At 36.0% G+C, this 72,089-nt stretch overlaps 1 protein-coding gene across 1 annotated transcript; it reads right to left on the minus strand.

Annotated features, from left to right (window-relative positions):
- Positions 1–16,404: 16,404 nt before the first annotated feature.
- On the minus strand, positions 16,405–54,346 carry Tmx3 (thioredoxin related transmembrane protein 3). Its single transcript, XM_046448616.2, has 16 exons — positions 54,110–54,346; positions 53,160–53,214; positions 50,135–50,174; positions 48,488–48,611; positions 40,990–41,035; positions 39,635–39,715; positions 37,261–37,360; positions 36,484–36,561; positions 32,553–32,619; positions 28,225–28,323; positions 26,529–26,586; positions 26,293–26,346; positions 24,965–25,021; positions 23,394–23,523; positions 21,961–22,029; positions 16,405–19,834 (listed from the first exon to the last, which is right to left on the minus strand). Exons 1-16 carry the CDS (start codon positions 54,162–54,164, stop codon positions 19,571–19,573), a joined length of 1,377 nt encoding a protein of 458 aa, XP_046304572.1. The 5' UTR covers positions 54,165–54,346; the 3' UTR covers positions 16,405–19,570.
- Between the last annotated feature and the right edge of the window lie 17,743 nt (positions 54,347–72,089).

Below are 72,089 nucleotides of genomic sequence, written 5' to 3' on the forward strand. Positions count from 1 at the left end.
AGGGCACGAGTGTCCCTGGGCAGCATCTGTGACAACATTTGTACGTGGAGAGGTGAAGAGAGTCAAAGCCCCAGAGAACCCGGCCTGCTCGTCTGACTGCCGATGCCAGAAAACATAGAGGGGCCCACCTCAGTGTTCACTCAGCCAAGCGTGGAATGATATTTTAACATAATTATGACCCTGGTATGTCCCCTCATTTTATGGTGACATCCATTTTATTTATCTTTAGTCCAATAGAATGCAACTTTCTTATTTTCTTACTTCAAATATTGCATGGACATCACCCAAAACACTTTTTGATGATCTGAAATTTGAGTTTAGCTGGGCATCCTGGTTTCCACAAATCTTCCAACTCTATCAAAAAGGCTGCCTCACCAGCATTCATCCAATTCTAACCTACTAGCTGTTAAGTGAAACACCAGTAGATAGTTCCTTTGTCTCCCCTGTTTGCACAAGCGTGAGTCAATTAAGATCTATGTGCAAATTAAATGAAATCATAACCTAAGCAATGTTGATTTTAGAGTAACTTGAGTCTTGCTTCTATGTATCTTTTTCTTTTGTGTCATCCAATTTACAAGGTTTTTATTTTTATTTTTGTCACTACAAATTGATTAACTATGTTAAGCAATGAAGAAATGAACATTAATTAAATTCCATTTCTTTGCACCCTTAAGCACTTAGCAGCTGTCACATACTTCCTAGGGGTGTAGAAAACGTGATCAACAGAAATTTCCCCAGGATGAAACTATCAAAATTCTGGTTTTAGGAGTGAAATTCATCAACTTGAAGATTATATACACAATATCACCACATTGCAATTCTATATCATTTAGTGAAAATTGAGTATTAAATCTTTAGTCCAAAGGTGTAATAAAAATAAATACTAGAAGATGACATTAAAAAAAAGTAGCACTCTTTCCAGTGTGTTGATTTTATTTTCAGGCACCTTAATTATAAAATAAGTCAAAGCAAATGAGGTAAGCTAGTTTAAAAAAATAGGAAGGATGCTAAAATTAATGAAGACAAGAGTGAACTATTACTTTAAACTCTAAGTCACATTAGATTTTCATATTGAATATCAAAGATGGACAATGCAAAAAAATACATTGTGTCCAATTACCATTTTTCATATTTTCTCTTAAATTCTCTAAGAAAAATGTTGTTTAAATTGCATTATTCTGTTTACAATAAAACTGACTAGGTCTAGGAGAGAGATGTTATGGAAAATTTAATGATGATGTTGACACTCACAGCTAATATGTAGTAATTGTTTTTATATGTGCTCACTAAAGGCTAAATAATATATTATATCATTTAATCCTCAGACTGACACTATGAATTTCCTCCATTACACAGATAAGAAAACAGAACCAGAGACATTAAGTGATTTCCCAAGGACAAACCTAGGAAGTAATTCAACAAGATCAACTCCCATAAAGTATGACTTTATGTTGAAGGAATCCATAGATATAATTATCTTACTGGTGCCTTGACCAATAGATGCTCTACAAAATGCATTATTTTGCAAAGTAAAGACAGTATAACAAGTAATGCATAATCTACCATGTTTTGCATGTTCCCACAATACTGATAATGTAACTGTATCCATTTTACAGAAAATTGACCAAAATAAAGGTTAACAAATTTGTCTAGGACCACACAGCTAGTCAGTGTCAAGCATAATGTGGTAGTTGGTCTCCCAAGTCCACAGGTCATATCCACTTTTGCTAAGAGACTATGCCAACAGCACCAGTCCAAAGTTGAGAGTGTCTAAAGACTATATCCTAGAATTTTATTAAAATTTAGGGCAAAGTTTCCTCTGACCTATACACCTGTAACTTCTTTAATGGGGTTGAAATCAGAAAGGAGTATGGTTGAACGTCGCATCGGTAACAAGGTAAAGGTGGGCAAGGTGTGGCATGCCTGTAATCCCAGTGGCTTGGGAGGCTGAGGCAGGAGGACAGGGAGTTCAAACCCAGCCTCAGCAAAAGTGAGACACTAAGCAACTCAGTGAGACCCTGTCTCTAAATAAAATACAAAATAGGGCTGGGGATGTGGCTGAGAGGTTGAATACCCGAGTTCAATCCCTAGTACCCTCATCCCCCAAGAAAGGTAAAATTCCTTCTCTCCCTTTAGCTAGGTGGAAAGGACTCAATTATTATAGACCTACCCTTTAGCCTAAGTGCCCATCTTATCAGTATAACCACTTCTATCTTTTTCTGGAAACATGGCATGTCCATCTGACTCATGAGTCCCTTCTCCTACAAACAAACTGAACTGCATATTATAACCATATCAGACCCTAGGAGAAACGAAGAAGTCCCCTAGGAGAATTAAAATTCTAAGACTGTCCCATGGAGCATGTTCGGGATATCTGCTATTCTTTCAAGTTACCCAAAAGAGAAATCTCATTCCATGCTTTGAACCTGCACAGCAAGGTAGCTGGGGTTGGAGGTAGAGATCCCTTCCCTTAAAGAAGACAAGGATCCACTTTCCTGGCTGGTACTGTACCCTGGTACTGTACCCAGGTGACCGTGGTACCTAGCTCTCCAAACAAATGCACTTCTGCCAAATTTGACTAGAGATTTAATCAGAGAATCAGATGCTGCTTGCAACCTCCTCCTTCAAGGACTATAGCAGCAGCAGCAAAGTGAAGGGCTTCCCATAGTGACCCTGCCTGGAGTCCCGAAGCACCCAGTGTCGAGCCTCAGTGCACTGGCCGCTGAGTGACACCATCAGGTTTTACGGAGTCAGTTGTGCGGATGACATGGACACTGTGTGGCTCTGCTGCATTCAACACTGCTTCTCTAGTCTTCCTGGGGATTCCATGAGCATCCCAATGTCCTTTAATGAGTTGGTTTTTGTTTAAATTAGGCACAGCAGGTTTCAGTGGTTAGCAATTAAGAATATTTACTGACAGAATGTGGGAATCATAAGCCTTGAAATTAATTTAAAAACACTTCTCTACACACGAACTCATTAGAACCTTATAAAAGCCAATCTGTGAATGTTCTCATAAAGATCCTTCCTCAGGCCAAGGATGAAAAATTCAATAAAGGACAAATTATCAAATATAAGATCACAGTTAAAAAAAATGCTACATAAACAAGAAAACAAAGTATCATGGAAAAAATGTACAGACGCATATGAAGAAATGATGATCCAAGAACAAGAAAAATAGGAGAATGTAAAATAGACTAAAAATGCTTATAATAATTAAAGAGTTTTACAAAGGAATGGAGACCTGGGGATGTAGCTCAGTGGTACAGTGCTTGCCTAGCACGTGTGAGGTCCTAGTAATATTCTCATTCCTAGTACTACAAAAAATAGGAAAGGAAAGAAGAGGTCAGATATTAAATCACCCATTTGTAATTTGCTTTCAGTGCTGGGGATTGAACACAGGAATGCTCTACCACTGAGCTACACCCTAAGTCCTTTTTACAAATTGTAAGACAGGCTCTAAGTGGCCCAGGCTATCCTCAAACAAATGGTCGACCTGCCTTGGTTTCCTTAGTGTCTGGGATTATAGGCGTTGGCCACCATACCTGATCATACATAATGTTTTCCTGCATGTGGCAGGTTCACAACTCAGAAGCCTCCTCAAACTTGAAGAGCCTCTTTTGCTCAAGTTGGGATATCAATTAGGAGTAATGAAATCCTGAAAATTGGCACAAGAACAGGTGGACAGACTGTGACTGAACTGGGCACTTCAAACACAGGGGTCCCAATGCACCCTCTTGGCAACAGAAGCTGTTCTTCCAACTCTGTGAGGAGGTTGGCACCTTTCCACAAGGGCCTGACATGGTCAACGGGCCCTCGGTCAGAAGAAACCAAATGTGACCCAGGAAGAGGTGCAAAACAAACTGAAAGAATGGCATTAGGTTGCCAATTTATATTGACTGAAATCAAAGACTCATATCAGAACATAGAAATGGCTGTTAAAATGCAACAATTTAAAAAAAAAAGTTTTTGAAAATGGGCAAAGGCTCTGAATAGATATTTATCAAAAAATACGAAGAAGTCAATAAACATGAAAGATAACTCAATATTATTCATCACACACCCTCTGAGATGTCTAAGATGGCAGAGTCCAATGATAACAGGTGCTGGCCTTGACGTGAAGAAACCAATACCTTTATACGGAACGCATTTAGAAGTTGTCTAGAGCTGGCTTGTGAGGAACAGGAAGTGAATGCTAATGGAGCCCAGGATCTTCCTGTTGTGATGAAAATGTTCTAAAATTAGATAGTATTGAGAGGTATATAACTAAGGGAACACATTCACACCAACAACACAGAATTGCACAGTTTAAAAGGCTGAATTTTGTGGTATATGAATTATATTTCAATCAAGTTGTCCGAAGAAAAAGGCTTAGAAACACCCCGAAGGTTAGAATCATGGGGTGAACTTATTTTGTAAGAGCTGTTCTGGAAAGGCCTAGAAGACATATCTTTTTTCTCCACTCTGAGAAATAAACTCATGAGGAGAGTTGCAGCACTTTTGATGATCCAAGTGGTCTCTGTCCTCCATGAGTTGGAAATTACAAGGGCACTGAAGTGGGCTCTCCAAGAAATGGGAGAAAGGGAGCCAAGGGTAATGGGAACCAAGTGAAGGCACTCAAATGAAGAGGCTGGTTCCCTTTGAGAAAGACACCACTACACAGCAAAACGAAAAAATAATTTGTATCTATAAATAAGCTTCTTTGCTCTCACACAAAGGGTCTCATAACTATCCACCACGGTGATAGGTCTGGATGAGGAAACACTCAAAGATGAAGGATTTATCAACATTGATTGCAAACTTGTGGTACCTGCTATGGTCACTGGTCTGAGTAAGAAGTTATGGAGATCAGATAGTGGCTGTTGTCCCTGCAGGAATCCATCTCACAGCAGACTCACCCTGCCATCACCTGCTTGGGGCCAGAATGGATCAATGAGTGGACGGACACCATCTTGCAGAATTCCCATGTCACCTGATTATGGAGTGAGGGTGGTAACAGAGAACACAGTGAAGCACTAGCCACCTGTGCCTTTGAAAATAGAAAGCCAAAGCAAGGCCACATTTCTGGGGGAGCAACAGAGATTACTTCCACCACCAGGGACTCAAAAGATGCAGGTTGGGCAATTCTATTCCAATCACCTATCTTGAGTGCATCGAGTGCAGATGGATATTAAAGAATGAAAGCAGAATATTGAAAATTTAATCAGGTGGTGACTCCAATTGCAGCTGCTGTTCCAGATGTAATTTCTTTGCTGTATCAAATTAACATATCCCCTTGTATCTGGTGTGTGACTATAATCTGGTGAACACTTTTTATCTCTATACAAGGCACACTTACAGGCAGAATCCAGCTTGCAGCCTGCTTTTGGAGAGTCCCTGGCTTAGAAAGGTCTTTACATTTCTAAAGAGTCAAAACAAACAAACAAACAAGCAAAAAATGTGGTCACAATCCCTATGTGGATTCCAAAGACTATATTACTTATTGTCTGTCCCTTTGCAGAAAAAGTTGCTGACCCCTAGTGCTCCAACTTCCTGCTCCCCACCACCTCATGTCCACCTTCCCTTCTTCAGAGCTAGGACTGTAGAAGTCAAGCTCAGGCATCAAAGGCAACGTTCAGGCCTCCAGAGCTGGTACCACCAGACTCCTGTAGAAAATTCCTGTGGGATGTGTGTGTTTCTGTGTGTGTGTGTGTGTGTGTGTGTACTCCATATTTCAACCTCCCTTGTGGAGGTTGAAAGAATATATTTCTATGCTATGTTTCCGCACTAAACAAATTAGACCGAAACTTGGGACCTAGCCTAAAAACAGAACAGGAAAGTGATTTTTTTACTGGATACACAGGAATTCTGAGAGCTTTACCACCTGGAGCGTTTGTCTTCACTCCAAGTGGTGCTTCAGTGGCTTAGAGTCAACCCTGGTTGCTGATCTGGACAGAAGGAAGGTGTCTCTCCACTGGAGGGACTCATTTACATTTCAAAGGGTTGGAATGAGAACTCCAAATCCTTTCCTCTTAGGGGAGAGCTGGACAACATGTCCAGAAGCACATAGACTCTTCTCTGTAAGTGTCTTGCCTACCGTACAAACTCCATACGTGTGATGCATCAAACTTTCATCTCGGTGTCCCAGGGTTAGGAATTTGGGCACAAGGAAAACTTAAAATTATTGATTGCTGTGAATAATGATGAGTCCATTGTACTGAAGGGACCTTGTGGATGCATTCAGGATAAAATTAATAAATATCTGCTTTAAGCTGGTGAAGGCAGCCATACACATTATTATCTTCCCTCAATGTTTTCAGTCATGTGTCAGAATCTGGCCTTCCGGAATCCTCATGGATTTTTCTTCCTGGGAATCTACACTGGTGTGGGACATTGATGATACTTCTATCAGTGTTATAGGACTACCATGAGACAGACCGCAGGCTGGAAGGCTTAAACAACACAACTTTATTTTCTCACCATTCTTAAAGAACCAGTGGGAGATGAAGGTGAGGGCAGAGTTGGTTCTTTGTGAAGTCTCTCTCCTTGGTTTGTAAAAGCCAATTCTCTCTGTATCTGTATGTGGTGGTTATGAGAACCCCTTTCACTTTGAAATGAATATACATATTATTATATGAATGCCCACACATGATATGTATCTTGTAAATATCTGGGGGTTTCTAGTCCCTCTGATTCCCTTACATTTAATATAAGTGGTGTTAATGGCAGTGAACATTTTATGTCAGTATTTAAATTACAAAATTCAAAATGAGGTATGTGAACCAGCAGCAGCAGAATGAATACCTCCCAAAGACAGAAAAAGAACTCAGGATCCTCTTTTACGGAAAGAGGTCTCATGTTACTGATTTGGGAAGAGTACTTAGATATGACTTAGAGATGTCTATCCCGGGTGACAGTGTATGGCATCATGTGTGTGGGAGCCAGTGACAGTAGGTGGCTGTTCCTGGCTTTGCACCATGCCCATCTGGTAGGCAGAACACTTTCAGAATTCCCTGTGTGGCAGGATGCTGAGAAGGTGAGCCACTAGAGGGACCTCCGGTGAGATTTGGAGGGTGGAAGTAAAGCCCAGGTATTTAAAGGTCATTGATATAGCTGATGAGGTAAGGCTGGGCCTGCAAATGTGCACCTTTCCTTCAGGCTTCCTGTAGTTCTGTGTCTCCTGAGCCACATGTTTAGGTTCAGCACCATTGAAAAAGGTGTTGGAAGGGCTCTCACACCACCAGGTGCAGAAGTAACAGGAACTGGAATGGGTCTCAGTCCATCCTGTGGGCTCCAACTTCCTGCTCCCCACCACCTCATGTCCACCTTCCCTTCTTCAGGGCTAGGACTGTAGATGTCAAGCTCAGGCATCACAGGCAAAGTACAATGTACCATTAACCAATGTACCATTACCGAGCGGGTTCCACCAGCCTCCTGTAGAGAATTCCTGTGTGTACGTGTGTTTCTCTCTCTGTGTGTGTGTTCTCCATATCTGCTATTTAACTGTCTCGGCACACATGACATTTTCCTGTTTTCATGGAAATACAGTGAAAACGTTGCCTTATTATAACCGACATATGGGAAACATGATTTTATTTGTATGTATGTGTGTACAGTTGCTCCTAAGCAACTGCCAATGAAGACAGTAACCTCTATTTGGATGTTCTTTTGGAGGAAGTGTGGTTTGTGTCTTTATAAACTTGTTTTTATCTTTTTAAAAAGTCTAACTCATCTTTCCATTCACTGAGTCAATCATTCCTTCTTTCAAACTCTTAAGAACACAGGACTCAGGCAACACAATTTCAATTCTTAAAAATGTCATTAGATTTTCAAGAAGTATGTTATTACATAAGTGGATTTAGTTAATCAATAGTGGAATTCTGTACATTAAACATAAAATCTAAGTTTATACAATGTACCATTAACCAAGATGAAGGAAAAAATCAACACCTACAGAAGTTAGTGAACACTTCAAAGATGTGCTGATTTCTGATTTGACCTGGAGTTTTAAACAGTAATGATACTCTGATATAAACTAAGCAAGAGTAACCAGATATTACATTTCTGACAAAAATTGTAACTAGGAGTTTACTTATGTGATTATTTTTCCAAGTTGAATAAAAGGGATAAAATTTCCGACCTATGCTCATGGTTTCTGAATATGATTTATTCATTTATTATTAATAGCAAAAGACCTTTTTAAGTACCCTTGAGCTGATCTGTTGAAACTTTTCATGTGCATCTTTGATATGAAGGTTTTCATTTCACATAAACCCCTTTCTCATCTGTTGTATAATACTTTCATAAATCCATGCATAATGCTGCCATAGTCTATCTTATCCAAAGCTCCCTGTTTATTTCTATCATATTTGATATTCTAGAAATCTCTGGTTGTGTTTGAATATACAATCAATTGGTGTATTGAAAAAAATAATTTATTATATTGGTTATCATATTTACATTTTTTCTCAGTATTTTGAAACATTTCAACCTACATAAAAGTTGAAAGAGTTATTGGAGATTCACGGAGAAGGGTAAGGAATTGCAGGTGAAGGGCATATAATTACTGTAAATGTTTAGCCACAATTGCTTTGCCTATTTGTCTAAATATGCACATAAGAAGGCTTTATAAAGTATTTTTTATACCTTTATAAAGTTTTTTATACCTTTATTTTTTTATTTCTATGTGGTGCTGAGGATCAAACCCAGTGCCTCACACGTGTAAGGCAAGTATTGGTATCTACCACTAACCTACAGCCCCATTCCCATAATGTGTTTTGATTAAAGCAGAACACATACAATCAGCCTTCTGTATTTGTGAGGTCTGTATTTGTGAGGTCTGTATTTGTGAGGTCTGGGTGTTCAAAAAACCATGAACAGAGAAAAAAAAAAAACTGCATGTATAGTGACCTGTGCAGACGTTTCTGACATTTTTTCCCTCCACAATACAGTGCAACAGCTATTTGCATAGCATTGACATGGTGTAGGGATAACCAATTAGTAATCTAGAGATGACAGGAAGTACATAGGATGTGGGTAGGTTTTACACACATATGATGCCATATATAAGGGTGCTGAGCTTCCATGGGATTTTGGCGTCCACTATCCACAGAGGTCCTAGAATCAGTCCCGGAGGATGCCAAGGGACAACTCGACTAGAAGTAGCACAACTGTGGTTAAAGCGCAGCACTTTCTCCTCTTCCAGCAGGAGAATCCTACCACTGGGGGCGGGTAGGGATTTTAGTTCCTCCTTTTTTCTTCTACACTCAGTGGAAGAACTGACTTTTGTCACAAAAGTCAAAATTATATTTAGAATCTGGCAATGGTCATTACGTCTTGTAGAAGACAAAAGCAGCTTGTGAATATATGTTTGCATTTTAAATATATGTTTGCAATTTAAATGGCTCATGAAGAGCAGGAGAGAGAGCGCTTTGGCAGAGACCCCTCTCGAGGGCTGCTCTGCAGCGGGTGTCCCCAGCAGCAAAGGCTGATGGAGTCATTTGAGCTATTGCTCATCTCCAGAGCAGGAGTGGAGCGCGTGGCCCCAGTTGGAGCCCCCTGCCTTCCCACCCACAGAAGGGGAAATGGCTCTCCTGAAGCAAGGCTGTGGTGCCTGCCGGCTCATAGTATTTGAGGGGTGGAGAATTATTTGGTTATGTAAACATTTCCATAGTAGTTGACATCTATTCTTATTTATCCAAAGGTAACTAAAAAAGTCTTCCCATATTAATGTAGATTACTTTGAAAGCTATGACTATTTTAATCATTCTTCTTTCTTATTCATAGCAATCAGTATTTGACACTTTGGAACCATGCATTTAAAACGTTCAACTTGAATAATATATATGCTATTGATTTTTTACTCAAAAACCTTCAACTAGTAACACTCTGGTGATAAAACCATTATCATCATTCACTCCTTGCTTACTGAATGCATACTACATGCCAAGCATGTTTAAAAACCAGGACAATAGCCTTGAAGAAATAGTCTCTGACCACTTAGAATCTTCAGTTAAAAAGTGTAATTGAGGGATGAAATCACTATAAAAGAAGCACTTATAAAAATAAAGCAGCAATCTTTGTATAGGGTTGGAAAGGACGGGAGACTGACTGGGAGGTCTCATGTATATGGAGTGGTAAATAAAGGCATCGATGACAAGATGACCTGAAGTAAGGCGGAGAGGAAGCCACGTGGAACTCAGAACAGCCTCCAGTCTGAGGAACAGCAAGTGCCAGGGAGGATTCTCAGTGTCCCAGGGCAAATAAAGGAGCAGGAAGCTGAGATGAATTCTGCAAGTTGCAGGTGGGAACAGGTGGTAATGGTGGGAAGCAGGGAGACTGTTACAAAGCATCATATAAGCCATATCAGCTTGTTAGGACTGCCATAACAAAGTATCACAATAGGAGTGACTTAATTGGAATTTACTGTCTCAGTCCTGAAGGCTGGAAGTCCAAAGGGGTGGGAGGGTTGCTTCTTTAGCCAAGGTTATGAGGAAAAAATCTGTTTCAAGCTCCTCCTGGCTCCTGGGGGATGTGCTTCCATCTTTGGCATGCCTTCTGGAAACATCAGCTGAGCTCTGCCTATATGCCTACGTGGATGGCACTCTCCCAGTATGCACGTCTGCTTGTAAAAGTGCCCTTTACAGAAGAACACTGGTTATACTGGAGATAGTCCACCTACTCCAGTATGACCTCACTTTAATTACAAAATTACACCTTCTTAGTTACATCTGCAACAAACACGTCCAAATGAGGTCACATTCTGAAGTCCTGGGGGTTAGGACTGCAACGTAAAGAATTTTCACAAGACACTGTACAACCTGGGACGCAGGCCATGGTAAGGACCTTGGCTTTTACACTGAGTTTGAATGTTTTGAACAGAAAAAGGTGTGAGTTTGCACTGTAGAAAGATCTCCTTAGTGGCTTTGTAGAAAGCAGACCACAGTCACCCAATGACAGAAGCAAAAAATCCTGGTAACGCATGGGTGATGGCAGCCTGAAGCAGGAGCCTGAACTTGAGTGTGGTGCAAAGTGTGCAAGGCAAGACAAACAGCATTTCTCACATCTAATGTGGGGTTTTGAAGGAAAGAAGACAGATCCAGGGGTTTGGGTTTGAGTAATTAAAATAATGAAGTTACCATTTACTGAGACCAGACTGAGCAGAGGCAGGCATTTTGTGGAGATAGCAAAGGTGCTATGGTCATGTCCTTTAAATTGCACATTAACCACCCAGGTGGAGATATCGATCGCACACACATTTGAAATTCAAGATAAAAAATGATGAAATAAACATGTATAGATTTTTAAAGCCAAGACACTGAATGAGCAATGATGCTAAGCATCTGTTTAGAGGCTTATTAGCTATATGGCTCCCCCTGCCCTTTGGTAAATTCTTGTTTGTGTCTTTTGCTTGCTGCTTTTATTGGATTATCTTTCCTTATTGATTGAAAGGTATCCTTTATATATTCTGCAGAAGTCCTTTGGTAGATGAGGATTTTGTGAATACCACCTCCCAGTTTCTCCCCTCCCTTTTCACTATTTTATTAATTAACTAATTTTATTTAGGTATATCTGACAACAGAATGCATTTTGATTCACTGTACACAACTGCAGCACAACTTTTCACTTCTCTGGCCGTGCCCCCATGCACTCTCTCCACCCCTTCCTCCCCTTTGCCCAAAGTTCCTCCAGTTTTCCCATGTCCCCCCATTCCCACTCTTCTCCACCCGCCCGACCCCCCATTATGGATCAGCATCCACTTATCAGAGGGAACATTTGGCCTTTGTTTTTTTGGGACTGGATCACATCACTTAGCATGATGTTATCCAACTCCATTCATTTACCTGCAAAAGCCATAATTTTATTTTCTTTTAATGCTGAGTAATATTCTATTTTATACATATATTAGTTTCTTTATCCTTTCATCTACTGAAGGGCATCTAAGTTGCTTCCACAGTTTAGCTATTGTGAATTGAGCTGCTGAAAACATTGATGTGGCTTCCTTTTCACTGTTAATGGTATCATTTGATTAACAGAAATTCTCACTTTTAATGAAATCCAATTGATAACTCCTCCCAATAATATGCATGCTATTTCTGTTCTCTTTACCCAATTATTTTCAACTAAACTCATAGATTCTTTCCCAGGTTTCTCCAAAAAGTTATTGTTTCATTTTACACATTAGGTCTGTTATTTATCTTGAATTTCTGTGAACAGTGTTACAGAGGGGTCAATGTTCACTTTTCATTTCAGAGATATTGAATATATGTAAATTGTATAATTTCACATATACAGTGTAAAATTAAATGAACATTTACTGAAATCCTTCTCCCATAGGAGTTTACCTAAAACAACATATGGTGGATACAACCTCCTAGAAACACCTGACTGAGCAAAGACAGCATAGCTTGGCAGTATGGTGAGCTCATTTAGGTATCCTCCACCTAAAGGAGGATTAGGATAAGATTTTGAGTTAGGGAGCATCATTTCAGTGTTGAGGAATTAGTAGATCTTTTATATTAAGCTTTAGGAGATTCTCTGGGAATATAGCTCCCTTAAAATTTAGTTCAGCTACTTGTTTTTTAAGATTTCCAGGGACTCCATGACCAATTACCAAAGTCAGGGATTTTCTGGGGTCTTGGCCTTTCAATCTGTATACCATCTTTACAAGTGGTTGAAATCTCAGATCTGGAAGATAGTCATGGTGCCCTGCTGTGTAGCCTGCTCATGGTGGAGGGGAATGGCAAAGCATGCAGCAAGTGCTGGGCCAAGGGTCAGAGGGTGGCGAGTGGGGCTGCCTTCAGTTTTCCAGTGCCTGTGGGGGTACCAGTTACGTGAGTACTTCACTCTCTTCCTTTATTTGACCTTGAGCAAGAAATGTTTGCAGGTAAAACAGGAAAACAGCTTGCTTCCTGGCATGCTGCACTGCTCTCTCTAGGCAGGAGGCTCTGAGTGTTCACCTTCCTGTTCTCCCGTCTTCTCTTTCTTGACCAGACCTTCCCGAAGGCCCCAGGAAGTGGTCAACACAGTCCAATATCCTGTTTTTCTACCAAGTCCCATACAACTCCAACCTCTGTGTGGATCACACACCATCAACAGCTTAACATTCCGGCTTCATTGCTGGGAGACCGGAGACTGCTCCCATCCAATTTTTAATTCAGCCAATGAGATAACAATGAAGAAACATTAAGTGTTCAAATTAAACAATTATTGAATGATTATACTCAGATATCAATTTATCTCCCAAGAGTCCTTTGAATCATAATCCAACTCTTAAAAAAACTGAATGACAGTTTTTCCTCAGTAATACTTCTGAATAATACCTCATACTTTCCTATGTAACTGCATCCCTACAATGATGGAGATCCAGTGTTAGGGAAGGGAGACAACAGAAATTCTATGAGGTGGAATACTATGAAATATTATTTGGAAGAAAAATATTTCTAATATTTTGAAAGCTAGCAATTCAGTTATTTCAGAGTATCTGAGATTATGACATCAACAATTTTAAAGAACTGCAGTCTAAGTTTAAAAATAAATCACAAACAAAAAAAACATAAAATATTCTCAAATGTTGTCTATCCATTTGTGTATAAGCAATCAATGTCAATTGATCCAACGAACTATTTAAAAACATTGTTATTCCATCCAAACATTTTTTTTGTAATTTTAAGTAATATGATTTCATTGTAATTTACATCTAGTGTTCAGACTGTGAACTTCATGCTCGTCCTCTAAAGTCAATGAACTTGTATCATTCAAAATCTTCCCCCACACAAACTACTACACAACTATTGATATTCTTTAATGCAAACCAAACATGCTAAGCATGGTGCTTATCAGTAGTAATTCTATCCTTCTTGAGAAGTTCCAATTTTTTCAGACCTATTGGATAATTGGGGTGGAAATTTATGATCATCTTAGCAAACTAACAAGTTAGTCTTTAATGAAAACCGTGAAGTCACCTATATCCAAATATGAGGTGAACGGATTTTAAATTTATTTACTCTTCCAAAGTTATTCCTTGATAGTAACCTTTAAATCCTTACAAAAATCCTTCAGATTTTAAGTCATTCCCTCAATTACTTGATTTACAGTTATAATGTATTATTGTTCATAGAGGTTATATAATCTTGTAATCTCAATAATGCCAATTCAGAATGCTTATAAAAATGTTCTGATGGTCAGTTTAAAGAGGGAAAAAAGACAAAAGAATTTAACAGGTTAGTTACACAGATTATTTGTTCATAGCTCACAATCTTAAGTGCTGTCCTATAAGCCATTAACATCTGTTTACTGTATTTTTGGCTGGGTTTTTAGAATGGCAAGAAAATTTTCAGTGACAACATCAGACATAGAAACTGTGATATATCAAACGATTCTGTTAGAACAAAACTAGTCATATACATCACCAGGTGACCCTGGTCACTTACGAAGATAATAATGAGGATTTCTGTGAAAAATTTCCAGAGTGAAGGAATATTCTGAGTTTCTAGGGATTCTTCAGGTTCACTGAATTGTCTTAGCCATCCACCTAAAACTGAATACATCAGATTTGGCTAAGAACCTTCTTGACTTTCTCTGTTGGAAAGAGAAGGGACTGTTGTGTACGACAGAATCTCAGACCAAAAGGAACCAGTACCAAAGGACAGTCTGGCTCTTATGCTTGGTCATTTTCAGTGTGGGGACCCTGAGCCTCCAACATTCTCTCTCTGGACAGTTCTTTTATTGTTTCCTTACTTTGAACTGCATTCCATCTCCCTTTATTTCCATCCCTGGTACCACCACAGTTGCAGACATGCAGAATAAATCCAACTCTCCATTATTTGAAGAAAACTGACAATAAATTCTCTTTGGCCCTGGTCACCAATACTGTCCCAAAGATACAACAATGCTTTTATGTTGAAAAATGGATTGCAAAAGAAGGGAAATTAAGAAAAACAGAAAAATAGAATTGAAAGTTTTAAATAAAAATGGATTGGCAATTACAGTAGCTTAAAACTCCATGAGGATTGGGACCTGACTGTCTTTGAATGCTGCAATCTTGGTAGTACAAAGACGACATTTAATAAACATTTGTTGAAAGATTAAGTCACAGAAAATCACTGCCAATTTTTCACTAGATTAAAACACCATTCCAGTTTGTAGGAGATGGGCTTAGTAAATAAATACTGGAATACTTTGAGTTTTGTCCAGGAATCTTTGCAGGAAAATAATCTTTTCATTTGTATGCAACATGCATTCATATCCTAATTCCAAATCACATATTTACCTATCTAAATAAACATTCACAGAAATCAATCAATTATTCTACCAGATACTTACATTTTCTTTGTGTTTATTCATTTTGTTTCAATAAAAAAAGCACAAAGACCAGAGGCTTTTTCAGAGATAGCTATACCTAAATATTTATAATTGTTTAATTTCAATGTTAAATACTTTTTTTTCCACTTTGATTCAGAATGTTAAAACTTAAATTGCTGAAAGTAGCCAAGCAAATTTAAACATAAAGATTTTATATTCATAATGACTTGCCTTTTCTCTGTGGTAAACACTATAAAATTCTAAATGAAGTGAGAAATCAAGTCCCTGTTCCAAATATGCTTCATTTAATCTTCACAATCCAAGGAAATAGGTGTCATTATCCCCAATCATATTTGACTCAGGAGCAGAGGGGTCAAGTGGTTTATCCAACTTCACACAGCACATGAGGGAGAGAGAGTATGAACCAGGCAGCATGGCATGGGAGCTCCTGTCGAGACAGGGTGCCTCTGCCACACTTCTGTGGAGCTCAACGTGCTAGGCCCTTCCCAGAAGCAGCTGTCCTAACCAGCTAGTCAGTGCAAAGTCATAAATTCACAGGTTCATTTTTGTTGACTGTTATTCTTGTGCCAGTTATTCCCATTAAAACACATGCTCTTGGTATAGAGACAAATTTTAAAATTAACTTGTATAAATTTATGTTTTGTAATATACTCTCAACCGATGCCATTTCAAAAAAACAAAACACTGAAGATTTAAATTCTCACTTCATTGACAATACAGTGAGGGGGCTGAGGCCATGTTGTACCAAGATCATAACTTTACAGCAGACGTAAGAATACAAATTCAATTCTTCTATCTTTAAATGTTGTAAAAAGCAGGTGAGGCACCCTTTTAGGAAAATCAGTGTGTAAAAGATATCGAGTTTTACAAACACAAAATATACCAAACTCATGAATCCCAAGTTCTAAATCTATCAGGGAATAAGATTACAATCTGATCTCAAATCTGCTTAAATTCTAAAACTCCATTTATGAATTACTTAAAATTTTAACAAAAGAAATAAAAACTGTATGAAGATCAGTATTAGTTGCTGTCTTTGCTCCTATAGAACTATTCATGTGGCAAACTACCAAAGGACACATAGTAAAAATAACAGACAACTACGTTTTTAATTACTTTATTTTAGAAAAACAAATGTTTACAACTGATGCTATAAGACAGAATATCATGAATTCAACAAGTTAGTAATACAGACTTTCAAAAACTACCAGACGTTAGTCCAAAGAAGAAAAGTTATTTTTTGTCCACTCTTGGACTCACACATTCAGGAAAAAAAAAATTATAAAAATAAAATGGTAAACTTAACCCTACCAATTAATTGATAGTCATAATATCTCACACTCTCACACTGGTTTATTTCAACAAGTTCTGCGTAATAAGAATAGCTAAGTAGTTTTTCCACCTTGTCCTACCTCTTGGTCATACAGAACAATGATGAAATTATTTATATTACTTTTTACAAAACCAAACCAAAACAAAAAAGCCCCAAAATCAAAACACAAGGAACATCATTAACAATAAAATCCACCAAACAGCTGTTTTAACTACTCACATAGATCCTTCCTTCAACCTTAAAACATTTGGCATCTTAAATGTCATTTCTAAATCAGATACCAGGAAGCACTGTGAGGAAGAAAATGAAAATTCCAGATTTAATATCCTTCAAACAAGTTTCAGACAGCAGCTAGAGAAATACTGATGCATACAGTGAAACAAAAAAAGGTTGTGCACTACCATGGGGTACACAGGGCACATGATAAAAATATGCACTTTCCCTCTGGAATATTGGTAATATTGTTCAAGGATCTAGAATTTTGAATTCCAGAAAATAGATAGGGAACTTTGCTGCAACTGAAAGAGAAAGTGGGACTCCAGTTTCCTGAAGGATTCTATTAAAGATATGTAATCATGTAATTCATCATCTGAATCATCACTGTGTCTACCAGATTTAATTATTAAGAGATACACCTTTATTTTGAAATAATTTTTCCTGAAATGAAAACAGCATTCAGAGTAAAGCTCTGATAATCACATTGAAGGGAAAAAGCACACAAGTGAACCATTTTTTTTGTGTGTGAGGAATCTGACAAAGTAATATTCTAAAACAGAAACAAGTTAAAAGCAAAATTTTAATACAAAAGAAAAAAAAATCCATTCACTTATCAAACAACCTATACATTTTGTTTTCCCAATAAACACACTTAAAAAGTACAAAGAGCACATGAGGCAAGGACACAGAGTTGTGCAAAGGATGACAGAGGTCTAAGGCCATGAACTAAAGGGCCATGTCCCAGAATACAAAGGATCATCACTGGATTTTTGCTTCCTGAACTTTACTCTTTTCCCTACAGAGGTGTTCTGTATAGGTGATGACTAATAACACAAAAATATGCAAACTAACATCTGAGAGTGATAAACATTAAGGAAAAAAAAATCAATGACATTTTCTGTAATTTTATTTCACTTCTTTACTAAACTGAGTCTTAAATGAGGCATCTATACTTATCTAAGTTTTTTCTACTGCAAAACCAGTCTGATCACTGGGAACATTATTATCTTCCCAAAGATACCCTCTGTATTCTATGCAGAGGAATCTCCTTTTTGAATTAACAGCATTTATGTCCAATTTCCATTTGAGAACTTTTCATTTTAGTATTTCCTGAAATTCTCTCTGACTACATACTTATTTCATTATTAAAAAAGTTAATGATAAGGGGTCAAACATTAAAGATGGATATTTAATTATTATATGCTAAAAGAACACATGAACACAACAAAACAATTATTTATAATGCTGCAGCATTTAAGATACAAGAGTTTCAGTTAGTCCAGATTAGTATGGCATCAGAAACAACCAAAAGCTGCCTTTGGCAATCAAAGCCCTAAATAACTTCAGTGTAAGGACCATAAATTACATATTTTTAAAATGATTAAACATTTTTAATACAATCAAGACAATCTTTACAATGGATAATAAAACTAAAGAATAAGTACTTAAATAAGTTACCTAGTAAAAATTCCAAACTTACGTAAATGAAGGCCTCAAAAATAACAAATTAATCCACAATAAGCATATCAAGCTTACTGCAAAATACCAATTTTTAGATATTACTGTGTTAGAATTCCTACACTGTTTCATTATAAATGAGATTAGAGATACTCACTGAAATGGATGACAGAACTCAGAGAACAGAGAAAGTAACCAGCCATCTTTATTTTTCTCACTGTGCATGACACACTGCTTGACATGCTAATTATGTCACTCATTACTCATTATGAACATGTGTTCATAATGGCACTATAAAATAGATGTGCGATAATTCAGATTTTAAATTGCTATAAAGTAAACTTACCACAAACAAAAATATGATATATTACTTTTCAAAAGCCAGATTTTTTAATCAAATGAAATTTTAGAAGAAATTTCAATATACAAAATAAAAAAGAAAGAACACAAAAATCCTAAGCTGCTTTGGCTAAAGCTAAGCAAGACAGGATTGACATAGCTCCTTTCCTTCCTGGAATGACTGATGAAGACAACTGGTTAGAGAGCATTCCCAGGAACGGGCTGAAGTTACTGTTCCCTGCACAACCTGGTTATTTTGCAAAGGTCAACCACAAAACTCCCCCCACACACTATAGAGGCTCATATGAAAATTTTATAATAATGCAACCAAGTATAAAGTTAAAAAGTAACATTTCCTCTCCTTTAAAAATAACTAACAAAATAAAAGCACTATGCTATATATAAAACCACATCACTTTTAACCTTGTAATCTTAATGTGATACATGGAAAAAGTTATTAGTTTTCCTTAAAGTGCCTAACTTTTAAAGACTTACATTGTCCATACAAATCTTATGCAAAATATATGAGAATGGATAGCTGTAGGTAGATGTGTTATTTTTTTCTCTATCAGACATGTACTTTCTACCTGAATGACCAATTTAAATATTCTCTCCAAGAATCCTAACTTTGTCACAGAATATTCAGATAGAGAAACATGCAAATAAAACTGACCTATTATAATAACATCTATAAGGTAAACTCTGATGGAGTGGTTTGATTCTGTTTGTTTTACATACACCGTTTCTTTACTCCAAATATCTCCCCCTTTGTAGAAGGACTACTTGAATCCATGCAGTTGATATTAGCAAAGTACAAATAACATGTTCTCTTCTGTAAAGATCATGATTAAATATCTATATCCAATAAATAGACTCTTTAATGATTTGAAATCCTATCAAATATTTTATACTCGTCAAGTCTCAGTCTTTCTTCTTCTCTAACACATCCTTGGGCTCTTGGGCAGTAGGTGCTGTAGAGTCTCCACCGTTTGGCTCTTGATCTGTGTTCTCCTCTGGCTGTTCTTGGATTTCAAATTCACTTTTAGACATTTCATATCGCTCTTCCATATAACCTCCATCTGAGTCTGTGTCAGCTGTGTAGATTCCATAGCACATGATACTGATGACACCCAGTGGCAGGCCAAAGAGAAAGCAGCCCATAAGTGGCGAGCTCCTGAATATAGACTGAGGAAAGATAATTAAAACTCAGTTGCCCTCAGATGTAACTCTGATATAAAAAGCACACAATAAATTTAAAACCACTGCAAATTTCTTCTTGTTGCTTATCAACTTTCTTGAAGTGTCAATATTTAAATGTCAACACTTAAACAATAACTACCATGCTAAAGACACCATAAGAGAGAGATTCAGCATCCATGCATGTCAATGTGCACACACACATGCTTTTGTGTGTGTGTGTGTATACCAAATTGCTTAAATCCCTTTTTAAAAAACTCATTTTTCTCATTTTAACTGAAAGGTCTCTTTAAGGTGATTACTATGCCTGCCAGTTTTTGAGCTATTCATTGAACTATAGGAATCTGATGCTCATGGCAAAGGCGGAGTTATTTACCATGAAGAGAGTATATACATATTCCCTTCACATGATGTTTTTATCATTTATTACTCATCTGGTAAGCAGTAAAGCATCATTCACTTATTAGTTTCCCTCATGTTATATGTAATCTCCTTAGCTCCCACAAAAACAAAAGTAATTTTACGAAATGTTTTTTCCACTACATTGTATTTTATGGGTTGCATTTGTAACTCACAAGAACAATATACACAAGTTCAGAAAGATCATTATTTTGGATTAAGATAACAGAAGAAGGCTACACAGAGTCAGGGTATATTTTGAGGTAGAAATAGGAAAAGGAAGAAAGAGGCAGAACAAGGCATAATGTGAGTACTTGCAATTAGATCCAGGAAACTTTGTGCAACATTTTAAAAACAATGAGAAAGTATTTTAGATGGACAGAGTTCATTCACATTCTGATGTGCGTCCCTGGAAAAAGGATGAACAATGGCCAAAGTTGATTATTTTAGAAGCATTAGTGGTTTACAGAATGGAATGGAGACCAATAAGAGCGAAGTGTGGAGACCAGGTAAAGAGGAGAAATAGTTTGATAATGTCTAATCCATGTTGGTGGCAACAGGAAAATTAAGAAATGCCACTGATAAACTGAAGAAACAGTAAGTTATGCATGGTAAGCCAGAGAGAGAGTCACTTCTCAGAATAGAGAAGGCTAGCTATAGTTGCATGCCTTCTTTCAGCTAGGAAGAGTGAAAATGCTGATGGCATGGCTCATGATAGATAATTAAAACTAAGTTTAGGCCTCAAGCAAATTTTAACATGCTCTACTGTCAAGGTGACTGAGAATTGAAGCTGGGGAATGAGAATGAGCTTTTAGAATACACTTACAAGCAAGAAGCTCAGCTCTAAGGACTCAAGTGGGCAACAGAAAGAGACACTGGAAAGGCATGGATTATTGGAGAAATGGGGTGGAGGTGGTGGAAGTAGTAAGTATCACAGCAGCAGGGAAAGGAGAATGGCGAAGAAGATTCCTTGAAGAAATCCAGAGGAATACACCAGAAAACTCAACCATCAGCAGGCTATCAGTGAGACTGCATGAAAGTTTCATATGGTAAAAACAGATGGAAATTAGAATGGCAGAAAAAATCAGGTAAGAAGTGAGTGAATAAAGCTGAGGAAACATATTTCAAAAATGAAACTATAAAAGGAAAGATCTAGGTAAACTATACAAATCACAGGGATGCCTAAAACTTTAAGATCTGGAAGTTTACTTTGAATATTACAAAAAAAAAAAAAAAAAGGAATTCTTGAGACTTTTTTTTTCAACAAAAATGACCAATTCACAGGAAACAATGCTTAGTAGAAATAAAAATTTCCTATTATCTAAATTTTCAGTAGGTTGGAGAAATAATTTTTTAGTGCATTTAGTGATTCTGAATTTCAGTAATCTTTTCAATCATATGGAAATGATTAGAGAAACTTAATTTCTGGGGCTGGAGATGTGGCTCAAGCAGTAGCGCACTCGCCTGGTATGCGCGGGGCGCTGGGTTCGATCCTCAGCACCACATAAAAATAAAGTTGTTGTATCCACTGAAAACTAAAAAATAAATATTAAAAAAAAAGAAACTTAATTTCTATGATGGATGCAGTTCATACCCTTCAAATTGAAGATACACTTTGAACAAATCCTTTGAAATTCTCTATTTCACCCTCATTAGACATGAAGAACCCATACTTTCTAAGCTTCCAATGACACTAAACAAACTGTCCAACTTACCACAACAGTAGACTTGGCATCAAATAGTACTCTTTTCAATCTCTGCAAAATGCTATCACCTCCTTGGGCCTTCAATTTAATAAGAAAACAAAAATTAAAATGTTATCGGAGGCCAAAAGGTTGACTATAAAATGTTTCATAAAACACCTGAAAAAGCCATTTTAACATACTTGCTTTTTTTTTTTTTTTTTTGTCTTCTTGTGTTAACACAACCTGATTCTCTTCTGAAGAATTTCATTCTCTCTTATTCATAATCCATGCAGCTTAGTTGAACTTGACCTACTCCCTAAATCCAGGCATGCCCAATTTTTGAGTTTAGATCTAGGACTGCTGAACTAGAACTACTATAGGATACCTTTGTTATCATTTGGGGAAAGTCTCCCTGAGGATAAAGCTCAAAAGGAAGTGCTGAAAGGCAAAGAGAAAAAACTTCCTGATGAAAATCAATCCAATCCCTGCTCTCAGCCATCCAAGAGCTCTGGCCCACTCTGAATCACCAACCTATGAGGACCAGTATAATCTCTGTGTTATTAAACAGTTCAAGCCATCCGCTCACTTACAATGGAAGGGTTCTCATTCATACAGACAAGTTTCATTTGAACCAAAATACTATTTCTGCAAACATAAAATTCCCACTATGTGATTAAGAGGGTTTTACAAACTTCTTGACTTTGATGCAAGGTAGATATGCATATTATGTTTCAAATAAGGTTTGTGTAAAGCTGAAAATGAAAATCTACAGAAAATAATAATAATTAAACTTCATGAAAGCAATAAAGTCTCTTATTTTCTTTGAGTCTATTAAGATGTGTGCTAGTTACAACCTGTGACCTGGAAGGAAAAACATGATCCTTTAATGCTAAGGGTGGCAACCCACTTAAGATTTATAGAAAAACAAAAAACCAATACATTACTAAGGCAATCTATTTACTTATTTCTGAGATATATTTTATAAGATTATATCTGAAATTCTCCACAGGGGTTTGATTCTTAATGAATATCCTTACCTCTTAAGAAACTGTAGTCTTCTTCACAAATTTTCCTAGAAAACTCATCCTCATAACTTAATTCAATGGTCCTTTTGGTACTAAGCAGTATTTAGAGTCAGGGATTACCTCACACAATACAGGACCTCTGAACATCCAGAGCCAACTCTAAAAGCCAGTATCACCTCCCCCATCACTGTGGCACCCCAAATGTCTCCAAATTACCCTCCAATGGGGCATTCCCACCTGTTAGCTACTGCCATAGAAGATCTTCTATATCTGAGAGAATGTGACAATGCCTATGAAAGGAGAGACCATCACATGGAAGAATGTTCCCTCTCACCCCTCAGCAAGGGCCTGCTATTCCTTTCAGAATCAGAAGTATGAAAACAACTTGCTTCTCTTCTACTTCCTATCATTCCTCTGAAAGAGAACTGAACCACTTACTTCTACTGAGCCATCCAAAATGTTATTAATGAACTCGATCAAGTCTTTGGCATCTGAAATCTGTCTATCTAGCACAAAGTATTGTTGGTTTGATGTGTTCAGTACAACTACAGTTGGGACTTTCAATTCACTGAAAACATAAAAAGAAATCAAATAAACATTAAACATATTGATAACAAATATTCTGGAATTTTTATATCTCAATAATTATAGAAAAAGGGAGCTGTATCAATAGCTTCACCTACTTTTACCTAAAAGAAAATTTCAAATTGTGTTTCAATTTGAAATTAAATTATATTATATGAAATAATATATAATTTATTAAATAAGTTAAATTATATGAAAAACATTCTAATGTATAATATAACAGAGAGCTGAGTAATCATGATTAAATGTAAAGATAAACATTATGATATATGATATGTCAATTGCTGGGACAGAGTCTTCCTTGTCGTAAGTCCACTTCAAATACCATCATTGTTAATCATACATAACCCACCTTAGCTACACAGCATTCAGAAAATCAGGCTAAGAGTGTGGCCTCTAGAGACCCACTTCGAATGTTCAAATCTGGAGCTTTCCCTGAAAGTTGCAGTATGTCAGGCAAGTAACTAAGCTTCACACACACAACATTTTTCATTTGGAACAAAGCGGGCAATGCTACAAAAATTATACCAGATAACTCAAGCCTAGCATTCTGCATGTACCTTATCATACATAGTCAAGAAAACACTATTGCAAATTCTCTGTTCTCCCTTTGTCACACTGTGTAGGAACTTTACCCAACAACATCAGAACACATGTATTTTTCAAGTGTATTTGGAACCCTCAACAAGGCAAATTGTATCCTGGGACATGAAAATATAATTCTATTGCAGAGTGTCCCCTTCATAACCTTCTCTTAGGTTGATGAGGTCAACCATACACCTCCTAAAACCAACAGGTATCCTATAACAATGGGAGAGCATAAAAAAACTGTTTTTCCACTTTGAGTATTAAAAAATTTAGGGTCAAATATTTCAAATACTCTACAGAGAAACTTTGCTTTTTCATTCTCTTGATTTCATTATATTCTATAACTGGTCCACAACATAGTTTGGCAAACTACTCTCAAATCCTTATTAGAATGAGAGAGTTAATATCAAATAGTTACAAAAACATACTAGGTTAAATAATTATAAAATCGCATTTTTTTCCTACATAGTTATTTTAATCTATTAAAATAAATTCTTGTATAATTGCAGTTCTTGAATGTTCAAAATTTTATATTTAATAGTTATAACTACCTATTAAAAATGAACTTGTTAAAGTACGTAAGTCAGAGTTTCTGAATAATGTCATTTCAGAATAGTATGAATTATAACACTGAGCTGGGAGACAAATATTTTTAGTATACAGCAATATTAAAACACAGTAAGTTTCATATACAGAATTTAGAAACTAAAGTAAAATAATGGAAGACTGCTGTCATCAGAATATACCAACAGCTTTTTTTTTTTTTAACTGTTAAACCTATCTCTCAAAAACAAATTTAAAGATGTGATAGCAAAATCACCCAGCACTTTACTCACTCCATCAGCAAGGTATTGATGTAGTCATTTCCATCCATGTGGCCAAACTGAAAATCCCTAACAAACAACAACAAAAACCAAGAGCATGATATTTTAAAAAAATAAAAAAAGCCAACCAATACAACAAACAGCTTCAGGGCTTGATAAGTACATAAGCTGTAAATATCTACTGAATGAATCACATAATATACATATATAGAAAATCTGACTTCTACAGGATTTTGAGACAAATACATGAGTAGCACTAACAAATTCTAAGACATCTCCATTTATAAATGGTTAGATGCATGGAAATAAAATCCTGTCTAACAGAAATATGTTTTAAGATAAAATACCTATTTACTCTAAAACATACTGTGTATTTTGTAGGCTTACTAACCTTTCACTAGATTTGGAATAAGGTAATAAAAATCAAATAATATAAAAATACACATTGTCTTTTTACATTTTTTTTTAGTTGTAGATGGACACAATACCTTTATTTTTATTTATTTTTATTTTTGAACCCAGTGCCTCACACATGATAGGCATACGCTCTACCACTGAGCCACAACTCCAGACCCTCACAGTCTTTTTTGACAGCAACATACAGAATGATTTGGCAAATAGCAAAAGTATTTCTGATGACATTTTTATATTGTTATTCTTTGAGTTCTTATTACAATTATCTTTATAGTTTTGTTCTAACTTTTGACAGCTCATGTAACATAACCTCAAATTTATGAATATCTGAGCATCTATTTCCTTCCATAAAACCTGTCTCAATACTATAAGGAAGCAGGTATGATACAAATTATAAATAAGGCTGCATTCTTTTCCTAACTTGTAAGACACACTATCAATCAATTTCAAGATCCAGAAAACTCTGAAATGCTACAAGCTACCATTTACTTCAGTTCCCTGATTTACCTTGGGAAGTCCAGAATACAGACTGAGCACCCTTACCTGAAATGTTCACAACCAGTCATGCTTCAGATTTTTTTTTTTTATCATTTTGAAAAATTTACATATATATAATGAAATATATGGGAGGCAGAACCCAAATCCAGACATGAAATTCATTTGTTTCATACACACCTCAATCAGCTTGAAGGGAATGCGACACAATATGTTAAGTGCACTTGCATTTTGACTGTTACCCATCAAATGAAGTCAAATGTGAGATTTTCCATTTGAAGTGACATGTCAGAGCTGAGAAAGTCTTATATTTTAGAGCATTTCAATATTCAGACTAGGGATGCTCAAACTATACTACCACTTTTGCTTTACTATATTACAAAATAAAACTAAACAAAATTAAGTAAATCTTCCAGAATGTAAGCACATACCTACTGAAGTGGCCTTTGTATTCTCTTGCAACTTCCTGAATAATTGACTTTAATCTGTAGAACAAATACATAAATATTTCAATTCTTCACTTGAAACATATAAGTATCAAATATCTTCCACCTTGTTTAAGAGCAGTAGCAAAAGTAAAATACTACTGTATCAAGTTGATTTAAAGCCACATGTAGTCTGAATTAGATGACATTAGAGGCTTAAAACTATTTCAAGGCAACTATACCTGGTATGTTCAATTGATGCATTTTTCTCATCAATAACTGCAATAGCCACAAGCTTTCCTGAAATTAAGAATCACATATCTAAGTTCAATAACTCTTTTTAAACAACTTTTAAACTATCATTTTCATTGAGAGTAAGGAATTATAGCAAAAAATGTTTTTAAAATTTAATCACAATTATCGTACATGTTAAACTTCCTTAAACTAGCACATTATAGTATAACATGTATTTGAATCAGAGAGAATCAGTGAATTAGTCAACTTCAAGTGATAATTTCTCTCCAAGCACTCACTCACAAAATGTTAGTAGTAAATCTATTAAAAGCTGAAACCATAAGAAGCGAATTGGTAAAAAGTTTACTAAGAATTGTTATAGTTGTTAGTAAAAAGAAAATGAATGTAACAGTAAGATGGTTTTTATGTAGCCTATTTGCCAGTAATAATAAACAGAATTAAATGTCTCATGTTAATCTTAAATAGAACATGAATCAAATGTATGTGATTAAGCTCTAGGAGGATTAGCATGATATAATCATCAGTGCTGGACATTATGTTCTTGGCACTATTCAAGCCCTGGGAGAGCAATGGTAAGGTTCAGTTGAGTATTAGCTATGTAACAACTTCAGCAAGCTTCAGTTTACTCCAAGAAATTAGTATCTATTTTATAGAGTCATTGGGAGGAAAATGAGATTATATACACAAAAATACTGGGATACTATGTGGCTCAGAGCAGGTATACAAAGCAAGATTAAGTTAATAGTCTTTCAACATCCTCCTCACACTACACATGGCTTCTATTGCCCCCAATGTTGCTTACACACATCTCTAAAGTCCACACAATCTTCAATACTTTTAACACTCTGCTGAAAACATTAGTTCACAGTGATTATTTCCATTCTTAAAATATTTCACTTACTATTCAGTGTTTGCTTTTTTACCATGTGCTTCTTAGTTTTTACATGCCTCATTAGTTTCCTTTATTCACAATGTCTACAACATGTATGGGATCTTCCCATGTACGAAAAAGATTCAAGAAACACAGGAACAGTTTTTCATGTTAATTTACCAATTACTGAGTGCCAAATAATGTGCCAGACACTAGGCTATTTACAGAAGGCTTAATCCTAACATTGTGAATTAAAACAAAAATGGCAAGAGAAGCCATGATTTCTCATGCTGTATATTTACAAAACAATTCTGCTTAAAACTTATAAGTTTTGCAGTTTGCATCTATAAAACTATGTAATTAACTTCTTATAACTTCCATTTTTATGTTCATATTTGCTTTGTCTGTCATTTTTAATCATGTAACTTTAAGAAATTGCCAGTTTGATTCATTCCCCCACCCACCATAAGTCCAAGTAGACCTTATAATAAGGTTCTGATAAGTTTTACTTCAACTTCTATACAAAACCAGCCTCCTGTGGATAGCCTCTTGGTAGATAACTTTTTCAAATCCCTTCCTATCCAGACCTTTTGACTTCCTGTCATCAGTTTGATTAGTAAGCCCTGTATTTAGCTAATCTTTGACCTGCCCCCCACAAGTATATTTGGTAATAAGTTTCTATTCTCAAAAGCAGTACTAACATTCAAGTTTACTTCATGAAATGGAGATAATGATCCATTTCTTTTAGAAATCGATTTTAGTCAATTAAGGAATCCCAAAGAGTAATGAAGAGCTGTACATATGCTTATTACCCGTGTCTCCAAGTTCATACAAGAGGAAGCCATCCATAGTAAGGTAAGTCTGAAACCTCTCCCTGTTGATCCATCCTGACAGGTCACCATCTTCATATTCTTAAAAACAAAACAAAGTGACTAAATTGTAGTACCAATATGTTAAACAAGGTTGCAATGTTTTAATCTGACAATACATATAATATATCTGACAAAGAATATAATCTTAAATCCATAAATAGTACTTTTAGAAATTTATGGTAAGCAAGCAATCAGATATACAAAAAGATTAAAGCACAAAGCATCACTAAAACAACAAAAAATAATTTGAAGTAAGAAAAACAATTGAAATGCCCTAAATCAAAATAGGTACATATTGGTACATGCTGGGAAGGATGATTTATAAATTTTAAAAATTTAATAAATTTTAATATAAATGAATGAGTATTATAACTAACTTTGCAAAGTTAAACAAGATAGTAACAAAGGACAAAATAAAAGCATAGGGACTGGGAATGTGGCTCAAGAGGTAGCGCGCTCGCCTGGCATGCGTGAGGCGCTGGGTTCGATCTTCAGTACCACATAAAAAACGTAAAAATAAAGGATGTTGTATCCACCGAAAACAAAAAAATAAATATTAAAAAATTCTATCAATAAATAAATAAAAGCATGTACTCCTAAATGGTTATCCTTCACTTGTATGATGGATGGCATTTTTATTACATTTTTTTTGCTCATCTCTATTTTATGAATTTTTCTTAGTTTAGAAATCTTTTTTGTATGTACAACTTAAATACACACATAAAACCAGAGCATATCAGCTTTTTTCCAACATCAAATACTTCCTGTGGAAAGCAGATAGAGAAGATAATATTCAAAAGAAATATTATATCCTGATTAAAAATATAATTCAAGTAATTCTGAAGTAATTACAATTGCATGAAAAAAAAGCCAATTGTAAACATCTTTTAAAGCCTATCAATAATTCTGGCTGAAAACTGTATTATACTGACTTCTTGAAAGGTATGCTTTATGTCACTTGCATTGCTAAACAAACATTTTCAAGTTATCAAAATATAAAATAAGTAGTATAATGCAAATCTGAAAGTATTTATGCATTTGGACTTACAAATCAGAAAAGTAAACCTAAAACTAGAAGTTGCTTTCTGGGCCACAATCTTCACTCTATGTCAAAAGCAAATTTTGTACAGATTTCTCAAAGTGATAAACTGGAAACTCATTAGAAAATAAACCATCCTCCTAAAACCTTAACCCAATGCTTCTAAACATATTATCAATAATTATTAAAATAAATATTTAAAGGATAACCCCTGGTCTATCTGAAGGCTCCAAGCAGGCTCTAAATACCATCCATTCCATGTTAGAAAAGCTTGGCCTTTATAAATGTAGAAACCTCACGTTAATCCTGTCTCAAGCACAGAAGTCTCCACAGCTGAAAACACAGAGAAATGAGAATAGGGTACTTTCTTATGCAGACTCAAAGAATAATCTAAATCTAAATTGATGTCTCCCCCCCAAAAAAACAAAGAAACAAAAGTTGCTTTCTACGTTGTTAAGAAACTCATATAAGATGAGAGTAAGAAATTTGTGTGACCAACATTGATGCCAATGACTACATATTTTAACTTGGGGGAAAAAAAAATCTCTTTATGTTTTAATCAATTTGTAAATTACTAAGAATATTAATCTTAAATGATTATTTTAATACATAATATATAGAAAATGCTTATACAAGGAGAACTATAATCAAAGAGTAGACAGAACAGATACAAACTATCTCCCTCTCTTTTCATATATGCAAGTTCCTCTTAAGTTCCTTTTTAAGCTTGATGTCTAACATAGATATTTAATAAACATTCTAATGAATGACTGAACACTCCACATAAAAAACTAATTGTACATGCCTCTACCATCTAACATTATCAGTTACCTGCCCTGAATTTTAGGACATTAATCAATCTGCCATATTAACTCCCTCACAGATTACTTTGAGGATAAAAGGACAACGTCAGGGTAAGGAGAGAGAGAGCATGCCCTCTATACACTTCTACCACAAGAAACTAAATTCAGTTCTTGTAATTAAAGATAATTAACATTAGAAATGCTCAACTTTCATATGACTATCAAAAGAAAATGTTCCTTTTAACTAAAAACATTCTTTCACTGGATACTCTTCCTGTTACATTTGAATTGAGAAATTCAAAGTCTATTGTTCTCAACTAGTTCTGGTTTCCTTTCTGTTCCATAGTATAATTCAACAAGAAAAACAACCACACTCTACAATGTTCTGGTAATGAACAGAATGCTCCATATTTGTGCTCTCCAACACAGTAGCCACAAGTCACTGGCTAGTGAGAATGAGAAACTCAATTTTTTGTTAAACTTTAACTGAGACAGCTGCTAAGACTGCATTTACTTTCACCTTGGAGCAGTTATGTAGTGTCCAACAGATGTCTTGTTCTTCCCCTTCCCCTGAAATTTAAATTATCTCCTGGGGTCCCAGGTAGTCAGGTGCACTACCTATAGTACTCAGCAGTCTGGGAACCATGGGGGTAGGGATTGATGGTATTAGGGAATTATAATCATCCTAGTTGTTCTAACAGCATGAGGCTATCTAAGACATATGGCTCACATTTTAAAAGACTGGTATATGAAGCACCAAAGTGATAAAATAACACTGGGATTTGCGTTAAAATATTTCAAGAAGGGAAAAAAAAAAAAAAACCAAAACAGCTGAAGTAAATGTGGTAAAAAACCTTGCTGACTGTACACAATGTAGCATCACATCACGTGTGCGGTCATACATGTACCTTGGGTAATGATGTCCATCTCATTTCACCATCTCTCCTGTACCTATTCACCATTCACCTTCCCTAACCCCCTCCAAAACACCCCCTCCCCTTTGCCCAAAGTTCCTCCATTTCTCCAGTGCCCTCGCCCCATTATGAATCAGCATCTAATTATCAGAGAAAAATTTGGCCTCTGGTATTTGGGATTGGCTTACTTCGCTTAGCATGATATTCTCCAACTCTATCCATTTACCTGCAAATGCCATAATTTTATTCTTTTTTAATGCTGAGTAATATTTCATTGTGTATATATACTAGTTTCTTAATCCATTCATCTACTGAAGGGCATCTAGGTTGGTTCCACAGTTTAGCTACTGTGAATTGAGCTATGAGCATTGATGTAGCTGTGTTACTATAGTATGCTGATTTTAAGTCCTTTGGGTATAGACCAAGAAGTGGGATAGCTGGGTCAAATGATGGTCATTCTAAGTATTGTAAGGAATCTCCATACAGCTTTCCAGATTGGTTCTACCAATTTGCAGCCCCACCAGCAATGTATGAGTGTGCCTTTTTCCCCACATCCTCACCAACATTTACTGTTGTCTGTATTCTTGATAAATACAAGAGAAATGAAAAGCTGTGCTGCAATTGTGTACAATGAATCAAAATGCATTCTGCTGTCATATATACCTAATTAAAATAAATAAAATAATAAAAAAGAAAAAGAAAAAAAAAGAAAAAGTGGCTAAAGTTAAACTCTCTCTGCATCATGTTATGTCTTTAACTGTCATATATTAGAGATTCTGTTCCTGCTTTTGTATAGTGCTTCAAGTAAATGGGTTATGAATTTTATTATATATGTTAGGGGATTCAACTCAGTTTACCATTTTTTATGTTGCTATTTTAAATAATGTTGCAGCTACTATTTTTCAGGAGTTTATAAAATGTCTCTTGGGGTTTTTTGTTTGTTTGTTTTTAATATATAAAGAGGGTTAGGTTTTCCTTTAGTTAGATTTTTTAGTTCTGTGCTTGGGGGGGGGGGAAACCTTGCTGATAAGTATGTAGGATTTCATTATATCATTCTCTTTATAATGTACATCTGACATCAAAATAATACTTTTTAAAACAGATCAAGTATTTGTTCAATGAATGGGTTTCTCTGATGAGGGAGAGATGCAGCTGGAAAGGAATTTATGAAGGCTTTACTACAGAAGATGTTTTACTATTTCATCTTTTTATATATCTGAAATATTAGGTATTGGCTAAAATTAATTCTGAACATTTTTGTAAAGTAATGTATAGAAATTGCATATGGTTTACTTCTCAAAATGTCATATAATTTGACAAAAAATTACTATTTTTTAATTTTTTTATTCTAAATTCAGAATAAAAGTATAAGAAATGGAAAAACTAAAGTTGAAGGGCAAAAACACATTAGTCATTCAACTATTAAAAAATCTTATCAACACCTCCTATAATAGACAATACATAGCATATAATTTTAAAATGTTCTGCATGGATTAAAACTTTGGAACTTACCATCATAAACAAAGTAATTCTCATCTTTGAAAACAAGCACAGCGGGCACCTCTTTTAGGGTCACATACTGTAAAACATCAGAAATGTAAATAACTTTTATCACTAAAAAATTTTAATTGATAGCTATGGTTTCAAGTATTGAAAGATACCAAGTGTGCATTGCACAAACTTACACAACCACCCCCCCCAAGAGAAAGGTAAGTTAGGAATTTAGTTATCAAAACATTTCAAAGTTAAAAAAGTAGCATCAATCCAAGATTCATCTAAAGATTGGGTCTGAATTTCCTTACACACACTGTCCAGTTGACAATGGTGAAAGCAATGGATTTATTCTTAAAACTGAGAACAGACCTAAAGGTACCATCATGGGAATCACAGCACTCAGCAGAACAGCAAGGGCACAGTGCCAATCAGCCCATCTGGGTTGATCTTCCCAGCCTCTCACAAGTTGTGTGATAATGAGCCAAACACTTTTTCTAGAGGAATCTGCCTTCTCCTCTGTGAGATAAGGACATTCAGACCACTTCCCCCCACAGGGCACTTATGAGTTCTATTAAGTAATGAATGAGAGCATGTTTAAACTATAAAGTGTTTTATAAGCAATTTACAACAGTCTCAATAATAATGAATTCATTCAGGAAGTAATTGCTTCTTATACCTACATGGTACTAATTTGAAAGGAGTAAAATTATAGTAGAGAATCAGAATGAGATCAGAAGATAAAGCCACTGAGAATTATTATGAGCATGGCAAAATGAAAGTAATTACAAATAAAGGGAAGGAGAAGATAAGATACAATGATTTGGTTACATTACCACTAAAAAAATGATATAGCACCAGAAAAAATAAATAAATTTAAAAAACACCTACTTACAGGCAGTGGTAAAGCTCTTAGGTGGGGCTCTATAATTCACATGCCCCATTTACCTGCTCTTGTCAACTGACCCACACAGATGTATGAAATAATTTTTCAACATTCAGCATGTCTCTTTCAAAGACATATGAATGGTCTGTCCTAGAACACGACTAAAGTAGTCTGAAGACTTGTACCTATCCAGGATCACATACTTCAATCTACTTTTCTCCCCTGTGCTCCTTTAAACTCACTATCTTATACTGCAGTCATCTGTCTACATGTCACTCTTCTCCATACACATTTAAGTATTCTGAAGTCAGAAATTATCTTAATTCACCCCTCTTATCCTCCTACAACACCAACTAGAATTTTCATAAATCCTAATTGTAAAGGTAATAAAACTCTGGCAAAACACTAATATTCAAAATATGGATGAACTATAAAAATCATGGACTTAGCCCTTTTTAGATTTTTCTCTACTGGAGTAAAACTCCTTATAATATTTTGCAATAACCATTATTTCCCCAAGCACTCTTTGCCAACTAGATACTCAGAACTAAGAGATGACAAAGACTGATATTTCCAAGAATAATTTAAAACTGCTTAAAGAAACTAGTTGTCAGAGCTAATAACAACATCAACCGTAATACATAATAACCAAGTGTGCCCATGTAGCAGATGCTATCTGTGCCTACTCAGAGCCCTGGTGTCTAAGAGAAAGTGCTAAGAAGACTCTATAGATAAGGATTCACCACAAACTCTCTAATATTAAAGAATGTTCCACTGGAATTAGGAGATAACAAACAATTAGAAGTTCTAGTTCAAGTTCACTTTAGGCTTTATATCACATATTGGCATTCCATACGTAAACGTAACCTTTTGAGACACTTGTTTGAGATCTAATGGCAAAGTTGGCCCTTTTTCCATTCCATCTTCCCCTGTCTGCCAAAAGTAAAAGTATAAACAAAGAATACGTTGCAAAATAACTTGAATTACACCTAACTACATAAACTAAAAGTGAGTTTAGATTGACCAAAACTTGTCTGCGGTACTCTAAGGAGTTGAAAATCAGTTCAGAGTACATATTTATAGCATAAACACCTGCATATACATTGCAGGAAACATTAAACATAGCTTCTAGGTAAGTCTGTAATCTTCTTACACCAAAATATTTAAACATTAAGACATTTTAAAAATATTTACAAGTATAATATGACTTACCTTTGTGAAAATAAAAATATTTCAACATTTTGATAACTTATACTAGTTTAAAAAAAAAAACTCCTTTGATATCCTTCATGTTTCCCTTGTTACTGTCAAATTTCTCAGGTACCCTGCAAAGCAAAAATTTTCATAGTGTGGTCTCCATGTTCTTATCTGCCATTGATCTCTCAAATGACACCATATAATATCTGTCCCCATTACTCCTCTCAAAAAACAACCACATCCAGGTGGACACTGTGGTTACTTCCTCCCCTTGATTACTTCCTAAGCAGGTGACACAATTACTTACTCCTTTGTTTTCCTACTTCATTGGTTATTTCTACTCATTTTTCTTTGCTGTCTTTGGGTTCTGGGACTACTTGTTTCTTTAAAATATTGCATCCCCTGTCTACGAAGTTTATTCATGCAGCCTTGACTTATCTCTAGACCTCTATATCCAACTGTTATATTTAACACTTGAAATCAGATGCCTGACAAGTTACGCCAAATCAAATTAAAAAGAACAATTTCAAGTTCTTTATCACTATTCTACTTCCCAACCATTCTTCCCAACATTCCCCAAGCTCATAAATACCACCACCACTGACTGTGGTGTTCCAACCAAACACTCAGGGCTCACCTTAAGTCCAACCTTTTACCTCCACATCAAGCCCTGACAATTCTACCTCCTAAACACACCAATCCTTTCACTTCCCCCAGTTCTTTACTAACCCCCAAGCCCAAACTCTGGAGATTACTACAAAAGCTCAACTGACCTCCCTGGATTTTCTTTCCTATGTATCCAATTTACAATTCAGTCTGCATTTAGCACAGATGTCCTTAAAATGAGCATCAGAGGAGACTGGGCGCGTTCAGGGTGGCCGAATGTTTTCTTTGACATAAGGAAGCTGGTTCATAGTGGGACAGGGAGGGGGAACATGGGAGGAATAGACGAACTCTAGACAGAGCAGAGGGGTGGGAGGGGAAGGGCCAGGGGGCATGAGGTAATTAATGGTGGTGGAATGTGATGGTCATTATTATCCAAAGTACAGATATGAGTACACAAACTGGTGTGAGTATACTATGTATACAACCAAAGATATGAAAAATTGATCTCTATATATGTAATAAGAGTGGTAATGCATTCTGCTGTTTTATATAAATATATATATTTTTTTTTAAAAAAAAAAGAGAGTCTACATTTAAAAAAAACATGAGTATCAAACCATGTTCTCCATCAACCTTAGCCTCATCACCTGTAAGTGCCCACTCCTATCTCCTCTTTCACATTGTCACAGTCACTTTGGCCTATTGTTTGGTTCCTCAGATATGCTGGGTATGTTCTTATCCTGGTATTTGTATTATCTTTGCATGACTCTTTCACATCGTCTTAAGTCCTTTTTACCTATTTTTTTCTCATATAAACATTTCTTAATTAACCAATTTACAGCAACTATCTCACCCGCCTATGTCCCAACTATCACACTGCTGCTTTTTTGTTTTACAGAATTTATGAGATCCTGTTTATAGATTTGTTTACCGAGAACTGCTATCTTAGGATCCAAACAGTAGACTTCATGTATAACACTCAAGCATGTGCACAGACCCAAGTTAATCTACTACTTATGAACAACCTTAGAGTGTGAGATATCATTTGTTACCAGCTTTGTTATTTAAAGAGGAAAAAAAAACCTATAATAATAATTCCTAAATTTCATGAATCTGGTGATATTTGTTTATTAATAATAAGCAGTCTGTCACCAGCAGTAAAGAGTAAACATGTTTACTCCATGCCTCACAATAAATAAATCAGATAAAATCAAGTAAAATTAAAAAATAAAACTGTCATTAAAATACAATTTTAAATGTTACCTCAGGAACCACCTCTTCTGAAGCAGAAAAGAAGTATGAATAAACAATCAATTCTGAAGCAGCTTCTATGTATTTCTCCTGTAACAATATAAAGAGGAAAAAAAGGCCTTTTTAGAATATCAAAAGATCAAAATTTATTATTCATTAAACAATCAGAGCTACCTTATGTAGTAAGTAGTAGTGTTGCAATTTGCTAGCACATTGAGTGAAAAGATGAAATACAAGCAAATGAAATGAGTTATTTCTAGGGCAAAAGATAATTGTAACCAAGTGTTTTTATCCTCCTCCAAATATATTTGATTGTTTATTTGATATTTAATTTTAAACTTGATTCAATATATTAATTTAAGTTAGATTAACAATGTATAATAATGACAGTGATGATTATAAGGAAGATATGTGTGAGCACACATACACATAAAATAACTTAAGACAATAACAACCTTTTGCCTTTAGAGAATTGATATTCACACTGCAATTTGTAGTCTTAAAGATGTACAATGCTAAAAAGCAATGTGAATTTTAAATAACCACGTCAGTAATGAAAGAAACACTACGGCAGGTGGCATCTACCGATGTTTTTACCAACTTCTGTTGAGCAGCAAACACCACAGAAGGTATCCAAGAAAGTGTTTTTATTACAAAAAATTACTTAAGATTGAACTAAAAGATTTCCTGTAAAAATGGAGTAAATTTTGAGGCTCTGACTAAGTCTTAACTATTAAGCAAATTTAATTATAATCGTATGTTTTTGTAGATCAAGAAATAATTTCATACTTTCAAAGGTGATTCTCCACCTATATAAACAAAAAATACACGATGTCTCTTCTGCACATGTTCAAACATCTGCTGACTTGGAAGTGGCCGAATTAGAGCTCTGTGTGAAAACAAAACAAGTATGAACTAAAGATAGTACATAATTTACTCTACTCCTACTTATGAGGGCTGGTCATGTCTACAGTTAAAAAGCTTTAATAATATATTAATTCATTATCCCCAAATCCATAAAGCAAATAAAGCTTCAACCCATAACTATGATTATTTCCACATATTGACAATATATATACACCTACAATTTAACCTACCAATTGGAAAACAAGTTTCAAATACATCTCTTCAGAGAATATCACCACTGCAAACATTTTGATAGGTAAAAACAGAACTATCATCTATTTACAGCCCTTAGTTAAAAACAAAACAATTCACATGAGAATGTTTTTCCCCTTTTAAAAGAACATTCACAAAACATACTGTGAAATACCATCCCAGGAGTATACAGCATTTAAAAATATTTATATAATATTCTGTCAATTTAAATGTTAGTTTCTAAGTAATCTACAGAGGTTAAAACCTGACAAGTTCCCAGAACAGATTATTAATTATTTTCAGAAAAAATAAAATAGTATGCATTATAGTGCATAAAAACCTTGTAGATAGAAAACAGAACTCTACAGCTTTGTTAGTATTTTTCAAAAGCAAACAGAAATGAATTACATCAAAATTATTATAAAACATATCACCTATAAATGTAATTACATAACCAAAAGAAGAATCATCTTTTTAAAATGGTATATATTATCAGACTTTCACCCCACAAAATTCATAAAAGGAACAGAAAACACTTTGCAAAAGGAAACATTTTCAAAATGCACAATTCTTGGGATTCATTGCATCACTTTCCCTCAACCTCTATTCTAATGCTCAGTAATTAACTAGCAAGTGATGCAACTCCAGAACTGACTCCTGAAATTTCAGTTGCAATAAAGTCAACCCAAGTTACATCAGGAGAAGCCATTCTTAAGCTTAAACCAAAAAGCATTAAAAACCGTCAAAACCTGTAGACTAATAAGTCATGGGGGAGTAAAGCCCATTCCCCAAAACATTCCCTTCATATAAAAGTTATTTCAAAATTTATTTACAAAGCAAAGAAAGGAAATTAAACATGCAATCAATAAATAAATACACCAGAAAGCATCCTAAACTTCTACAAAAATATTCAAATTTTGTGAATTTTCTCAAATAATTTGAGACAATATCATACCACATAATAAAATCAATCTTATTCTAATAAAGCTATTAGGAATATCAATATATCCAGTCAAGCTCAAATGCTTTAAAGTCAATGCTTGTTAATCTAGCTTGATAAATGTTCTCTTCAAGAGGTTCCACATAATCACATTAAATAATTACAACCATAGATAATCACATTCAATTATTATTCCTAAGCAAGATAGATTTTTTTTAAAAAAATATCACTTTCAAATCAATAATTAGGTTGTAAGAAAATTTCAGCATAAACAATTTTGAGTTGTGCACCATTCTAATTAGTGTGGTGAAATCTCACACAGTCCCACTTCACCCTCTCTAGGGTGTGAGTTATCCCTTTTTCCACCATGTGGATGCTGTATAGACTACTTGCGTATTAGTCACTTAGTGGCCCTTTTGATTGTCAGATGGACTGTGAAAGTACCACAGTGATTGTGTTCAAATAATTCTTAATTTACTTGATAATGGCTTCAATGTGCAAGAGTAGTGATGCTGGAAATTTGGATACCAGAGATAAGCCTTATAGAATTTGCTTTAAGTGAAAAGGTAAAAGTAGAATAAGATATTGAGAAAAAGAAGAAAAGACACCACATTCACATAACCATCATTACAGTATATTTCTAGAATTTCTGTTTGATTATTTGTTACTATTATTAATCTTTTGCTGTGCTTATTTTATAAATTAAACTTTATCACAGGTAAAGATGTGTTAGAAAAAAACACAGCATATACAGGGTGTGGTACTATGTACAGTTTCAAGAATTTGCTGGGGGTTCTGGGATGTACCACCCATGAATGAGGGAGGACTGCCTGGTAAGTAATGCAAAGTTTGAAAATATATTAAAATTCACTTTAGAAAATTTCTTCTACACACAAAGTGAATTTAAATGTGAGATTAACAAATATGTAATACAAAACACTATCTCTTTAAAATATCTCTTTGCTTAAGCTACATAACTACCTTCCATAAATAAATCAGGAAACAAATACTTCTTATTTAAGTCCCTAAAATATGTGCATTCTAAGTGGTTTATTCCGATATATCTGATATATCTAATTTTCAAATGTTAGTGTTAAATACAGGTTTTTCCTGATAAGAACTTACCCAGATACTCTGTGAGCAAATTCAATAATATCATCTTTTGTACGTGGTCCTCTGTAATTATATGCCAAGTTCCCCTTTAATCTTAAGTAAATAAATAAAAGAACATGAATTATTTTAAATTTTAATAGTTAATGTTAATAACTATTATAGCATAAACTTAAAGTACATGAAATAGTAATTGCAGAAGACTTTTACAAGTAGTATAGTCATGTAAAATATAGCAGGCAACTGGCTTCAGAGGATCAGCAACTCAAAATATATAGGAAAAGGCTGCATTCTAATAAATTATACAAAATATTTGACTCTGTATTACACTGAGCCTATGCCTTTTGAAAAGTGAGTAATCTACACATTCATGGTCAAGAGCTTCAAAGCACTATGATTCTATCTTATCTGTCAAAAGGAGGAAATTAAGAGTATTTTAGTAAAGCCATTCAAATTTAAACAACAAATATCATAGTTATTTAACATACGCTCTAATATCTACCATAAAAATTACATATAATTACTTTTCTAAAAATTTAGATAATTCTTCAAAAGCCTGCTGATGTGTGTCTAATTAACAGAAATTACCAAAAAGAAAATTAGGAAGTATAACAGAACACCTATAATTAAACACAAAAGAAAGGAAAATGAAACTCAAAAAGTAAAAGAGGCTTAGCAAACATTTTGAAAAGGTGAAAGAAAGAAATCAACATAATACCAAATATATAATGAATTTAAGTTACTCAAATTTTGATATTTGAGATTTTAAAATACTGAAAAAAAACTTTCATTATAAAAATAACTTTTAAAACAATTCCTCACCTATCCACATTACCAACATAAGGGCAATGAATATCCTGAGAAATTAAATAAAAGTTCTTTAGAATTATCACACCATTTCTTCCAATTTGTACACTCTGTTAGACTTGATCAATTACCTACAAATTAAACTTAATGACCATCAATTTTGATTCCCTTCATGTCTTTTATGCCTAATGAAGTAAATTTGATCATACAATCATTACATCTGTTAGGAGACAGGACTTACAGAGAGAAAGCAGAATACATACTTGAGCATCTCAAGAATAAGAGACATTTCATAATTTATGACTGTATATCATGTCTTGCCCAGGACATGTCACACAGTAAGCACTCAAAACACACTTATTGAATCAGCCATAAACAATGTATTGACTTAAAAATGAAGAGCAGTCCTCTCCTTTGAATACAAATTTTATCTTAAAAAAAAAAAAGGCAGCTGAACCCAATCCTCAATCCGCCAGTGAAATTTTACTAGAAATGAATGTACTAAAACGTAAGCAGAGTGAACTAATAAAAAACACACATATGACATACAACATTTAACTTACAGCTTAATTGTTGGATAACCTCGAACTCCAAACTCTGAAGCAAGGCCTTAATAAGAAAAAGAATACATAATTCTAAATATTTTATTTAAGAAACTAGATAACAATGAGTCTTTTACTTAAAAAATATATATATTTATATAAGCCCTTGCAGATATGTTGCAATTGACTGCTAAAAAGAAACTCACATAGAAAAATAAAAAACATGACATCCTCATTGAAATCAATTACTTAACAATCCAATCCATGGCAGGAAATAAATATTCTGATAAAATAAAAAATGCCAAAAGAATAGTTCAAAATTTATCTCCAGAGTAATCATTCTAAAAGACATTCTGGTTATTATTATTATTAATATTTTAAAGTACTCAGGTACTTTTCTTTTGACTTTATTTCCAGGACAAGCATTTCTTCCTAGATCTAACTCATTTTTCTAAAAAAAAAAAAAAAAGACCCATCTCTTCCTTTATTGTTTACTACATTTAATTTAAAACCACTAATTGTAATTAACTGCAGTAAATATATGATTGAAACACAAATTTATATTTTGTAAGTTTCTGCTTCTGTAATAACCTAGAATAATTCCAATTAACTCAAATGATTATTCTGAAATCCTCACAAGTGATTAAAATGAGAAGTATTTGCTCCAATGGCATCTTTTGAGACAAAAGAAGAAATAAAAACACAACCAAGTGAATGCCAATAGAGAATTAGGACTTTCAGAAGTATAAAAAACATTCATCAAATTAATACTATACTCAGGGGAACAAGGAGAGAATAAATATTCTCAGTGGACATTATACAATATAAAACATTTGCAAAGCTATACTAGTATTTGTGCAGAGTGTACCATGTTTACCCCCAAACTTCTCCCTTTGTCATCTCCTCTATTTCCAGTATATGCAAGTATATGTGTACTGCAGCTGGGGAGAAGGAAACTGCTCCTAGACCTGAGCTCCAGTTAAAACTCACTTCATGTCCAGTTTCTTATTATACGTCACCAATTCAGAATAACATGGAAAATCTGTAGCAAAATAACACCCCAATCTCTCTGCCTTCCCTTATCACCTTAGAGTTCTTCCCGAGGCACACGGAGGGAGGTGACCATAACAGTCTGGACAATGAACAACACCTATGTTCATAAGAGGTACCATAAACAGCAAAGCTAATGAAAATTCAAGTTTTGGAGGTCCTGTCTCTGAATATCCACGTGAACTTTGAGCAACTACACAATTTGTGCCCATCTCTAACTTAAAACTTAATTCTGTAAAGTGTATTCTAACTAAATATGATTGTGACTACAAAGACGGCAAAAACACTGATTTGGGAGAGATTACATGAGTAAACCCTGTCCTTCCCAAATTACGGAGGCAAATAAATATAAGCCTATATCATCTTCACCTAAAAATTGATTAAAATCTGCCAAAACATGAGAATATAACTGATTGGAGGAGGGAGTTATATCCCACTAATCAATCCACACAAATTGTTTTAAGTTATTTATGTACAAATCCAATAAAGAAAACAAAGTACACACTGACAAATATAGTGATGGTATCTCACAGCATGAGGTGAATCTCTTTAACAGGTTTCAGAGCAAAAATCCTTGCTCCACACTGAACTCTATCAATCTCTTTGACCTCAGTTTTCATATCTAGAAGTTTTCATATCACCTATCCTAAAAGCCCCTTGCCTCCTTGATCTTCACGTCTGATAGAATTTCAATTGACAATGACTGTCCTTAGCTTCCCCTAGAGGGGAATGACAATATAATAAAAAGCACACAAGCAAAGGCTAGGTTGTAGACGTACAATGACCCAGGTTAAGATTCTGCTCCATTTATTATCGAGTGCAATGCTGGATGATTCAACTTCTCTGATTCTGCTTCAGAAGATACCACTTCTTAAGATACAACTCACCTTTCAGGACTACAGGTAGAATTTTTAAATGTGAAAATATGTAGAAAAGTGTCTAACACAGAGTCTGGCACATAAATGATCCTTAAATGTTAGAGCCATTTCCTTCCTACTCTTGTTCTTGACCTCACTGTTAGTAACTATCTGCTGATACATCAACGTGTAAATAATATTAAAATACTAATATGTACAAATTTTAACAGGTTTTAATATTCTTTCACTGAACTTTGAAACATTTTTGTTTGGAGGGAAAAAATACTGCAAATTCAAATTAAAGAAAACTTTTGAAAATGTGGTAACTTGTTTGAAAACAAATTAGGAAGCAAGGCTGCAATTGAGACGCGGTCTAAGTTTTCATTCTCTACATTTTATAATAAAGAATAATAATATTGATTTCTTTAGAAACAGAAGATCCTGTTTATAAAATTAATAACTCCCTCTGAAGTTGTATATTTTTAAATATTTCTAAAATGAGATTAAATATGAAGCAATCTTTTATTTCTGGCTTCTCCTTGAAATTATAATAATTTGATGGCAGAGACAGGTAAAGATATGAGTCATGGTAATCTTGGATTCTGGGCATAATTCTATCTCAAATTCTGGTATGTATAATTATTCTCATGCCACTTAGTTACCATGCTACTTAACCTATAAACTGGAGGTGGGGGAACGTAGTGAGGAGTTAGCCTCAAACTCTCAATCTCTATTTCAGCTGAAAAATACTATCTGTCTTAGTACTCTCTAAGTATCACTATATATCCAACATGAAAAGGACATAAAAGACAACAGTGACTGTCAATCAAATGGAGACATTTTTCATTGACACAATGTGGTGATGGGAGTGGGCAGTGAGGAGGTAGTATACTACTATCTAGTGGGTAGAAGCAAGAAACAATGCTAAAAAAAAAATTCCTACAATGCACAGAACCTCTGTACCCCTCCCCCCAAAAAAAGACCCCAGAATTATCTGGCCCCAAATGCTGATAATACAAGGTTAGAAAACTTGAAATGTAATCACTGATCAAACAGAGCTTACAATCTAGAAAGTAAAATTAATTTGTAAATATAATCTGTAAACATGAAGTCAGAATAAGAATTTTATTGTCCAAACACCACTGCATGTTTAGGCATCAAGAGAGGTAAACTATGATCTTTTTCATAAAACCATATCTAGAGACTAAACATAATTCCATTGGTTCCACAATAAAATCAGCATCCCACTACAGGGCGCACAATATCACAATTTAACTACTGAATGAGAAACTTCCAATATTTATTCTTGAAGGAATACATACAAAAAAGAAAGGCTAAAATATGTATCTGAATTTACAGTGATCACATACAGCTTTTTTATTAAATTTGATATTAGTTACTGTGCATGAAGGGATTAATATAGTAGGATACACCTGGGATCCCAGCAACTAGGGAGGCTGAAGCAGGTGGATCACAAGTCTGAATCCAGCTTCAGCAACTTAGGGAGACCCTCAGCAACTTAGAAAGACTCTGTCTCAAAAATAAAAAGTAAAGAGGACTGGGGTTGTAGCTTAATAATAGTAAAGCAACCTTGGGTTCAACCCCTAGTACCAAAAAAAGAAAACAAAACAAAAACAAAACCATGCATCAAGAAGTTTCTGGTACAATTCTAAACACAGACAACTGAATAAACATACAGTTCAAATTTCTCCACTTCAAAAGTTCTACAAACAGATACGTTGGATTGAGTTTGATGGTATTTGCTTTCAACCACTACAAAGAGATGAATAAGAAATAAGATATCATCAAAGAATCTTAGAGACTTTTGCTGCACATGATCACTTTGAATAATCCTACCTCACTCTGAAACAAAGTCCTGTAACTATCTATTAATCAAATTAATATTTTTCTTTGTGGTTCTTCAACTTACGTGTTGAATACTACCTCACTCTGAAACAAAATCCTGTAACTATCTATTAATCAAATTAATATTCTTCTTTGTGGTTCTTCAACTTACGTGTGCAGCAAAATCACTTGAAGTACATGTTCAAAATATATTTTCTTGACCAAATCTGAAAGATTTCCATTTGGTACAGTGGTGTAGGCCTCAGGATCCTGAACTGACAATGAATTCCCACGTCATCCTAATGCATGTCATAAGTCTACAGACTATAGGCCGAGAAACAGAAGTGGGTTGTGCGGATGGAAGAGGTATTAGTAAAATAGCCAAATCATTAACATTCTATAGTTAAGACAGAATAATCCCAACAGATTCAATTTCTTTGTCTATTTAACTCCAAATTCCACTAAAATGCCTAAATTTGAACTGCCTTAGAGTATTTAAAGAAACATTGGAAAGTATAAGCCAAAAATGTATTTGTAATGTCTCCACAGTGGTTCTGAATATTTATCAACTTTTTTATATACTAGGAAGATAAAATTTCTTTCTGTCTACAGCAGGGAAAAGCTTCCATGACTAACATGAAATACTGAATATTCACTCATGTTTATATTGATTATTTTTGTCTCTCTCCATAAAAATGCAAGCTCTACAAGAGCAGAAATTTTTGTTCGTTTTGCTCACTAACAAATTACCAACACCTAGAATGTTCCTGTCTTGCCCCAATACGTGGTATTTAATGAATGTGACTCAGTAACTTTCTTACAAAGGAATGACTTTTTTGAATAAACCATGTTTCAATTATTCAAAGAGCCACAAGTATTCACAAGAACACATCATTATGTAGGTTGAGGTGCAAGCTGGGGTGGTATATAAAAAACCACCTAACCCAAAACCTGGCAGATAGTGGCCTCAGTATATATCAGTTCCTCCTTTCCTTTTTCCCAAAGCTAGGTGGCTTGTGTGAGATAATGTGTTGTATGTATATTTCCTTCAAAGCAATCTCTATAGTGGTTTTTCCTCCCCATTAATCCAATATAACATGTAATATGATGTTAAGATGATTTCTAATCAAGACATAAGGAATAAAATCTGCAAAAATCATGAAATTATAGGCAAAAACCAAATCTCTGGTTTATGAAAAACAAAAAAAGGCCCAGTCCCATTTTAAAACTAAAATTCAAAAACCACATACAGCATATATATGTATACAGTGTGTTTGTGTGTGGATACTCTTGACTTATATACACATTATATTCTGAAGATGCAGAAAAAAATACTGATTTTTAATCGCAGCATTTAAAATACTTCTCTAAGTTACTCAGGAGAAATGCATGGGCTTTTTTTTTTTTTTTTTTTTTTTTGTAGTGCTAGGGATGAAAACCAGGACCTTTTGCATACTAGGCAAGTGCTATAACATTGAGCTACATACCCAGCCCTTGAATATCTATTTTTCCCCTAATCAGAGTTCCAATGTAATAATGGCACACAGAAACACTTAATAAATAGTACATTGATGAATTAGATATTATAACGAATTGTGACAATGTAAATTGTTAGTTATCACTGAAACATCACATGACCAGTTTACCATAAAAATTTTTACTAACTTATATGAACTACTTTTTCAATGACTATTTTTTTTATATTTCCACTTTGCTTTATACATTATTACTCCACTCAGTGATTCAAGTGATCATAAGAATTTACAGTTTTTATGACTTTTTTACACTTACTGCTTTGTTTATCTTTCTACCTCTATAAGGCTGTATTATAAGCATTTCCAAAACAGGCAGGATGTGTTTGAGTCTTTCTTTAATCTCTGGAGACATGGTGGTTTATAAACAGTAGTTAAGAAATAATAATTGAGTGAACTAATGAAGGATTGCATCTATGATCAATGTGTATACATTTCTAATCAAGACATAAGAACCTATTTCATGTGTAACTACTGAAGGAATGCCTTATAAAGGGATTCCTTCAGTAGTTACACATGAAGTTAAAAGTTTATTTAAAAGTTTATTTCAAGAAATAGCAATTCAAGAATATTATTTTCTCCCTTTGACAATGTCCTGTCTTATTTCAAAGTTGCAAAAACTGATGTGTGATCAGTAACTCCAGCTCTAAGTACGCAAATGAACTCTAGTTCCTCGAGTCAGAAACATGAATGAAGCAATGGCTCCAATTCAACTGAGGTTGAAAATGCACACAAAATCAAACTTTTCATTCTTTTCCACATGACAGTAGTAGTACAGGTGAGTGAATATAATGAAGCACTGTCAAACTATCTCATCTGCTACTTCAGCCTTGAACATGATATAAGAATTCCTTCTTCACTTTAAGCTTCTACCCCAGCCTAAGCTCCTAGTGACCCACACCAGGACACATAAAAAAATTCACTCACACGATTTTCTTGTCTCCACCCGCTCTTCTTTTTCATTTACAAGTTGCTGCCAAAAAAATTCTATCAAATAATTTGTCTTCTCAAAAATGTGTATAACTTCCTTAAGGACAACTAATAAAATGCAAAACATTCTGCCCTGGGAGGTTCTAACAATCTGAAATCATCCTTTACCACTGTATATATGCTATTGCAATAGGGGGTTCTAAACATAAAACAGTAATAAAATCTTCACAACCTTGAAAATATCACTGTCCCTTACAGACATGGAAACTAAGTATTTTAAGTATTTTCCCAAAACCACAAAAGTAGAACATGAGAAACTTGAAATTAAAACATAGGTATGATCCAAAATGTGCAGTTGATTTCCTAAAAAGAAATACATATTACACAGTTCAACTTTCTTTTTCAGGTAAAAGAAAAGGAAATATATATTTATAACATACAACGGATTTTGCAAACACAACATCATTCAAGTTTCAGAATAACCAATAAAAGCTGCATTACAATTAATTATGTACCAATATGGAATTCAAAGCTTAGAAGTCTTAAGAAACCTTCCCTGTGTCACACAGCAGTAGTAGCAGGCAAAGCCAGGCTTACTTCTATAGTCATGCTCTTTTTAAATTTCCATGATATCTCATACTTCTCTAAACTCAATTTTTTCTTTGCCTAAATCCTTTAAGAGAGCACTTTTTTCCATAATGGATTAGATAATAAATATTTTAGGTTTTGGGGAACATGTAGTTTTTGTCATATCTACTGAATTTTGACACTGGTGCATCAACACTGTCTAAACAACTGTAAATAAACAAGTGTAGCCATGTTCCAATAATTCTATTTATAAAACAAACAGGAGGACAGATCTGTTCTGCTTGATTTTTGTTCTTATATTCTTTTCAGCATGAATACCTTCCTGATTCTCATATTCATCCTAATTCATCTTTAAGTTCTTATGTACTTCTCTACCATACCATCTATCTACTCAGACAATAAACTATCATTCACTTAACTTATATCAACAATGAAACGTTCAACTTTCCATAGTTGCCTCATGTAAACTAAGTACCTAAGTTGGGTTCAAATACGAACACACAATGGCTTGTACGTTTATGTTAGGCCTAAGACTAGCACAGGTTGTACATTAAATACTCAATGGCTAATTCATTTAATTTATAAAGTATAGTCTTAAACTAAGATAATTTTACAAGAGCAGAAAATTATGTTTTCTTCCACCTTGAATACTGCTGCATATTATTAAAACATTTTCTTTATGAGAAAAGTAAAATAATAAACTACATCAAGACTTACTAGAATAGGAAGTAGCATCCATCTTTCCAACTTTAACTGGAGAACCAATGCTTTTCATCTCAAGGCCAACTTCATTCCAAATTGGTTCCAGTTTTTTACAATGGCCACACCATGGTGCATAAAACTAGCCAAAGGGGGAAAAAATCACTAAAAATGTTGTACTACTGTAACTATCAATCTTAATATTTAAAGAATCTCTTTGATTAAATAATCTGCTAATAATCTATTTGGAACTAAATGTTTAAATATATTTCCTAAATGGTTATGCAGCAAAATATAAAAGACACACAGAAATCTAGATAGGCTAACTCCTAAGTCATACCTCAAATATAATACTAACTTAAGTTCATTTTAATAGATTATTGATACCTATTTAAAACAGATACATGAATTTTAATAAAATGCCTTTGCTTCCAAGTGAATGTATCCATGTTCTTCAAAAAAAAAAAAAAAAAGAAAGAAACCAGTAAATAAAAATGCATATGCCATACCATGTGCACATCCAAATGTTAATGATAAACAATCTATTTTTATTACAAAAATCCCAACAAAGTGAGTGCCTTTGCTAAGTTTATTGTATCTACTGGCAAGATACAGGAGACCATTACGACAATTGGCTTAGCATTGGAATTCAAAGCTTAGAAGCCTTAAGAAACCTTCCCTGTGTCACACAGCAGTAGTAGCAGTAGTGACAAGTCTGACTGATAAAACTAAAATCACAGACCAGAATCAGCAAATGGTGGGGGTAATACTTAGAACTCAAGCTAACAAACTGCTTATTGCATTTTCATGAAGTAATATTTCTTTTTAAATTTTTACCATGGGAATGTTAAAATATACAAAAGGAGAAAAAACTGAACAGTGGATTCTCATATCCCATCACATAGCTTCAATAATCCCCAAATCTATCATCTTTATTTCATTTCTTTTGCAGCTACTCTACTTTTGCTGAGGCATGTTAAAACAAATCTTCAATGTCACGAGGTTAAAATTTATTCCAAACTAGAAAGTGAGGAAAGGATGCTAAATATTTAATTTTGTTCACTATTAAGATCAAAGTATGGCTGAGCATAGTGGCGTACACCTGTAATCCCAGCAGCTCAGGAGACTGAGGCAGAATTCCAAGTTCAAAACCAGCCCTAGCAAAAGCAAGGCACTAAGCAACTCAGTGAGACCCTGTCTCTAAATAAAATACAAAATAGGGCTGGGGATGTGGCTCAGTAGTTGAGTACCCCTGAGTTTAATCCCCAGAATCCAAAAAAACAAAAAGGATGAAAGTATGACTGTGACTAAATGATATTAATATATTCAATATCTTGGAAAACAAGAAGAAACGAGTGAATTCTGTAATAAAATCATGTCATAATCTCCTAAAGACATAATCTATAAATTTACCTCATTATAAGATAGGGTACTAGCTTCCCATCTTAATACTCTCACCCCCAAAATTTCAATAAAATAAGTCCCTTAAACCTTAAAGCTCTAAGGTTCATTTTAACAGAAAAACCAAAACAATACTATCTGCAAAAACAAATTAAGAAGATACATAAGTACTAACTATATATTGCCTTCTTTGGGTGAAAGAGAATAAAAAAGAGTCTTTAAAATGGTCGGGGCAGGTAATTAACATAAAATTTACATACTCACATCTATAAGCCAAATGTCATCTTTTCGATTTTCTTTAAACCTAAAAACAAAAGCAGATCTCTGATTTTTATGTTTGTGTTCACTTTACAAATGTATCATAAGGGTAGGGATAATAAATTGATAAATATAGAAACATGAAACAAATTCTTTCAATAAATGTGTGTAAAATTTTTCCTCAGTGACCTCCACATCTTATCCTATCCTTTGAATTTTTAAAAAGAACCACTCAAAGAAGAGGAATAAAGAATTCAACAACAACAAAAAAAGTAGAACTAAGGTTTTTCTGGGAAAAATACAAATGTAATTGGTTTTCCTCATCTGTGGATCACTAACTAAGACCTGAAAATACTTGGTGGGACGCAGGATAGAAAACTGCCTCTCCAATTCTGTAATGAGCATGTGCAGGTTTTCTTAGCTTTCTTTAATTTTCTTTTTTTTTACACTCTTAAGTCTACAGAACGGTTTGTCTGATGGAAGAGAGAACCCTAATGCCAGAATAATAGTTGAGTACCCCTGAGTTCTTGCTATAGCAAGCTCAAATTGTTTCAGACAGTTTTGATCATCTGACAGAGTGTTGCTTGCAAGGTTTTCTTCTCTTGAAATTATACCCTAGACAACAGAAAATAATAACTACTTATATGACATTTACATTAAATACTATAAATAATTTAGATGATATAAACTATATAGGTGGATGTGCACAGAGCACCGTACCACTTATATAAGGTCCCTAAGCATCCAGATTTTCTTATCTACAAGGAGTTGTAGAACCTATCCCCATGGATACCAAGGGATGACACTGTATACCTAAGTTCTTCACCCTTTTATTACATTTTATACCTCTAGAGAAAAGTTAATATAGCAAAGCCTAAGTTTGCTATGCTTGGAAAATCCTGTTTACAAACTGGCGGTTTTTAATCTGTTGTTTTTAATCTGAGAGGTTGGATTCTAGGAGGGTTCCCATCATTTCCTGATGGCTCAGTTTTAATGTTTGAGAAAAGTACCCAATTGATACTGCATTGAAATAACTCAGTAAATGTGTAGTCCAGGCGGGGGTAAAGTTGTACATTGTCATCAGCTGTCCATTAAAATGTTCAACCATCCCTATGAATTGGAGTGATCTGGAGCATAGAGAGTGTACTGTATGCCCAAGATCTGTCCCACCAATGTATAAGCTGAGCCATCAGATACAGTAATCTTGAGAGAATGTGAACAAGAAGCAAATGTGGTCATGTCAGGATCTAGATAGTGTGGCTCAAGCTAGTGGAACGCATGTGGATGGCTAAGGCAAATCCAGAGAAGCATCAATTCCAGTTGGGATCCAGAGCACTATTAATGGAATAAGGGGTCCAGTGTTCTCTATTTGGTAAGAATACCCTCACCCATGAGCTTGAGGAATCTGTCCCTGGGGAAGTACTTTTAGCTTTGATCATGGTGAGACAAGTGGAACACCTTTTCAATGCTGTTTTGGTGCCTTCTCAAAATAATGGCATTCCATGCTTGGTCCAGAATCTTACCAGAATCTTCATGGCCCCTGTCTTACAGATCCAGGAAACAACTGATGGCACATGTGCTTACTCTACTGTGAGGAACCAGTTTCCACATTTATCTCATAAGCATGTTATGCTCTTGGTGTAGGGGCCTTTCCAGTAAGCATCTACACAGCTAATGGAATGATCAGCAGGAGCACAACTCCTCCTTCCTCCTCAGACAGTCAGCACTGCCAGGATAAGCTGAAAACTGTAATGACACACCCCATTGGGTATCACTAAATTCAATAAGGTTACTTCTTTGTACCTAATTGTTTTCCTCAGCACCAGAAAGTTTCTATAAGCAATCTGCAAGTACTCCCAAGATCCATCAGCATGCCTGGTACACATAGGATCTTAGGTGTTTTGCTCTTCTGTAACAACACTGTGCTCAACTGATCAGCCTGAACACCACACTGATTCTGTCATGCATCAGGTTTTCAGGAGGTAAATTAGGACAATCAGCTAGACTGGAAGTAATAATCAAGCCTTTATTCACTTACTTTCACAATGTGAGCCAAGAGACATAAAAGAGGTGCCAACTCCTCAGTGTACCATTTTAATACATGAAAGAGCACTAACAGAGAATCAGGTTGATGCAGCAGACAGGGAAATTCATCTCACTGCTGAGAAGAGCTGAACAAAAGGGTTCTGCCTCTTTATGAGTGACTATTGATGAGGAGGTCTTGGCAAAAGTGTCTGAGAAATGCCTCAGATGAAGCCCCAAATAAAGAGGTCTCCACACAGAACTGGGCTAGGAGCACACATATACATATGAACATGGTTGGCCCAGGAGGTCTGAATCCTTGATTACAAGACCCTCCAGAGACTGCAATAAACTGTGCAACTAAATTTGGTGTGGGGAGGGCACCTTCCACCTGTGGCTTGGCAGGAAAGGCATTGCTGTCACCTTCACTCAAGCCAAATCACACATAGGATTTTTATTTGGAGCTAGACAGCTCACCCACTATAAGCAAGGCCTTGTGATTAAGGCTGATACTATGAAAATAAACACTAAGCATGGTGGTGCATGCCTGTACCTCCAGGCTCAGGTGGCTGAAGCAGGAGAATTGTGAGTTCAAAGCCAGCCTAAACAAAAGCGAGGCTCTAAGCAACTCAGTGAGACCCTGTCTCTAAATAAAATAAAAAATAAGGCTGGGGATATGGTCCAGTGCCCCTGAGTTCAATCTCCAGTACACCCCTCCCCCAAAAATGAGAAAGTAAATTCCAGTACCCACTCTATATGATTAGAGCACAAAGAAATAAATACAAGGTAAAATGATGTTTGCCAGTTTTCTGATCTTTTAACTATTAGTAAAAATATTTGGGGTACATATATAGTATTTAGAACAATTGCTGAAAAAAAAAAAGTAGCAACATATAAACACTGGTCATTACTGCCCCTATCATTAAAAGAAAAGATTCACATGCAAATATTTAGATAAAAGCTCAAGTTTTTAAAGTTAAAATAACAGTTTAAATATATATATACTCACGAGTCATCTAAATCTTGTACAACACTTTTACAAAAAGCCATATCGAGCAAAATAACTGCAAAACAAAAAGAGAAGACAAAATTCAATGATTTATCATTTGCCTCTTACCATATGTTTAGTCACCTATAAAATATCTTGATTCTTTGTTACGGTCTACCATGGATCAATGATTCATTCCAAGGATTGAGTGATGCAGAAGAATTACAGTGATACAAATGAATTACATCCATTTAACAGACATTTACTCTGCGTGAAATCATCCTGCAACTAGCAAATGCTATGTAGGCTAATCCACCTATGACATGGTGCCATTTTCTACGTATCTTTTTTTTTTTTTTTTCCACTACCTTCTGGATGTAGACAAAACTCGCTTCTCTTATTTTTTTTTCTTTTTTGCAAGCAATCACCTCTCTTCATTAAAAACTCCAAATGTTCTTGAAAATACGATTTTTAAAAAAAGGAGAGAGAGAAGAAACCAAAGCCGAGCTACCCCTCTGACACTCATTGCACACAGAATGGAGGCTGGCACACCGCAGGTTCTAATGGTGGCCGAATCATCGAGCAACGAGAGCCAGGGCGCCCTGGGAAAGGCTAACCAACACCATCAAGTCACGTCTCACAGCGCACAATCCTGGCGATCTGACCACGGTCAGTCCTTGACCCTCTCTCCCACCCCGGTGGTAACCACCCTTGAAGGTGACAAGGCAGACCCTCGAGCCAAGGCAAGGTCTGCCGGAACACCGGCATTCCCATGGCCCACCAATGGAGTCAGCGCTGCCCCTGCAGTAAAAAGCCAAGGAGCAGCAGCCGCATCTTCCCAACCCCCAGCGCCAAGTCTCCAGAACGCCGGTGCCAAAGCCCCTGAAGACATCCGCAGCGTCGGCCCCCGCGGCGACCCCGGCCCGCCAGGCCCAGCCTGGCCGCGCGCCTGGCCTCAGTGCACTTGTTACCTGTGGCGCAGAGCCCCAGGGCCGCCCGGCTCCCCAGACCCGCCACGCTCGCCATGGTGGGCTGCAGCAGCTCAGCGTGCAGGGGAGAGAAGACAACGCAGGTAACGACCGGACGCCTGCCGGGGGGAAAAAAAGGAGCCCACGCGGTGCGGAAGAAAAGCTCCGCACTCACACCGGGGGCGGGGCGCGTCAGCTCCGTTACCCTCCGAGCTCTCCGAGGCCTCTGCCGCGGAGCATGCGCGGCACTGCGACGCATGCGCATTCCACGGCGCAAGCGCGGTGGCATTCTCTGGGTTAATTTGCCCTGCGGCAGTTTACCAAAGCGTGGGAACCCGGCTAGGGGGCGCTCTCGGTGCAGATGGTGCGGGCCTCTGCAAGCTGGGGGGTGGTCGCCGGGGATGCCCGTCGAAGTTGAATTTATTAGATTATTTTATTTTCTACAGTGAGCGCACCTGCGTGGACAAAATTCATGGGAAATCATGCGTTAGCCTTGCGTGCCTGGAAAGTGGAAATCTGTGGGTTGCCGAGCTGTGCATCCGTCCGTGTTTTTTTTTTTTTTTTAATTGGTTGTTCAAAACATTACAAAGCTCTTGACATATCATATTTCATACATTTGATTCAAGTGGGTTAAGAACTCCCATTTTTACCCCGTATACAGATTGCAGAATCACATCTGTTACACACCCACGTTTTTACATACTGCCATCCTAGTGTCTGTTGTATTCTGTTGCCTTTCCTATCCTCTACTATCCCCCTTCCCTCCCCTCCCCTCCCATCTTCTCTCTCTACCCCATCTACTGTAATTCATTTCTCTCCCTTGTTTTTTTTTTCTCTTTTCCCTCACTTCCTCTTACATGTAATTTTCTATAACAATGAGGGTCTCCTTCCATTTCCATGCAATTTCCCTTTTCTCTCCCTTTCCCTCCCACCTCTCCTCCCTGTTTAATGTTAATCTTTTTCTCATGCTCTTTCTCCCTGCTGTGTTCTTAGTTGCTCTCCTTATATCAAAGAAGACATTTGGCATTTGTTTTTTAGGGATTGGCTAGCTTCACTTAGCATAATCTGCTCTAATGCATCCATTTCCCTGCAAATGCCATGATTTTGTCATTTTTTAGTGCTGAGTAATACTCCATTGTGTATAAATGCCACATTTTTTTTTATCCATTCATCTATTGAAGGGCATCTAGGTTGGTTCCACAGTTTAGGTATTGTGAATTGTGCTGCTATGAACATCCATGTAGCAGTATCCCTATAGTATGCTCTTTTAAGGTCTTCAGGGACTAGCCGGAGAAGGGCAATAGCTGGGTCAAATGGTGGTTCCATTCCCAGCTTTCCCAGGAATCTCCATACTGCTTTCCAAATTGGCCGCACCAATTTGCAGTCCCACGTCCATGTGTTTTTAAGATGTATTCGAAATCGGAACATTGTTTGCAAAACGGGGACTCATAAAGCCGCAAGCTCCTTCAGTTGAACAACTAAAGGAACCCCTCTTTTATGGAATCCTGGAAAACTGAAGTTGAGCTTAAGATTTTTTTTTGTTGTTGTTTTAGATGATTTTTTTTTACTGTTTATGACTGAGGGAGTAAGTAAGGTACTTAGTATAGAGTATTATTTATATTGCTCTCAGTTTTTTTCCCCCATACATGGCCGTGATATATAAGAACGATAGTCTATTACCAGACAGTTCCTGCAGCTGTCACTACATATTACTTAAATGAAATTTTTATAGTACAAACAGTACCAAAGTATCCTTGAAATTCTTGCAACTTAAGAGAACAGCAGAAAGAGAGTAGGATGTCAACTGATTCACTCTACGTTCATAATTAAAACAGACAAACCTCTTTGAACAGTATTATAAGAAGTTTATAAGTTACACGCATCTGAGAACAAGCATCAAGTTTCACCCCTTATTGTATACAGCATGGTATTCAGTGCAGCCTCTCTCAGACTCAAATATGTATATATGCATAGATATATATTAAAAAGTACACGAAGAAAGTAAGGTGACTATTGAGGTGATGAGAGTGTTCTACAAGGTGATAAAATACCTAGATATATAGTGTAAGATTTGACATCTCTGGAGAAACCTAGTTGTGTGTGTGTGTGTGTGTGTGCATTCTCATCTATTTCAAAATTCACTGCCACAGCCTGTAAAAGAAAATATTTTCTCTTGAAACTTAATTCAAGCTGTTCAAAACAGTAAAACCCACTGGAGCTATACCTATGCCTTCCAATGGTATACCTATCTTTAACTATCTTTAAATGTGGCTAGTGTGGCAGAGTAACCAAGTATTTAATCTTAGTAAACTTGTAAACTGACACAATTTAGTTATTGGAAATAATTTTGTGGTTGGAACAACTAAGGTATGGGAATCTACTCCCTCCTCCCTCATTACTGGGAATTGAACTCCAGATCTTGCCCATACTAGGCAAGTTGTCTACTACTGAGCCATATCCCCAGCCCATTTTGTTTTACTTTTTTTGAATTAGGAATTGGCTAAGTTGCCCAGCTGGCCTGCAATTTGTAATGCTCCTGCCTCAGCCTTCTCAGTTTCTGAGATAACAGATGTGTGCCCAGCACCTTAAATATTATTTTCTACTGTAAATTTTATGAAATCTAAATACTAATCAAGAATTAGTATTTTGAAATTTTAGAGTCTGTAATGAAATGTGTTATAAATGTAAAATGTTGGGTTTTCATCTATTGAGTTAATAAAACATTGTATTGATTTCAACTTTACATTTTTTCTATTTGACTAATAAAAAACATGAAATTACATATGTGACTTGTGTTATATTTTCACTGCACATCACTAACCTAGGGAATCTGAAAATGGTAAAAAAAATTTGCATTAATCTGATAATGATCAAAACAAACTTTAGGATTCTTGTGCAGAAAATATATTAACTTTCCATATGGTAAAACTTTTACTAAGTAAGTTCTTAGTACTTACTCATCTGTCTCAAGTAGTGATGAATGCCCTTAATATTTAAAAGTTTTTATAATTGTGACAAGTGTTTTTTTTTTTTCTGAAAAAGACTTTCAGATGAACAATGGATGCATATATATGCTTTTTATATTTTGCATGCACATTGCTGTGGTCTAAATATCAAAATATCAAAATTTATATGTTGAATTTTTATTGCCTATGTAATTATAAGAGATGGGGACCAACAGGGGTAATAAATTCATGATAGTGGAACCTTCATGAATGGGGTTAGTGTCCTTATAAAAAAGGTTAAAAGGAGCATTCTAGTCCCTTTTCTGCTTCTACCTTCTGCTATCTGAAGACACAGCAAGAAAGTGCCACCTTGAAAGCAGAGAAGAGACCCAGTCTGCTGGCACCTTGATAATGAACTTGTCAGCCTCCAGCACTGATAAATATTATTTTTAATTATTTGTAAGTCACCCAATCTGAATTATTTTGGTGTAGTAACAGAAGCAAGGTAAGACTTACATCTTCTCCAAAAGGTGTGTATGAGGATATCTATAATAGAAAATTGTTTCTGTGAAAGACTAACAACTAAAATGTCCAATAGTAGGATGGATAAATTGTGTTGTTCTCCTATAGCTATAAGAACAAATGAACTTTTGTATAGGGAACTTACAATGATACATATTATAAATTAAATGTCAAGCAAGAAAAGCCATTTTATTATGATTTTATTTTTTATTTTTATCTATTTGTTTTGGGTCCAAGGGATTGAACTCAGGGGCACTTGACCACTGAGCCACATCCCCACCCCTATTTTGTATTTTATTTTGAGACAGGGTCTCACTGAGTAGCTTAGTGCCTCACTTTTGCTGAAGCTGGGTTTGAACTTGTGTTCCTGCTGCCTCAGCCTCCTGAGCCTCTTGGATTACAGAGGTGAGCCACAACAACTGGCATGATTTTATTTTCATAAGCTCAAAACTAGTGGAACAATAGCACTGAAATTCAGGGATTACAGGTAAATGTTGTTTCTCAATGTGGGTTTGTGGAAATGCATCAAACTCTTAGTGTTTGTGTACTTTTCTGTGTGTACACTCTAACAAGAACAGTTTAAAACAGAATAATAAATAAAATTGCTGGGAGCCATTAGCCAAGTAGGTATGACAATTTCCTTGCCAGCGTACCCCATGTTGCTGACATGTTGCAGTGACATTGAATGTAAGTGACCTTGCTCAAGGACCAAGGCAGATTAGGGTGTTCCCGGTTTTAAGATAATCTTGTTTAGGGCGTTCCCAGTTTAGGTTCCAGGTTTAAGGTTTAAGATTATTCCTGCTGGGAATAGGGCGTATCCTGCTGCCTGAGTTCCCCTTGAGTTCTCACGGGATTCAGACAGTATATTTTGGAGATAGAAGCCCAGTGGAGGTGGATTTGGGAGAGAACGCGGATTTGGGAGAGAACGTGGATTTCCCCAGAACGTGATTGTAGACGGCTGGTGTGAGTTCGGGAATAAAGAGTTGCTGTTTGAATCTACAAGCTGTGTGGTGGCTCGTGATTGTGTGCCCAGCCAGACTGCGGCATTTGTGCCCAAGACTGCGGCATAAAATGATTCAGGTTTATGTTTTTCAATAGAAAATATATAGTGTTCAATGGTGCTTCTCAAATTCTAGTATGCACTAGTTGTTACACAGCAAAGATTGAAAAGAGGAACAGTTTTATAAAAATGCATATAAAAACTTAAAAGTCAGAATTCTAAAATATAATGAAAATTGATTGAAGAATGAAAAAGATTTGAGGTTGGATAGGCATTAAAGAAGTTGAGTCAAAAGTTTGAAATTATCTCATAAGAGAACATTAGACCTGATTTCTAAGATGTCCATCTTTATGGAAAAAAAATTGTATATACTATACGTGTATACACACACACACTATATATATATATATATATATATATATAAAATTGGTTTGTGTTAGTCATGACATGCAAGAGATATAAAACCAATAGTAAGAGATTAATTATTAGGAATTGGCATACACTACTATGATGACCAACATGTCCTGTGTTCTGCCACCTGTAAGCTCCAGAACAAGGAAAGCAGATGATACAAATGAGTTCAAGTCCAAGCACCTGAGAACTGAGAGCCAGTGACGTTAAGACCTCGTCTGAATTCCAAAACCCAAGAACTGGCAGGAGGTAGGATGGCAAGAGAAGGTGTATGTCTCGGCTCAAGCAGAGGGAGTAAATTCACCTTCCCTTCATCATTTTGTTCTATTCAAGATGTATTCGGGTGATGCCCACCCACACTGGAGAAAGCCATCTGCTTTATTCAGTTCCTGATTAAAATGCTAAGCTCTTCCAGAAACATCTTCAAAAATACTCCCCAAAATAATGTTTTACCACCTATCTGGGTATCCTTTAACTCACTCTTGTTGACTCATACAATTAACTAGCAAATTATTGTTACAAACTCTATAAGAGCAGAAAAATGAAGAACATTCACCAGCTCATTCAATGAGGCGGCTATCAACTGGAACTATACCAGAAAAGGCATATGTGAGAAAGGAAATGATGCATGCGAAATTTCACAAACAAAAGCAGAAAACTTTCCCTCTAAAATACCATCAAACCATATCTAATGGTACCAAAAAGACAATACATCATGACTAAAGTATATTTTCCAGAAATACAAGCATGGTTTAACATTAGATGAAACGTTAAATGTAATTTTCTGTAGTAACCAATGAAAAATAAATCACTTAAGTAAGTGCAGTAAAATAATTTTTATATATTTAAATTTCTAATCATAACAGTAAAACTAGGAATAGGAAGTCAATTTTATAACATGCTGTGAAGGGTAATTTGCATCAGTTCTGGAACTGCCCAGAGCTGTTGTGCTTAATTTCCTGCATGACACTAGCCTCTAGTCAAGATCCCAAACATGCTAATTAATAAATAACATTGCTTTTGTAATCTTGGATTCAAAGAATTTCCAGTGTTTGCTTCTTTTGTTCTTCTGTTTTGTTTGCCTAATTGTCAGCATTGTTTATTAGAGTGAGACAGTGGACTTACATTTGGTATCAGTCAGACCTCAGAGAGTTCTATGGTTGGGGCTGATTTTGTTGTAGAAATATGGTAAGTAAGCAGTATTATATTTAAAAACCCAACTAAAATTCCACTTTGGAATCCCTAGTTCCACAGTGTTCTATGTATATGTAAGTAGTTCCTGATTCCAGACAGAAAGTGCACATACCTGTGACCCTTACAGAAAAAAAGATCTACATGCTCACCTGCTCTCTTTTCCAAACCACTTTCAGTGAGACAGTGATACTGTGATCCATATCATTGTTTCAACACTGTTGTTATATTGTATCCTTTTCCTGCAACTAATTGGTTGGTCAACATCCTTACTTAGAATCCTGTGAAGGTTTTTTTGAGCAATTGAACTGTTTTTGTATAACCAGCATTAGAAATGAGATTACTAAATAGATTCCTGGCTTATTCTTTGCCCAAAATATCACTTAGGTATTACTTAGAAAAAAATGATGCTGATAAACTGGATAAAACAGTACTATTTATAGACATAATTATCAAGCTATGCTTGGTTTGAAATAGCACAATCTTTAAAATTGTTATATATGACAACAGAATGCATTACAATTCATATTACACATATAGAGCACAATTTTTTACATCTCTGGTTGTACACAAAGTAGAGTCACATCCTTTGTGTCTTCATATATGAGCTTAGGGTAATGATGACCATCACATTCCACTGTCTTTCCTATCCCTATGCCCCCTCTCTTCCCCTCCCTTCCTTTTCCCCTGTCTAGAGTTCATTTAATCCTCCCATTCCCCTCATCCTTGCAGCATATTATGAATCAGAATCCTTAAATCAGAGAAATCATTCAGCATTTGGTTTTGGGGGATTGGCTAATTTGACTTAGTATTATATTCTCCAGCTCCATCCATTTACCTGCAAATGCCATGATTTTATTCTCCTTTAATGCTAAATAATATTCCATTGTGTATATATAGCACATTTTCTTTATCCATTCATCTACTGAAGGGTATCTAGGTTGGTTCCACAGTTTAGCTATTTTGAATTGTGCTGCTATGAACATTGATGTGGCTGTGTTCCTGTAGTATGTTGTTTTAAGTCCTTGGGGTATAGACCAAGGAGAGGGATAGCTGGGTTAAATGGTGGTTCCATTCCCAATTTTCCAAGAAATTTCCATATTGCTTTCCATATTGGCTGCACCAATTTGCAGTTTCACCAGCAATGTATGAGTGTACCTTTTTCCCAGCATCCTCACAAACACTTATTGTTGTTTGTCTTCATATAGCTGCCATTCTGACTGGAGTGAGATGAAATCTTGTAGTGGTTTTGATTTGCATTTCTCTAACTGCTAGTAATGATGAAAATTTTTTTCATGTATTTGTTGATTGTACATCATCTTCTAAGAAGTGTCTCTTCAGGTCCTTTACCCATTTATTGATTGGTTATTACTTTTGTGTGTGTGTGTTTTTGTTGTTGTTGTTGGTGGTGGTGGTGGTGGTGTTTAGCTTTTTGAGTTCTTTATATACTCCAGAGATTAGTGCTCTATCTGATATGTGAGGGGTGAAGAGTTGCTCCCAATATGTAGGCTCTCTATTCACCTCACAGATTGTTTCTTTTGCTGAGAAGAAACATTTTAGTTTGAGTTCATCCCATTTATTGATTCTTGATTTTAATTCTTGTGCCACAGGAGTCTTATTAAGGAAGTTGGGGCCTAATCCCATATGGTGGAGATTAGGGCCTACTTTTTCTTCTATTAGATGCAGGGTCTGTGGTTATATTCCTAAGTCCTTGATCCATTTTGAGTTGAGTTTTGTGCATGGTGAGAGATAGGCTGTTACTTTCATTTTGTTGCATATGGATTTCCAGTTTGCCCAGCACCATTTGTTGAAGAGGCTATCTTTTCTCCATGCATGTTCTTGTCACCTTTGTCTAATATAAGATAATTGTAATTTTGTGGGTTAGTCTCTGTGTCCTCTATTCTGTACCATTGGTCTACTAGTCTATTTTGGTGCCAATACCATGCTGTTTTTGTTAGTATTACTCTGTAGTATAGTTTAAGGTCTGGTATGGTAATGCCACCTGCTTCACTCTTCCTGCTAAGAATTGCTTTAGCTACTCTGGGTCTTCTATTTTTTTCATATTAATTTCATGATTGCTTTTTTTCTTTCTATGAGGAGTGTCATTGAAATTTTGATCAGAATTGCATTAAATCTGTATAGTGCTTTTGGAAGTATGGTCATATTGATAATATTAAATCTGCCTATCCAAGAGCAAGGTAGATCTTTCTATCTTCCAAGGTTTCTTTGATTTCTTTCTTTAGGCTTCTGTAATTTTCATTATATAGATCTTCACCTCTGTGAGAAACGAGCTCACCTGTGCAAACCCGTAGAGTGGACTAAGAGCATGAGGTACAGCCAAAATGAGGCTTCTCTCCAGTGGTCCTGCAGAGTGTGATGCCTGGGTGAGCAGGCACATCTAGAGCAGTTACAGTCAGTCAGAGTGCAAGGACCCTCCTTGGTTCCTCACTAGCTGAGTACTATGGGGGGTAAACAGTTTTCCCCAATGTCATCTAGGTTGTACTGTCTCCTATTGGGTTATTTAAATATTTCCTTATTTCCCACTGATTTTATTAACTCTTGATTGACATGTTGACTTCTTGTATAAGAAATTCCATGTTCTCTTATGCATTTCCTTCCCTTGATGTGAGAAGTGTGCTTTCAGAAAACGTCTGGTTCCTTTTTGTGAAATATTGATTTTAGGGACTGTATTATGGGCTGTATGTTTGCAGATTAGGTTGATCCCATGTGGGATGCCATTCATTCAGTAGACAGAGTGAAAAGTTTATATATATATATATATATATATATATATATATATATATATATATATATGGATTTTTAAATCAAACTGATTATATCTCAAATTATAGAAGAGAAAATAGTTTTCAGATTTAATATATATTAAATATATGTATATAATTTAATCTATTACACAATTAAATTAAATCTATTACACAATTAAATACATATAAAATTTATATGTATATAAATAATATGATTAAATTATATACATACTAATTTAATCTGTTACACAATTATGGTAATTTAGATATTATTCTGGAAAGTTTGAAATCTCTGAACACTGTTTCTACTTCAATAAAAGTACAGGAGTATGAATATACACATTTTAATCAAACTATGATTATATCTCAAATTATAGAATAGTGAATAGTTTTCAGATTTAAGTTTCAGTATCTACTATTTCCTATTTTTCCTAAAAAATAGAAATAAATTTTCTCTGGCTTTTTATGCTTAAGACCACTTTTAGAAACTTTCTCCACTTTGACATACTTCCAGTTACTCAAATGTTAAAATTCAGAAAGTGAAAGAATTTCAGTAAATATAGTACTTCAAGGATTAACTCTTGAATCTCTTTGCATGGGCCAAGTAGCATTGACATGTTTATTTTAATGAGCATCCTGTGTATTTTAAGTATTTCTAGTATTCTGTGGTGTGCCCACAAAGGGGTCTGGAAATGTGGAAGTCTTAGTCTTCTCAATGGCTATTTGGCATTTCTCCAGGGATTCTATAGGAGTATGTCCTAGTCATCTTTCTTCTGTAACCCTCACTTGACCACAGATACTGTGACATCATCTCTTCAATTTTCTATTAAATGTTTCAGAACATCATGATTCCCAGAGGAATATGTGGAAATTGTAATTTTGAATCATCCCAGCCATGACCAGGGACCATATTGATTAACACCAACCTGAAACGAATGGATTTCCTTTCAGATCCTCAGATTAGAAACCTTCCATAAACTGATTTAAGCTGATGACTAAAGGAAGACATCCAATTTATAGGGAGAACTGTACAGAGAAGATGTAAGAACTGGGGAAAAGTCATGTAGAGACTAGAGAGAATCAGAGGTTAAACAGACCCAGTTTATGACCCTTACTAGAACTTGCAAATGTTAATGAATTAAAGCAACTCCGCAATGGAAAGAAAGTTGGTCCCACGAGCCCCAGGGAGAAAAGGAGAGGAAGTGAGGTGGGTGTGAAGGTGAGACACCAAAGATCCACACTTTGCACACACTTGTCTCTTTGTCCTAGAAAATAAGACTATGGTTTCTGAATTAAAAATAGTGTTGTTTAGTAAGAACCCTTTTTTTTAAAAAAGGAAGGAAAATAAAGGAGATGGGAAGAACATGAATCTCATGGTGGTTGCTTAATATAGCAAAATTACAAATCTCCCTGCTTAAACACCTTCAAGTATTTCCTTGTGGTTAACAGGGGAGCAGGCAGGGAAGAGATGATAATGCGACACTCAGCAAAGGAGAGGAAGGGTGACCTTACAGTCAGACATTATACAACTTCAAGGTAGCTTTAAAGAAGCACTGATAGTATAGATTTCAATGGGGCTGTAGTGCTTCCCTAGTAGAATATTAAGGATTTATCATGTGGTTGAGACTATCTTATTCACAGTACAGGCTACCTTAATACTCAGAGGCTGAGGTCTTTATAGTTGGACTTTGCCAAATAAATCCTTATGCCTTTGAGGCAAGGAACATCACATGTTACAACTTAACCCTCCTAACCTTTCATTTGTTTTGAACTCGTTACTTTCCCTTATTGATGAGTAAACTAAGATTCAGGAAACAAATCTCCAAAAACTTTCCTGAAATGAAAATTAATCTAGGAGGTCTTCCAATTAGCCGTTTAGGTTCAGCCATTGAAAGGGAAATCATGCACCTGATTGCCTGGGTTTACTCCTTTCGCTTTGTGATGATTTCTGCCTCCTGAAAGCGAAGATGGATTTTATCAGCTTGGAAAAACATTTAGGTTCCAATATTTTTTTAGGAATAAGTGATTACTTCTGCTAAGACTGTGTGTCTCAGTATCAGAGAGCAAGGCTTGAACAATTCACTTCACCCATATATCTATCTGTATTTCCCAGGAAGGACCACAGACACATGTGAATGTAGCAATAACAAACCCCCTACTTGGTCCAGAATAACAATTTATGATGAAAAAAAAAAAAAGCCAGTCTTCTCAAGACAGGGGTTTGGGAACTGAAATCTTCTGGAATAATATTTTTTTGCCAAAAAAACCTACATGACTAAGCTTAAAAAATCAGAGAGAAAGCAGTGAGCAGTGGTTGCTATAGTACCCAGTACGCACCTGTCCTCTGGGAAGAAGAATGGAGAATAGTGTGCTGCCGCAGGGAAGCTGGCTTTAGGGCTCATTAAAGACACAGATGACAGGACATGCTCAGCTCTAAAAACGACAAACAGCTAGAGAAGTGTCCATCTGTAAATACTTTTATTACCATCAGCGCATAGAGAGTAGCCCAAACAGCAGGGTTTCAATACCTGTATTGTTTCAAAATCTGAACTGCATTTTACAGTCAGTGTGACGCAGTGTGCTTTGACTGCATCCGTAGAACAACAGTGAGGGACTGCTGTCATCACCTCGCCTGGGGAGAAATTCTATGCATCACATATACTTAAACCACAAAGAGAAATCCAGAAATGCCAAGGGCTTTATGTGTAGTGATTCAAATGCCACCATTTTAAGTCTACTTAAGATGTAAAGCAACACCTCCTGATTCAGTATTCTGAAAATGAGTACCTTTTTTAAATTCCTTCATACCTTTACAAATGTCAACCTTTTCAGAATTTTTTTCAGGCTAGAGGTCACAACCATTTAAGTACATGTCTTGAAAAAAACACTTGATAATTTTAGTCTCCATTCTCTGGATGTTTTCCATCTTATTTTTTTGCAGCTTGGCAGGACAGAGACAAAGTGTGTGAATGGCTGAATAGCTCCTTTGCCGTCACTTTCCTCAACCTGCTGATATTTTATGAAAATTTAGACTAAGATTTTATAGATAGTCTTCCTTTGATTTTTTTTAATAATTGGGTTTTTTTTTTTATCCCAAAATACTTTGTGGTATAATTTGACCAATCTTACTGCCCGTCTCTCTCATGGCAAATCATTTTAGTATTCTCTTCACGGATGTCTATGAATGGCTTCTTTACATACAAACATTTCTGAAACCTTGCATTGCCAAGATCATATTTTATGATAACAGTATTTGAAAAGGACTTCTGCTTGTGTGTACATACAGAATTTTCTATTCAACACTTTCTCCCTTAAATACATAAAAACATAATATTCTTTATTTTCTTGCATTCATTTTCATTGTTAGGTCTGATGTCTTTCTGATCCTGTTTCTCTGCAGGTGATCTGTAAAGAATCAAGACTGAATTATAAAAAGCTCTATATGTTTCTGTGTCTTTGACGTTCTTTAAATTTCACTATAGCGTTTCCAGACATGGGTTTTTCTCTGTGTATCCTGTTGGGCAGGCAGGCACACATGACAAGGAGACCCAAGTACACAGGCCCTCACTCACCTTCTTACCAGATGTCTTCACCTCGTTGCCCAGAACTTTGCAAGGGGTTCCATTTTTTCATAAGGAACACACAATATCCCGTGTCAATTCCCAATTAGAAACACCCTGTGTTGTAAGCTGTGTGGCTCTGTTGCTTTAGCTGAATATTTGAATCTGCAAAGGTCAACACTTGCTTCTGAAGGCCTTTTCCACCCTGGAACCTTGTGCTGGAGGGACGCCCCGTGGTAGCCTGACGTTGTGTAGGCTTGTCAGCTTTATTGCCACCCAACCACTTTTCTCCTTAGAGACCAACTAGCCTTAGTCACCACAGACACTTCATCCCACAGTTCTCTTAGGCCAAATACCACACATCTTATAACCAAGCAATATTTTTTTCACTGTATAATAGCTTCAATTATTTAAATGAAAATGTGTTTGGGCTGAGGCTATGGCTCAGTGGTAGCACACTTGCCTGGCATGTGTGAGGCACTGGGTTCAATTCTCAGCACCACATGTAAATAAATAAATGTCTATCAACAACTAAAAAGATTTTTTAAAAATATTTTTAAAAAAGAAAAAGAAAACATGTTTTACAAATAAATATAGGGAACAGCAATTCTAAAGGCTGTGTTAGGGCACACACCGATCAAAAGTATAAAAAATTAACGCAAGTCAGTTTTGAGAGTACCTTAAATTTAAAGTTGTTCAACATTTGAATTTTAGTCACATACATAAAAATGTTCAACATTTGAATCTTAGTCACATCTTTAAAAAATGTGATTCATCATATGAGGCATCATATCATCAGTGATGATAATCTTAAATATTGAATCCAAGAGTAGCTCTTAGAAACACAAAGATGTTTCTCCAGCTTCACAGTGAATTAATGTTAACAATATAAACTAACATATGCTTGTGAGCTTCAAATTATGTTTTTCTGGCTTCTTGGTCAAACTGATGATTCGTGTCACTGCACCATGCATATCCCTTTATCACTCTGTCCTAACACTATGAGTTAAGCATGTGGCTTTTATAGAATTTTTATTTTCTGGATGCAAGTGCAAATTGTTATATGTGTGCTGTGTTTTCTCATGTTTGTATTTCAATGATTTACATTCTGTCTAGTTATAGCGCATTGAAGAACAAACATCAAGCTTTGGTTCCTAGCAGAGTCTAGGCGGGATTCTTGGCAAGTGATTTGGTGAAGAATGTTCTCAGAAGAGCATCAGGGATTCAGGACATGGGAATTCAGCTCAGCAAGAACGTGTGAGATCTGATCCCTGGGGAGGCTCTAGAGCAATCCCATCCAGGAGAAGTATATGACATGCACACTGCACAGCGATGCCTCTCTTCGTGAGCTGGTCCACCCGCCGAGGAGCACAAGAGAAGCAACAAGCTGAGGGGTGACTGGAGTCTACATCTACAGCAGAGGAAATACCTGTGCAACTTTATCTACTTTCCTAGCTATGCAATAGAAGGAAACAGGGAGGAGCAGGCTTAAAACCTGTTAGTGGTCAAACCTGAAAAAATACAGTCAGACTGTGTATTAGTTTCCCAAAGCTATTGCAACAAGTTACCACAAACTAGCTGAGTCAAAAGAACAGAAATTTATTGCCTCACAGTTCTGGAGGCTGGAATCTCATGCCAGGATTCCTGCAGGATGGCTTCCTTCTGGGATCTGAGGGAGAATCTACTTCTTGCCCTCTTCCCAGCTTCTGGAACTGCTGGCTATGCATGCAAAGTCTCGGGTGTCAGCAGCATAGCTCCAGTCTCTCACTCCGTCTTTATGTGGGTTTCTTCCTGAGTCCATCCCTGTGATCTTGTCCTCTTGCAAGGGTACCAGTCACTTAGTGATCCCACTACAATCTCATTTCAACTTAGTACTTCTCTGTTTCTCTAAAGACCCTATTTCCAAATAAAGCCATCTTCACAGGTGCTAGGGATTAGGTCTTCATATCTTTTTGGGAGACACATTTCAACCCATATGAGACTAATAAATTTCCAATGCTACCCTTTGACATATTAATGCTTTGATATAAGGTAAACTTGATGACATGAATAATTTATCATATAAGGTAAACTTGATGACATAAATAATTTATCAATATATAATGCCACGAACCACTAACACAGATTAGTGGCTGTCGTGGTAGAGCTGAAAGCATTGATTTTCTCCATTCACTGACACCTTGATGCCATTGAGTTCCTGCTAAGGTCTTTGCTGTCTCCAGAAACTCCATCATGGAAATGAAATTTGGCCTCACTACCTGTTTTAGAGAACACAGCCTGCTTTGTTTTCTACCTTTCCTGGACATAGGGACAGTTTAAACACTCTTCTCTTTATGAGAGGGACTGTCATTAACATAATTGACAGCTGCTTTATAACAGCTCTAGCTTTATATCTGGGGAGGCCTGGATACCTGGCTTTGACTTTTAGCCAAGAGTGATGGAAATTAACACATCTGTTTAAGTTCTGGTCTATGGAATGCTTTTACCTTGTGATTTTAACTGGCATGACAGGTTAGATGATTTGGTCTTACTATGGATCATAGTGCATTAAAATCTTCTTTTGGAGTTTCTGCCTTGAGCTCTCTGGAAGGCTAGCTTCATAATATACATCTTGATGGCTCAATTCAGAAAGTGCATTGGTGTGTGAGTAAGGAGTGGGAGTTAACATTTGCATGTCTCTCAAATTCCCAGTGCTTTGGGAAGTCTCTTATCTTTCTCTTACTGAATCATATGTGTTGCCACTAAGCAAATCTCTGTCTGAGTAAGGCATGGGCAGGCTTATCCTACCAGACACTTCAAGTCATGATACCTTGCAGAGGCTGATGAAAGTCTTGGGACTGAACTAACAAGTTTCTGAGGCTTCTGACTAATTTTATGTTCTTAAAGGAACCTTAATCATTTCAGCAAGAGATGCCCCAGCTGTCAGCTGCCGGAAAAACCACAAGCTCATCAAGATTTTAAGAATTTTTTTTTTTTTTAAGTTAAATCTGAGCAGAAGAAAACTGAGGAGGAATCAATTTCTTTGAACTTTTAATTGTAAGGGCAAGAGTTTTTTTACTTTGGATTTAATTCTTTTGGATTTTAATGTCTTTGGTCTTGAACACTTAGCATTTGCATTTAATTTCTTGCTGGGGATATTTTTAATGAGAAACTATAATCAACATATGGGACATTTCTATAGTATTGCAAATTTTATTAGAGTATCTCTAGTCAAACTACTATCTGAACATCTTGCTGTCTAACTTCATTGCAGGTTGCAGATCTTGTGATGTGCTCTGTTGAAAGTCTTAACTGGTCACAGGTTGAATGGGATATGCAACAAAGAAGCGATTTTCCGCTATGGTGGTAGACTTGTCTTGGGGCTTTATTAATATGACCTTCTGACTAATTTTATGTTCTTAAGCAACAAAATAAAATTTAACAACAGAGTGGAGGTTATAAATTATGACTGATAGTCTTTGATACTCGTTTTATGAGCTCAGGGCTTATGTGTATTCCTCTTTAACATAGTTCTTGCTTGTAAGGACAGATTGCAGTGGAGTGCCTAACTTCTGGGCTTAGGTCAGCAAAGGCCACACAGCTTCTCCTAGTTCTCCTGGGACACTTGTTTTCAAATCAGCATGGAGTTGTTAGATAAGAAGTCCACCTGCGTTGAGATGGCAAGCCGTGAAGAACCCTGGCCCGCACAGTCAGTGTGTAGGTGTTCTGGCTCACAGCACAGTTGAGGTCCCTACTGACAGATTCAGCCACCTGGGATCAATCTGCAGACATGTGAAGACATTTCCAAATTACCCCTCAGCTCTCTAGTGACCTCTATCTGTCAATTCACCCCAGCCAAGACAGCAGAGATGGGAGAGCGAGACAAGGCATTCACCCTGCATCAGCCTGTGGACAGTAAAACCCACTGCTGTGCAGCACCATGCTTTGGGTGATTAATTCTGCAACTGTGTAACCAGAGCACGGTCTCAAAACTACCCATAGAGTAGGAGTTGACATTGGAGATATGATCCAGTCAAGGCTGAAGCCGGGCACCCAGACTGACATGGGTTTCATGTCTCTAAGAGGACAGCCTCAACCCTTATTGACTGTGGGATTAGCATAGAGAGCAGAGACTGAGAAAGTGAGCAGCGCTCTGGGCAGGCTTGTGCTCGCTTACTCCTGTGCCTGGAGTCAGGAGAAGAGGCACTAAGCCCACCCGGACTCCTTCCAGTTCCTGTCCCTCCCCACAGAGGTAGGAGAAAAGGCAGTGGAAGTCATGTACTTGTTAGAGATGTGTGAATAAGAAATGGGGTGTGCTTAGTTCAAATCACAACCCTCGGCTTTCTTTTCTGGGAGCCACCCTGACCACAGAGATCTGAGCGTCCTCTGCTAATTTAGTCACAGAGTACTGAGAGAGCCTAGCTCAAGTGAGAATCAGTCGTGAAGTCAGCGTGCCCCTGCCCCACCACATACCATGTATGCTACCTTGTAGAACTTAGTTTATAAATAATAAAGATGCTTTGCTCTCCAACAGCCTCTTTCCTCACCTAATTAAAAAAAATTATTGGTGCATTAAGGATATTTTTACTAGTGGGATATATTGTGACATACATGCACTTAATATAATCTAGCCTATTTCATCCCCCAATACCTCCTTTTCCCTTCCTGCCCTGCCATTTCAGCCCTCTATTCTGTTGGTTTCCCTTCTATTCCTCCCGCAGCCTTTTTTTTAACTCTCTAACTTCCATATATAAGACAAGACATTCGACCCTTGACTTTCTGAATCTGGCTTATTTCACTTGGCATGATGCTCTGCTGTTCCATCTATCTACCAGCATAAGAAATAATTTCTTCTTTCTTTTTGGTTGAATAACACTTCATTATGTATATATACCACAATCTACCTATCCATTGATGGACACTTGGGCTGGTTCTGTAACTTGGCTACTGTGAATTGCACATACTATAAATATACATGTAGCACTATAGTGTGGTAGTAGAAGCAAATGTGACTCCATTTTGTTTTATGACTTCATCCTGTAAAACAACCATGCCAAGTAGAAGAGTCATGACTGGGGCAAGATGTTCTCTTTCTTTTGCTATAGAAACCTTTAAGAACACAGAACTACCTAATGGGGCATTGTTTCTGTAACTAGGGTAACGGGGCTGTTTCTGTAACTGGAGTGACTGGGCTAACTGTGATTGGTTAGGCTTCCCTCTGCTTGACTGCACTGTCCCGCTTCTGTAACCTGGCTTGCTTGCATTGGCTAGACCCCCCGAACATCCCTTTTGCGGTTTTAAGGCTTATAAGGAGTGCCCTTGCAATTGCTGATCAGGGGAGAGCTTTATGTTCTGGTCATCTGCCACCGGTGTGCTTCAATTAAGGCTTGATTCGATTATACATGAGTGGTCTGGAAGTCAGTTTATGAAACCCTGGGACAAAGCTTTAACTATAACAACAGTATGTGACTTCAATTCTTTTGGGTAAATACCAAGGAGAGAGATAGCTGGGTCATATGATGTTTCTATTCTTAGTCTTTTGAGGAAGCTCCATACAGATTTTCATAGAGTTTGTGATCATTGACAATTCCACCAACAATACATGAGTGT

The sequence above is a fragment of the Marmota monax genome, unplaced genomic scaffold (genome assembly GCF_021218885.2).
Source record: "Marmota monax isolate L192 unplaced genomic scaffold, Marmota_monax_Labrador192_F-V1.1 WCK01_AAM20220418_F8-fsc00060, whole genome shotgun sequence".
Classification (NCBI taxonomy): Eukaryota; Metazoa; Chordata; class Mammalia; order Rodentia; family Sciuridae; genus Marmota; species Marmota monax.

What these genes read in the sequence shown, in the direction of transcription:
- Tmx3 (XM_046448616.2), bottom strand. Translation starts at nt 54,164, where the DNA reads ATGGCGAGCGTGGCGGGTCTGGGGAGCCGGGCGGCCCTGGGGCTCTGC. An exon ending in CAGAAGAGGTGGTTCCTGAG is followed by an intron (nt 32,620 to 36,483) that starts GTAACATTTAAA and finishes GATGTTTTACAG; the next exon opens with TATGTGACCCTAAAAGAGGT. An exon ending in GTATGAACTTGGAGACACGG is followed by an intron (nt 26,587 to 28,224) that starts GTAATAAGCATA and finishes TCTTAATTTCAG; the next exon opens with GAAAGCTTGTGGCTATTGCA.